This window comes from Amaranthus tricolor, chromosome 4, assembly GCF_026212465.1.
Source record: "Amaranthus tricolor cultivar Red isolate AtriRed21 chromosome 4, ASM2621246v1, whole genome shotgun sequence".
Taxonomy (NCBI): domain Eukaryota; kingdom Viridiplantae; phylum Streptophyta; class Magnoliopsida; order Caryophyllales; family Amaranthaceae; genus Amaranthus; species Amaranthus tricolor.
This window is the reverse complement of record NC_080050.1, coordinates 13,220,355-13,292,443: the sequence shown is the minus strand read 5'-3', so window position 1 is coordinate 13,292,443 and position 72,089 is coordinate 13,220,355. Positions and strand designations below refer to the sequence as shown.

The 72,089-nt window shown below is 33.9% G+C and overlaps 1 protein-coding gene across 1 annotated transcript; it reads left to right on the top strand.

The window, feature by feature from the left end:
• The first annotated feature begins 22,023 nt into the window (after positions 1-22,023).
• LOC130810751 (uncharacterized) lies at positions 22,024-24,071 on the top strand. The gene is made up of 5 exons (XM_057676884.1): positions 22,024-22,752; positions 22,860-23,009; positions 23,117-23,172; positions 23,288-23,343; positions 23,962-24,071. The coding sequence occupies exons 1-5, from the start codon at positions 22,024-22,026 to the stop codon at positions 24,069-24,071; spliced, it is 1,101 nt and encodes a 366-aa protein (XP_057532867.1).
• The last annotated feature ends 48,018 nt before the right edge of the window (positions 24,072-72,089 follow it).

Below are 72,089 nucleotides of genomic sequence, written 5' to 3'. Positions count from 1 at the left end.
ATAAGCATAGGGGTAGGAGTAGGATTAGAAGAAACTACATTCCCTAAGGGTACTTCTACGTATAACTCCAAAGAGGGAATTTTGGTGGACTTTGAATGCTCCCACATAGCATTTATAGCCTCATCATCCTCAACAAGAAAGGCAAGCAATTCTCCACTCGTGTCATATTTAAAACTTATATTTACGGTACTTCTAGTGGGGTCCAATCCAATCTTAGAACATATAAAACGTTTAAACTGGTTCAAATCCATGTTCGAGTTGCGTGCAAACAACCTACGTCTTCCCCCAACATAATGAACTTTGCCACTACTTTCTCGAATATAACCATTCCAAAAACATACTATAGTGACGCGAAATGATGCCATTTTCTACATTAATACAAATAAAATCAACATCATCAACAACTTCATGCCTATACAAGTACATTATAGTCATTTGGTTATAATCTTTTTTGGTCTACAAATTAATAAAGTCTATAATGTAACTAAGTTCATACATATATAATGCACATAAAATCCAAATAATAAATCAATTAATAAATTCATAAATGATATTTCTAATACAAACATCAACATTTCTAATAATATAAAATGTACATCAAATTTAACTAATTCAATATGCTCATCAACAACAATACTAAAAAAACGCATAAAAATTTACCTTTGTGCGATCTAGAGTATCCCAGACTAATTTTGAAGTGCCAAATTGAAAGAGAAACGCAAGAATTGATGGATTCAAGCTAGTCTAATATTAGTTTTAAAAGGAGAGTGTCGAGTAGTATTAAGCTAAGGTTTTGAGAAATGGGAAAACAAAAACGAAAGGAAGCTGCTGCATATTTGTGGAGCTATTTGTTCGCAGTTAGTAACTGCGAACAGACCTAAACCACAGGTTTGAGATTTTCACGCTTAGTTTTGGAAATAAGATGAAAGTTATACTATTTTGTTCCTTTTTTTGATTTTTTGTCTTATTGTTTTCAAATTTTCGTTATTGGATGGAGGATATGTTACGAACTATTTAAGGTGTAAGTTACTTAAGCACTTGGTACCTATCATATTGTTCGGACCCATGGGAAAGTTTTAACCTTCAAGTGGAACACCTATCTTCCTAAAAATCCAAGTCAGCAAACCTCCATATCCAATCACACAACCTTTAGAAATACATTCACTTAAGTGAGAGATCGTTAAAGAGGGAAAATTGATTTCAATATTATTAGCCATGCAGTAAATTAGGGTTGCATCTTGTAGACTTACTTCACTGCGTTTGGAATTTCGCGGCAAAACAAATCTACGAGCAATGTTATACAACAATTTGTGTAGAGGGGACAGTGCATTATGGCTGACCTTCCCTCGTTTTTTAGTGATCCCTAAAAATTTCCAAACATCCTTTTCATCTATTTCAAAGAAAGTTATCTTTGATCCAACATAATAAACATCAAATCCATTTGCGGGCACACCTAGCCATTCTCCCAATTTTAACTTCATCTATTTCTGACTGTTGAACTCTATTTTAACTTCTTTAACAGAACTCGAACAAACACCATGATTAAGCAAAAAATTCGAGACGAACTCACGCATCAGTTTTGGGTATATTGGATTGCAGCAATATTCAGCGATCAAAGATTCCCAAGATTGAGTCTGTAATATAGTGTGTAATTGAGGAAAAAAGGTTGAATCATACCATTTTTTGTCCAATCCAAACCCAAGCATCACTTCTTTTGACACTTCTTCTGCATTTAAGTGAACATCGACTTTTGCCTTCTTTGCTGAAGATGATTTCTTTAAAGTAGACGGTCTTTTTCTCTTGTTCCTTGCTTGCCTTTTAGAGCCACCAGGAATGTCCTGCTGTTCTTTCGAGGATGACTCTTGAGCAGTTAATAAAGGTGTTGGGTGGATAATTCTTAAAGGCTTGGGTTGTTTCATTTTGGGTGTACGGCTCGTGGTTCTCATGTTGATTTGATGAGTTGGTGGAGTGAAATTTTGCAGAAAATGTGAGAAGATGAAGATGATTTTGGGATTCAGAGTTGATTGCGTTTGAGGATGAAGGGTTTAGGGCTTGACGTGTGAGAGTGTATATAATGAATGTGAGGGGACGTGTGTTTAGGTGATTCATGTTCCCCATTTAATTTATGCATGTGGACATCGAGTGTGAAATGGAAACAGACGAATTTAGTGAAGAACTATGATGATTTAACTTCCGTTATTTTATGAAAATAAAATAAAATAAATGAAAATTATATGCTACTACAGTCTGATCAAATTAAACATGCAATCATAAGAGCATTCACAGTATATGCTTTCAAATAGTGCGTACCTGATCCTTTCGATAATCGATTTTTCAATAAAGATTTTGTGGTTGATTGATCTTTTCAATTTTCATTCTGTCTTTAAGGATCACATATGTCACTCACTTCAATGCAGCTTGATCATGCCTAGTTCCAATCTCATTTTCTCATGTTGTTCCCTTGGAAGCTGTAGGAATGCTAATACATGATCGAATGCAACAAGAGGGGGGGGGGGGGGGTGAATTGTTGTGTATTAGGTTTAAGATTTTTGCCTCTAATTTTTGCGGAATTGTATCAAGTAAAGAACAAAACTTAAACTCAAAAACGAAAAGAAAAATAATAAAAGGAGACAAAGATTTTACGTGGAAACCTTCTTGGCCTAATAAGAAGGAAAAACCACGACCCCTCGGGATTTCAAAATTCTCACTATGTTTTAGGCAATCAATTACAATTACATAAAACAAATATGCTTCACTTGAAGCTTCTCTGCTCTAGGCCTATTTCTCTTCTCTTCTTTTCTCCTTCTCTTTCTCTTCTCACGCTTCTTTTGAAGCTTCTCTATTCCCCTAGACTTCCCTTAAGTCTAGTTACAACAAAAACACTCAATTTCCCTTACAAGGCCAATTCTTAAGAAGATTAAAATTAAGTAGTTGCTCAAGAAAAATATAATGAATTAATTGGCAAATACATGAACAAAATATTTTTCTTATTTCGATCTCACCTTAAGGACACTCTTAGATGGATATAGGTTGAGCGTAGCTTCCCTCGTTTATAAAGGGAACAGCCATCAGTGCACTCAACCCACGATTTCCATGTAGTGCACTCACCTCATGACTTCCATTTACTTACTTGCTCCCAAAGAAAATTGGGAAGTTATTGAAAGTAGAGGTGGAAAATGACTGCGGTTCTCTTGTACGGTTAATAGTACATGAGTCACTAGGAAGATCCCAAATTATAGGAGACTTGTTCAAAGTAGAGAATAAATCTCTTGGGTGTCCGAATTTATAGGAGACTAATTCAAAGTGAGGAATAAGTCTTCTCCATATTTTTAGGCGTTAAAAAAAAACTTTTTTCCAATTAATAAATTAATTTAATTAAGCAACTAATTAAACTTTTAACCTTTTACATCAACCAAAATCAGAAAACGTAATTTTCATAACTTCCAGTCAATGTCTTCTTCAGACCTGTATCATGGGGAACAGCGCACTGTCTCCATCTACAACTTTCGTCAGGACTTTAACTCTAGGAACAGTAAACTGACTTCTAAAGCAATTGTCCAACTTCTTGGATATTTGAGACATGTACAACTTCCACGAACCAAGTCATAGGCTTCATCAACGATTAACAAAATCGGATATATACCTACAAAACAATCTCTAAAACATGTTTGTTTATTTAAAAGTGAAGTCATCATCAAAACCTAAGAGGCCAACAAATTCCCCCTTTTTGATGAAGACAAACTTTATAAACAAACTTAAGTAAAATAGAGTAAAGCAAAATTCTTAGAGTATACTCGAGATTAAAGTAACTCCAAATAACTTAGTAAATTAACTCGTTACAATATAATTTACCAAGCACTCATAGTAGAACAATTTACTCCATACAAAAACATAACAAAAATAATTAAACTAACACAAAAATAGTTTAAACTAACACAAATTAACAAATAATATGACAAATTTAGAACAATTAAACAACAATTAAACTTAACAGCACAGATCAACTTAGATAATGATATTTTAAGCCCTTAGCAGATCACAGTATGCAGTAATTTCCATTAAAGAGCAATATAAATCAATCTATCAAAGATATGGAGACTATGTATTCACAACTTCTCTTAAGTTTGTGCATCTCTTCCCCCTTTTGTCATCAATCAAAAAGAATTGGGGGGCATCAAACCTCAGCACAAACCATATAGATTTGTCAGTGATGAAAGCAAGAAACAACAAATGAAAGTAAGTTCCATTAAAAGCAATTCAAATCTGCATAGAGTTAAGCATCACAGACCATGAAAATAAAAGCAAGAAAGGAAAATGTAGTAATTGTTCAACAAACAGATACAATGTTGTACCCCAAGTGGTACAACAACAGAAAGAGAAATTGTTTGATAAGTGTCACATCCAACAAATCATTAAAATTTTGAGGAGAGGGATCAAGGGGCGGTCTCTTCTTCATCAATGTATTCGGTCTGCACTTCAACAGTGTCCAACTTTGCAACAAGACGGTTTTCCATTAGGGTAAGTTGATCAACAATTGAGGCAAGAGAGACGCGAATTTCATCTTGAAAGGCAGTGAATTCAGACTGTAGATCCAGGAGCTTGGAGAGAATGGAATTTGAAGAAGCTGCAGGAACAGAGTCAAAGTTAGTACAACCAATATTAGGTGAAGTGTGTGATTGTGGTGGTGGTGTAAACTGGACAGGTGATTGTGGTGGTGATGGTATTTGATGTTGTGGTGGAGTGGCTGGCTTGGGAGAGGAAGGTTCATTAGGTGTTGGCTCAGGAATGGTGTCAGATGTGGTTTCATCAACCAAAGTAGCCTTGCGTTTCGAGGCCAACCTCCTACTCTTCCTTTGTATTGACTTAGCCTTTTTCCTCATAGCCAACACAATCTCTTCATCACTGGAATCACTGCAGAGATTGTGAGGAACATTATCATCCAAGGCTTCTTTCTGTTCTTCCTTTTCCCCCTTACTTGCAGCTCCGTCCTGTTCCTCTTTTTCAGATGTTTCAATATTTTCAGAGGGAACAGAATCTTGTTCCTTTTCTTTCTTATTCCCCTTGTTCTCCTTTTCCTCTTCAACTTCTTCAGCCCCTTCTTCTTCAGATCCAACTTCTACAACCTCCTCATGCATCAATATCCCCTCATCATTCAATTTTAAATGCAAATTTTGTAAACATTTCGCACCAATTTTCATGTTAGGACCCATTGGGAACTCCAACCCTTCCAATGGGACCTCAAATTTTCTAAAAATTCAGGTTAGCAACCCTCCATAACCAATGAAACTTTTCTTTTCAATGCAGTCTGATAAATGAGAGATCATCAATGAAGGAAAATTTATTTTAATATGTTTTTTCCATGTAGTAAATTAAAGTGGCGTCACGCAAACTCACTTGACTACGTTTTGAGTTTCGTGGTAAAATGAATCTGCGAGCAACATTGTACAACAATTTATGCATAGGAGACAGAACATTGTGACTGATCTTCCCCTTCTTTTGATCAACCCCTAAAAATTTTAGAATTGTTCGTTCATTGATGCCAGAAAATGCAATCTTCGACCCAATATAATATGTATCAAAACCAACATTGGGAACATTAAACCATTCCCCCAACAAAGCACTGTTAAATTCAATTTTAACATTTTTAACAATACTAGAACACATTCCACCATCATTAGAGAAATTTAAAATAAATTCTCTCATTAGGTTTGGAAAAATGGAATTGCAACTGAAAATGGACATCAATGATTCCCATTCTTGATTTTTTAAAATGTCATGCAATTTAGGAAAGTGAGTAGAATCATACCAATACTTATCCAACCCGAACCCTACTGTCATCTCCTTTGAAACTTCTTCGGCACTGTTTGGATCAACATGCTTCGAACGCTTAACTACTCTGGAAAATGAACCACCTTTTGGAAATGGAATCTTTCTTTTGGTACCTGTGGGCTCAGTGGAGTGTTTGGGTGATTCTTGTGTGGTTTCTGTTGGTGTGGGTGGTGCAGCATTCAGTAATGATGGAGGAAGAACTACTCTTAGTGGTTTTGGCTGTTCTGGTGTACGGGATTTGGTAGATTTCTTGTCGGATTTAGAGGATTTTGGGGATTTCATTTTTGAATTTTTGAAGGTGTTGAGAGAAGGGAGAAGGACGGTTTCTTGAGTGAGAGGTTGAGAGAAAGGTTTGGGGGACTGCAGTGTTATGACGTAAAGAGAGGGAGTTTAAATGATTGAAGTGACGGTTTACTCCTTCACGTCCCATCTCTTTATTGCCCTTTGCATTACTTGAGTGAAGAAAAAACCGTTTTCCCTTTTTTTTTTTTTTTGATTATGTTGGCTGTTTTTATAGACATATGAAATAAAAATAATGAAAATAAAATAAGATAGTATTGAGATGAATTGTGATATTGTGAGATTTTATATGAAGAGAATAATGAACAACTGCTTTGGTCTGATCAGATTAACACATGCAAATTAGAAGACATTCATGGTACAAACTTTATTAAGTGTTTACCTGATCCATTCAATAATTGATTTTCAATCAAGATATTGAGGTTGATTCCTGAACTTTTCATTCTCATGATGCTTCAATGGGAAATATATGCAACTAACTTTAGTGGAGCTTGATCATACCAAGTTCCAATCTCATCTTTTCATATTGTTCCCTTGGAAGTGGTTTGGTCAGAATATCTGCAACTTGTTCATTAGTGTTAACATGCTTTACGACAATATTCTTATTTTCAACATTATCTTTAAGAAAATGATGCCTAATGTGGATATGTTTTACTCGTGAATGATGCACTGGATCTTTAGATATACATATGGCACTGGTATTATCACAATAAATAGGAATGCATTCAATTTTAATACCAAAATCTCTTAGTTGCTATTTTATCCAAAGCATTTGGGAACAGCAAGCTGCTGCTGCTACATATTCAGCTTCGGCTGTGGATAATGCAACCGTGTTTTGTTTCTTGGAACTCCATGAAACTAAACATGAACCAAGAAATTGTACCATACCTGACGTGCTTTTTCTATTAACTAGATCACCTGCATAATCTGCATCACTAAAACCTTTTAAATCATAAACATCACTTTTAGGATAAAATAGGGACAAGTCGTCTGTTCCCTTCAAATATCTTAAAATCCGTTTTATTGCTGTGAGATGTGATTCTTTGGGATTGGACTGAAATCTAGCACATAAACCAACACTAAATGAAATATCGGGTCTACTTGCAGTTAGATACGATAAGGAGCCTATCATGCCTCGATACATTGTTTGATCTACGTTAGTTCCTTTTAGGTCTTCATCTAATCTAACATTTGTAGCCATGGGTGTATGGTTGGTTTTAGCGTTTTAAGAAGTTCTTTTATGTATTTTTGTTGATAAATAAAAATACCATTTTCAGTTTGTTTAATTTGCAAACCAAGGAAGAAATTTAATTCTCCCATCATGCTCATTTCAAATTCTATGCCCATAAGGTTGGCAAATTCTTTACATAACAAATCATTGGTCGCACCGAAAATAATATCATCAACATAAATTTGAACAACTAAAATATCATAACCTTTATTCTTAAAGAATAAGGTTTTATCAATTTTTCCTCTTACAAAGTTATTTTGAATCAAAAACTTTGATAGTCTTTCATACCATTGCCAAGGAGCTTGCTTTAAGCCATATAAAGCTTTGTCAAGCTTGTAGACATGATCAAGACAGGAGGTGTTCTCAAAACCAGGGGGTTGTTCAACAAAAACTTCTTCATCAAGAAAACCATTTAAGAAAGCACATTTCACATCCATTTGATATAATTTAAAGTTCATGAATGCAGCAAAAGAAATTAAGATTCTAATAGCCTCTAACCTTGCTACTGGAGCAAAAGTCTCAGTGTAATCAATACCTTCTTATTGATTGTATCCTTTGACCACGAGTCTTGCTTTGTTTCTCACTATTATTCCATGTTCATCTAGCTTATTCCGAAATACCCATTTCAAACCAATTACCTTCTTGTGTTTTGGTTTGGGTTCTAAGTGCCATACTTTATTTCTTTCAAACTCGTTCAATTCATCTTGCATGGCTACGACCCATTCGGAGTCCTTTAAAGCTTCCTCGTGATTTTTAGGTTCAAGTGATGATAGGAACGCAAAGTGTGCACAAAAATTTCTCATTTGGGATCTTGTTTGTGTTCCCTTATTTATATCACTTATAATTGAATCAATAGGATGATAACTTTGATATTTCCAAGGTTTAGGCACAAATTCTCTTATGGGAACAGTTGCATGTTCTTGTTCAGCAACATGATTGTCATTCTGTTCAGCTACTGGTTCATTCTGCTCATCTGTGGGAACAGCTGGATTGAGAACAGTCTGCTGGTCCTCTTGTACTGGTAGTTCCTGAACTTGGTCAGTTTCTTCTGCATCTTCTTGTATTGCATGTTCACTTGCTGTTCCTTGTTCTAACACTTTTATTTCTTCATCATTGTTCTCTAGTTGAGCAAGACCAATTTTAACATTATTGATATCCTGTTCACTTGTTGAAAAGTTAGTTTCATCAAAAATAACATGAACTGATTCTATTACACACATTGTTCTTTTGTTGTAAACTCTGTAAGCTTTACTTTGTGATGAGTAACCAAGAAATACTGCTTCATCACTTCTTTCATCAAATTTGCCTACATTTCGTTTTCCATTTACATGTACAAAACATTTGCATCCAAATATACAAAAGTAGGAAATATTTGGTTTAACACCTTTGAGTAATTCATAGGGTGTTTTTGAAGTGATTGGTCTTATTAATACACGATTAAGAATATAGCATGCAGTATTGACGGCTTCAGCCCAAAAATTTCTAGGTAGACCACTAGCAATCAACATGGTCCTAGCCATTTCTTCTAAGGTCCTATTTTTCCTCTCTACCACTCCATTTTGTTGTGGTGTTCTAGGTGCAGAAAAATTGTGATTTATACCATGTTCATTGCAATAATTCATGAAGTTTGAATTTTCAAATTCTTTCCCATGATCAGACCTTATGTGAACAATTTGATTATTGGTAGATTTTTGTATTTTATTAGCAAAAGAAACAAACTCATCAAAAGCTTCATCTTTGCTTACCAAAAATAAGGTCCAAGTGAATCTACTATAATCATCAACAACAACAAACACATACCTTTTGCCACTACGGCTTTGTGTTCTCATAGGTCCACATAAATCCATATGAATTAATTCTAACGGTCTAGTGGTAGTCACCAAATTCTTTGATTTAAAGGATGACCTCACTTGTTTTCCTTTGGCACAAGGATCACAAATTTCTTCCTTAAGAAATTTTATAGCTGGTAGTCCTCTAACTAGGTCTTTTGATCTTAATGCATTAATCAATGAATAACTAGCATGACCTAGTCGCTTATGCCAAAGTAGTGGGTCTTCTTCTATGACACTTAAACACGTTAGACTGGTTTTGGGAACACTGTCCAGGTCCACTACATAAGTGTTCCCTTTTCTGATTCCCTCAAGCACAGGGTCTCCTGTGTTGTTCCTAGAAATTATGCATCGTTCAGAAGTAAACTTAACAGAGTTACCTTTGTCACAAAATTGAGAAATACTTAGCAAATTGTGTTTTAAATTCTCGACTAAAAATACGTTATCAATGGCATGGGAACTTGACCTTCCAACCTTTCCTTTGGCAATTATCTCACCCTTCATGTTTTCGCCGAAGGTTACTGTTCCCCCATCATAGGCTTCAAGTGAGAGAAATTTAGATTTGTCACCCTTCATATGCTTGGAACACCCACTGTCGAGATACCATGAGTTGTTCCCCCTCACTTGAACCTGCAAAACAACTTAATGGTTAGGTATAGGAACCCATTCATCCTTGGGTTCCTTGTCGACAATACTTGAATCACATTTCTTAATCCATATGCGTTCGACATAATTTTTATTTGCTTTGGTATGCTGTTCCTTCTTTATACATTGATGTTTTAGGTGTCCAATTTTACCACAAAAGGAACAGATTTTACTACTAGGGAGATCAACATAGTCCTTTTTCTTTTTATCATTCTTAACATAGCCTAGACCTTCTTTACTCTTTGTTTTAGCTTCTAGAATCCATTTGGGAATTTCATTGATTTTCCCTTTTTCTCTTGAGTTTATTTTATTTTTCAAATATTCATTTTCTATTTCATAGGATTTTAATTTTGATTTCAACTTTTGAAATTCAGTGCTAACCATGTGAGTAGATATGTTGTTTACATCTTTACTGAATCCTAACAATTTATATTGATTTATTTCAATATTAAGAAAAACAAATTCCTGTTTCAATTTTTCATTTGTCTCTTTCAAAACAATATTCTGATCTAGCAAATTAAAAAATCTGCTTTGTACATCTATTCTAAATAAATTTAGGTAGGACACACGATCCTTGTTTGAGTTGAGGTCTTTCTCGATTTGGAGACACTTGATATTCTGTTTATCTAATTTCTCTTGTGTCTCCAAGAGAAACTTAATTAATTTATTCTTACTGAGTTTAGATGGATGTTTAGGAAGTGAGTTATAAGACATTACCTCTTTTTCTTTGGACTCTTCATCCTTGCTGTGATAAGATGCCATGAGGCATAGGTTTGCTGTTTCTTCTTCCACTGGAGCTTCTGTCTCAGCCTCGCTCTCCGTATCACCCCAAGCTGTAATCATTGCCTTTCTAAAATCAGTTTTGAAGTTTCCCTTCTTATATTGTCTTCCAACTTCTCTTGCTTTTCCCTTGCCCTTCTCATTTTTCTATTGAGGGCAATCCTTGATGAAGTGATCAGTGCTCCCACACTTGTGGCATTCAAAATTTGTCTTCAAGTTAACAGTTCCCTTTTCTTTGTTGTTTCTTTGATTTCCATATCTGCTGTTCCTGAAGAATTTTTTAAATTTTCTTGCCAACATAGCAGTCTCCTCATCATCAGTCTCTGATTCTTCATGATCCTTTGCTGCTAAAGCCAATCCTTTATTTCGGGCACTGTCGGCTGTTCCCAAATGCAATTCATGGGTCATGAGAGAACCAGCCAACTCTTCAAAATTGAACTTGGTGAAATCTTTCGATTCTTGAATGGCTGTGACCTTAGCTCTCCAACGTTCGTCTTGAGGAAGACTCCTAAGTATTTTCCTAACTTGTTCATCAACGGGAATGATCTTACCAAGAGAGACTAATTCATTCGTGATATTTGTGAACCTAGTGAACATCTCTTGAATGTTCTCCCTAGGTTCCATGACGAATCTTTCATATTTGGACATCAGCAGGTCAATCTTGGATCGCTTCACTTCACTAGTACCTTCATGGGTAACTTCTAGCAGGTCCCAAATCTGCTTGGCAGTTTTGCAACCCATAATACGATTGTGCTCATTAGAACCAAGTCCACAGTAAAGTAATTTAATAGCAAGAGCGTTCATCTCCATCTTTTGAAAATCTTCATTCTCGTATTCAGTGATTGGTTTTGGAATAGTTTCGTTGTTGGAGTTTATGGTCGTCACCTCGAAATCTCTAATTTCAATAACTCTCCATACTTGGTAATTTTCGGCCTTTATGAAGATTTCCATTCTATTTTTCCAGTAGGTATAGAATTTCCCATCGAACATGGGTGGCCTTTGCGTGGAGTACCCCTCTTCCATGCGTTCGTTCATCTTCAACATCTTGCCAGGGAACAGGATACTGCTCTAAGGGTTTTCTGATTAAAAGAGGAACAGGGCTCTGATACCAATTGTAGGAATGCTAATAGATGATCGAATGCAACAAAAGGGGGGGGGGGGGGGGGGTGAATTGTTGTGTATTAGGTTTAAGATTTTTGCCTCTAATTTTTGCGGAATTGTATCAAGTAAAGAACAAAACTTAAACTCAAAAACGAAAAGAAAAATAATAAAAGGAGACAAAGATTTTACGTGGAAACCTTCTTGGCCTAATAAGAAGGAAAAACCACGACCCCCCGGGATTTCAAAATTCTCACTATGTTTTAGGCAATTAATTACAATTACATAAAACAAATATGCTTCACTTGAAGCTTCTCTGCTCTAGGCCTATTTCTCTTCTCTTCTTTTCTCCTTCTCTTTCTCTTCTCACACTTCTTTTGAAGCTTATCTATTCCCCTAGACTTCCCTTAAGTCTAGTTACAACAATAACACTCAATTTCCCTTACAAGGCCAATTCTTAAGAAGATGAAAATTAAGTAGTTGCTCAAGAAAAATATAATGAATTAATTGGCAAATACATGAACAAAATATTTTTCTTATTTCGATCTCACCTTAAGGACACTCTTAGATGGATATCGGTTGAGCGTAGCTTCCCTCGTTTATAAAGGGAACAGCCATCAGTGCACTCAACCCACGATTTCCATGTAGTGCACTCACCCCATGACTTCCATTTACTTACTTGCTCCCAAAGAAAATTGGGAAGTTATTGAAAGTAGAGGTGGAAAATGACTGCGGTTCTCTTGTACGGTTAATAGTACATGAGTCACTAGGAAGATCCTAAATTATAGGAGACTTGTTCAAAGTAAAGAATAAATCTCTTGGGTGTCCGAATTTATAGGAGACTAATTCAAAGTGAGGAATAAGTCTTCTCCATATTTTTAGGCGTTAAAAAAAAAATTTTTGCCAATTAATAAATTAATTTAATTAAGCAACTAATTAAACTTTTAACCTTTTACATTAACCAAAAACAGAAAACGTAATTTTCGTAACTTCCAGTCAATGTCTTCTTCAGACCTGTATCGTGGGGAACAGTGCACTGTCTCCATCTACAACTTTCGTCAGGACTTTAACTCTAGGAACAGTAAACTGACTTCTAAAGCAATTGTCCAACTTCTTGGATATTTGAGACATGTACAACTTCCACGAACCAAGTCATAGGCTTCATCAACGATTAACTAAATCGGATATATACCTACAAAACAATCTCTAAAACATGTTTGTTTATTTAAAAGTGAAGTCATCATCAAAACCCAAGAGGCCAACAGAAGCGGTTTAGTCATGATATCTGATACTTGCTCATTGGTGTTTGCATGCTTTAAAATAATATTTTTATTTTCAACATTATCCTTAAGAAAATGATGCCTAATGTGGATGTGTTTTACTCGTGAATGATGCACTGGATCTTTAGATATGCATATGGCACTGGTATTATCACAATAAATAGGGACACATTCAAACTTAATACCAAAATCTCTTAGCTGCTGTTTTATCCAAAGCATTTGGGAACAGCAAGCTGCTGCTGCTACGTATTCAGCTTCGGCAGTAGATAATGCAACAGTGTTTTGTTTCTTGGAACTCCATGAAACTAAACATGAGCTAAGAAATTATACCATACCTGATGTACTTTTTCTATTAACTAGATCACCTGCATAATCTGCATCACTAAAACCTTTCATATCATAGACATCACTTTTAGGGTAAAATAAGGACAACTCATCTGTTCCCTTCAAATATCTTAAAATTCGTTTAACTGCAGTGAGATGTGATTCTTTAGGATTGGATTGAAATCTAGCACATAAACCAACACTAAAAGCAATATCGGGTCTACTAGCAGTTAGATATAATAAAGAGCCCATCATGCCTCTATACATAGTTTGATCAATATTTGTTCCATTTGGGTCTTCATCTAATATAACATTTGTAGCCATAGGTGTATTGTTGGTTTTAGCATTATTTAAGCCATATTTCTTGAGAAGTTCTTTTATATATTTTTTTTGGTGAATAAAGATACCATTAGCTGTTTGTTTAATTTGTAACCCAAGGAAGAAGTTTAATTCTCCCATCATGCTCATTTCAAATTCGGTGCTCAATAGGTTAGCAAATTCTTTACACAACAGTTCATTGGTGGCTCCAAAAATAATATCATCAACATATATTTGAACAACTAAAATATCCGAACCTCTATTCTTAAAGAATAAGGTTTTTTCAATTTTGCCTCTTACAAAGTCATTTTGAATCAAAAACATTGATAGTCTTTCATACCATCGCCTAGGAGCTTGTTTCAAGCCATAAAGAGCTTTATCAAGCTTGTAGACATGATCAAGACACGAGATATTTTCAAAGCCTGGGGGTTGTTCAACAAAAACTTCTTCATCAAGAAAACCATTTAAGAAAGCACATTTCACATCCATTTGATATAATTTAAAGTTCATGAATGCAGCAAAAGAGATTAAGATTCTTATAGCCTCTAACCTCGCTACCGGAGCAAATGTCTCCGTATAATCAATACCTTCTTGTTGATTGTTTCCTTTGACCACGAGCCTTGCTTTGTTTCTTACAATTATTCCATGCTCATCTAGTTTAATCCGAAATACCCATTTCAAACCAATTACCTTTTTGTGTTTTGGTTTGGGTTCCAAGTGCCATACTTTATTTCTTTCAAATTAATTTAATTCGTCTTGCATGGCCATGATCCATTTGGAATCCTTTAGAGCTTCTTCATGATTCTTGGGCTCGAGTGATGATAGGAACACAAAATTTGCACAAAAGTTTCTCATTTGAGATCTACTTTGTGTTCCTTTATTCAAATCACTTATAATCAAATTAAGAGGATGATAACTTTGATATTTCCAAGGTTTGGGCACAAATTCTCTTGTGGGAACAATAGTATGTTCTGGTACATCAGCTTGATCGACATTCTGTTCAGCTACTGGATTAGCTTGCTCTTTTGTGGGAAAAGCTGGATTGGGAACAGTCTGTTGGTTCTGAAGTACTGGCAGTTCCTGATCAAGATCGTTCCTTTCTGCCTCTTCTGGGATCTGCTGTTCACCTGCTGTTCCTTGATCTTTCACTTTCATTTCTTCTTCATCATTCTCTAGATTTGCAAGAACTATCTTAAAATTATTTGTATCCTGTTCACTTGACAAAAAGTTAGTTTCATCGAAAATTATGTTAACGGATTCTTCCACGCTCATTGTTCTTTTGTTATAAACTCTGTAAGCCTTACTGTGTGATGAGTAGCCAAGAAATACTGCTTCATCACTTCTTTCATCAAACTTCCCTATATTTCGTTTTCCATTCACATGAACAAAACATTTGCATCCAAACACACGAATATAGGAAATATTTGGTTTAACACCTTTAGCAATTCATTGGGTGTCTTTGAAGTGATTGGTCTTATTAATACACGATTCAAAATATAACATGCAGTATTAACAGCTTCGACCCAAAAATTTCTAGGTAGACCACTAGCAATTAACATGGTTCTAGCCATTTCCTGTAAAGTCCTATTTTTCCTTTCTACTACACCATTTTGTTGTGGTGTTCATGGTGCCGAAAAATTATGACTTAATCCATGTTCATTGCAATAATTCATGAAACTTGATTTTTGTATTTTGTTAGCGAAAGAAACAAACTCCATTAAAAGCTTCATCTTTACTAACTAAAAATAAAATCCAAGTAAATCTACTGTAATCATCAACAATAACAAACACATATCTTTTGCCACTACGGCTTTGTGTTCTCATAGGTCCACATAGATGCATATGTAATAATTCAAGTGGTTTAGTGGTGGTCACAATATTCTTTGATTTAAAAGATGACCTCACTTGTTTTCCTTTGGTACAAGGATCACAAATTTCATCATTAAGGAATTTTATAGCTGGTAATTCTCTAACTAGGTCTTTTGATCTTAATGTATTAATCAATGTATAACTAGCATGACCTAGACGCTTATGCCAAAGAAGTGGGTCGTCTTCTATAACGCTTAGACACGTTAGACGGGTTTTGGGAACAGTGTTCAGGTTCACTACATAAGTGTTCCCTTTTTTGATTCCCTCAAGAACGATGTCTCCTGTGTCATTCCTAGAAATAATGCACTTTTCAGAAGTAAAGTTCACAGAGTTACCTTTATCGTGAAATTGAGAAATGCTAAGTAAGTTATGTTTCAAATTCTCGACTAAAAACACATTATCGATAGCATAGGAACATGACCTTCCAACTTTTTCTTTGGAGATTATCTCACCCTTCATATTATCACCGAAGGTTACTGTTCCCCCATCATAGGCTTCAAGTGAGAGAAATTTAGATTTGTCACCCGTCATGTGCTTGGAACACCCACTGTCGAGATACCATGAGCTGTTCCCCCTCACTTGGACCTGAAAAAAAAAATTAATGGTTAGTTACAAGAACCCAGACTTTGTTGGGTTCCTTGTCGATTTTGCATGAATCATTTTTCTTAATCTGAATGTTTTCGACATAGTTTCTGTTGGAGACAGTGTACTGTTCCTTTTTGGTGCACTAGTCCTTCAGATGACCAGTTCCTCCACAGAATGAACATAATCTGTCACTGGGAAGATCAACGTAAGCTTTCTTCTTCTTGTTATTCTTAAAGTAATTTAGGCCTTTTGAATTTTTACTTTTGGCATCTTGAATCCATTTGGGAGTAATTTTGATTTTCCCTTTTTCTCTTGAATTTAATTCAAGCTTATCATCATTGTTACAATTGGATTCTAGAGTCAACTTTAAATTTTGAAAATCATTGCACAAATCTTTAGATGCACCATTCAATTCTTTATTCAAGCCTAATAATTTGTATTGCGACAACTCAATATTAAGAATAACATTTTCCTTTTTATTTCTCTCCATATTTTCCTTTAGAATTATGTTTTGATCCAACAAACCGAAAAATCTATTTTGGACATCGTATCTAAAGGTGTTTATATAGAAGACATGGTCTTTGCTTACCTTGAGTTCTTTTTCTAATTGGAGACACTTAACATTGCAATTTTCAAGTTTAGCTTGTGTCTCCTTTAGCAACTCAATTAATTTATTTTTACTTAAATTGGATGGATGTATAGAAAATGGATTAGAGATATGTACCTGCTTCCTTATGGGTTCCTTCTCCTTGCTTTCATGCATAGCCATGAGACATAGGTTTGCTGTCTCTTCTTCTTCGGGAACAACAGTTTCATCATCACTTTCTGTCTCCCCATGCAGCGATCATGGCCTTGCGAAAGTCACTCTTGTTAAAGTTTTCTTTGTTCAACGGTCTTCTTGAATCCCTTGTCTTTCCCTTGCCCTTTTCATTCTTCCACACTGGGCCATCCTTGATGAAGTGTTCGGTACTTCCACATTTGTGGCATTCAAGATTGGTTTTTGTTCTTCTTTCTTTGTTGTTTCTTTGATTTGTATACCTGCTGTTTCTGAAGAACTTCTTGAATTTTCGTACCAGTAAAGCAGCTTCTTCCTCATCGCATTCTGACTCGTCCTGTTCCCCAACTGCCACGGCCAGTCCCTTGTTCCTGGAACTGTCGGCTGTTCCCAAATGTAATTCATGCGTCATTAGGAAACCAGCCAGCTCCTCTAGATTAAACTTTGTAAAATCTTTGGACTCTTGTATAGCAGTAACCTTGGCCCTCCAGCGCTCATCTTGAGGAAGGCTCCTAAGGATCTTCCTTACTTGTTCATCAGTGGGAATTATTCTTCCAAGAGAGACAAGTTCGTTTGCTATGTTGGTGAACCTTGTGAACATCTCTTGGATGCTTTCCCTTGGTTCCATAACAAATCTTTCATATTTAGACATTAACAAATCAATTTTGGAACGTTTGACTTCACTTGTTCCCTTATGGGTAACAGCTAGCAGGTCCCAAATCTGCTTGGCAGATTTGCACCCTATTATACGATTGTGTTCATTTGGTCCAAGACCACAGTGAAGCAATTTTATTGCAAGAGCGTTTAATTCCATTTTTTGAAAATCTTCTTTTTCATATTCGGTTATTGGTTTGGGAACTACTTCATTGTTGGAGTTAGTAATGGTTACCGCAAAATCTCCAATTTCGATGACTCTCCAAACTTGATAATTTTCTGCCTTGATGAAGATTTCCATCCTATTTTTCCAGTATGTATAGAATTTTCCATCGAACATGGGCGGTCTTTAAGTAGAATACCATTCTTCCATTCGCTCGTTCATAATTGATGTTTTCGGGAACACCAGGATTCTGCCCTCAGGGTTTCCTGATCTACTGGGAACAGGGCTCTGATACCAATTGTAGACTCAATTAGGAACGGGAAAAGCAACAAGAGGGGGGAGGGGGTGAATTGTTGTTGTTACTAATTCAAGCGTTCTTGCCCTGTTTTTGCGGAATTGAATTAAGATAAATAAAGCTTGAACTTAGAGAAAAATAATAAAAGAGACAAACGATTTTTACGTGGAAACCTTCTGGGCCTATACAGAAGGAAAAACCACGACCCCTCGGGATTTCTAAATACTCCACTATGTTTAAGGCAATTAGTTACAATTACAATAAACACCTTACTTCACTCGAAGCGAATCAACGAGGCCAACTCTTCTCTCTCAAATTGCTTTACTCAAAGCAACAAATTTAGCTTCACTAAAAGCTAAAATCCTCAATAGCTTCACTCAAAGCTATCTAATTCCCCCTTAGACTCATCCGAGTCTAATTACAAGTTCTCTCAAAAACCCTTACAAAAAGAATAAACTCTTAAAAATAAAATCAATGAGTTGCTCAAGAAAATATTATGAATTAATTGGCAATTTTTAAAACAAAATATTTCTTGTGGATTTCCAAAAATAATCATATGAAAATAACAAAGTTCATGCGTTAGATACTTAGGGATAGCCGAATTCACTAGCTATTTATAAAAAATAAAATCTCTAAGAAAATGGAATAATCCAATCCATTATTCCTTTATCAAAAAGATCATGGGAGTAATGTGGATTAATCACACAGACGGTTATTTCCACAAGACTTGATTAAATTAAGCATCCGGTTAAAACAACAATAACCGCTGTTCCCATTTACTAAAAATAGGTTTTGTTCCCTTTCAGCAGCAGTTTCTTCAACAGCAGTTCCTGTTCCAATAATAACTGCTGGAACTTTTATGCTATTTATAGAAACGGTTATACTTAATAGGAATGGTTACATGCTAACTAATTATAGGTATGATAACCTATTTTCTAAGATGAAGACCGGTTAAACACAGTAATAATAGCAAAGACTTTTTCAACAATAGCTATTCCTATATTTAGCAAATCCAATATTTACTAAATATAGATCATAAAATGAAGGATCTTTATTTAGAAACTCATACGTAAAGTAATTTTTAGAAAACCTTTTGCCAATTAACTATAATAAATAAATGCAACAAATTAATTTCAATACATTAACTAAAAATAATAAAAATCAGAATTTATTAGTTAACGTTGGCTGACTTTAGTTTTAAGAACAGTGCGCTGTCTCCAAAATCCAGTTTTGCTAGAACATCCAACCTAGGAACAGTAGACTTCTTGTCTCTATTTTACATCCCAAGTGATATACTCTTCTTACATCTCTTGAATTCTTTTGACACGTACTTTTCAATAAACTAAGCCATAGGTACTATCAACGATCATTATTACAACCGGATATCGACCTGCACATAATCTCTTAAAAACATATTTGTTTAAATAAAGTCTAGTCATCATCAAAACTCAAGAGGTCCAACAGGTTTGAAATATACTCTCCCTTTGGTCTGATTTTTCCCCTTTTGGTGTAGTATGAAAGTTCCTCCTTATTAGCAAATGGTACATGCCTTCCTCAGGATATAGCTGCTCTATGATTTCCTCTTCTGATTCACTACTCTCAGCATCCCCTAGTTCTGTTCTTTGGAGTGTGCCTAGGCTGGTCAGAACATATGAACCTTCTGGTTCATCAGCAGGTGTAGGGGGTAAAATGACTTTTTCCTCTCCATCCTTGGCCACTAACATAGCCCTAGGTCCTCCCTCCCTATTGTTAATTTCAGTCCTTTCTATGTTGGTGAAAGCTCTTGCATTAGGGCATTCATTCCTATAGTGACCATGGCCATGGCATTTAAAACACACAACATCCTTCATGGGCACATTGGGTTTGTCTTTGGGTTTGCTAGGGGCTGCTGTGCTAGTGTTTTTATTGGTTGTGCTAGTGCCTATGCCTACATTCCCTATATTGTTACTGATTATATTGGTCTTAGAAGGAGCAGGTCTGAGTGGCTGTGCATATGTGCTTCTCTTCTTCGAATATTTTTCATATGTAAGGGCACTGTTACATGCTGTGTCAAAAGTCAGGTGTTGCATAACCTCAAGCTTTTCCCTTAAATCTTATCTCAAGCCTCCTATGAACTTCCCTATCCTCATCTCCTTTGGTTCATTGATGTCACACAGAACAAATAGCCTTTCCCACTCTTGTGTATAGTCTGGTACTGTCCTGCTACCTTGTCTAAGTGTGCTCCACTGCACAAAGAGCTGTTGTCTATAGGATGAGGGAACATATTTCTTCCTAAGGTGTTTCTTCAATTTATCCCAAGTGCTGATTCTTTCTCTGTTTTCCCTCCTCCTCTATTTCTGTACCCCTTGTAGCCAAATGGCTGCCAGCTTGGTTAATTTGATCTTAGCTAGCTAATAACGCTGATCTTCAGGTGTTTCTTTGAACTCAAAATATCTCTCCAGTCCAGCCTCCCAATCTAGGTATTCCTCAGGATTATGGGTTGTTCCCCCAAACTCAGACAAATCTATTCTCAAGGTTGTGTCCTCAGTGTTCCTCTCATGGTTGTCTACAGGTATAACCCTCTCTTTGATGCACATTCATCAATACAATAATCAAATTTCCAAAAATTCTTATACTATGATCAAATTTGTTTAATAATCAAACATATTCTGTAATCCTTAATCATAAATGAATTAATAACAAAGTAGAATTGAAAACGTACCTGTATTGGTGAATTTGAAATAAAAATCGCACTATACCTTTCTCTCTTATCACTCTTTACCAGAATGTGTGAAATGGCCTGTTACCTGGCTTTCTTCATACTCCCTTGTTCTTGTCCCTTCTCAAATCTTAAGCTCTGATACCAAGTTGATGCGAGTATGGGTTGAATGCTCCAAGAACACGATAATTCTCTCCAAGAACCAATGTCAAGACTGATCTTGACACAATGACACAACACACACACTCCTTCTATTTTGAATGAGAACAGAAGGTTGGCCAGAGCAACTCTAAGGAATGGTTCCTATGTCGTGGATAGAGACAAATGATCTTCACTAGATCGATTGGCCTCTTCCTCACACTCAAATTGAAATTCACTCTTCCAATTCTTGTGGAATAAACCCGAAAACTCACTTTGCTTCACTCACAAAGGACCCTCACAGGATAGCAATTGAAACAACAATTACTTGGAGAAATCTGTATTGAATAATCTGAATGTTGTTGATACAAGTGAGGTTAGCCCTTTTTATAGGACTCTAACGACCACATTTGGCGCCTAACAAAGATAACTACCTCCGTGCTTTATTGTTTAAGCGCGTGTAATACATGACAAATCAAAACGGAAAACAAAACATCCTATTTATTCTAAGTATCAGCTGCATCACAAAACTGTCGAGTAGGGGACCTTGCAGCTGAGTTTGTGGATTATGTGAGTATTATCAACATGGTTCTTGGACCCTGACTTCTTTGTCCATGTATAGAGATGCCATCTTCCAAGTTCCCACGTCCATCCATGCAGCAGGTTGCGTTCTCAATGCTGTGCAAGGTAGACTGATAGACGGTTGATCGTTCTGCTTGTTCTGTTGTCTGTTGATCAGAGTGCTTGTTTCTGTTTTGCTCAAATGTTGCTGTGAGGTTCCTCATTGATTCCTCTTGACTTTTCCATGCTTGGACACTCATGCTCAGTCTAGATTGGAGCTGGCCTTCCTTATTTGTCACGTCCAAATCAGTAGGTGCAGTAGGTGTAGCCATCAAGTTAGCAACTATCAAGTCAGTAGGTTCAACCATGTACTCTCCATGGCTTGTCTTGGCTTGTGGGCTGTTCATATTTGGATCAGAAGGCCCCTAGTTTGGATGGGTTTAATAGAAATCTTTATCAGTTCGCTTGGGATATTATGGGATTTGATGTTATACAAGCCATCTCATTTTTTCAATCAAGAATTATCGACCTACATCTTGTTGGCATGTGTTGTATAAATGCATTTCTAAGTTGATCTGTTCTAAACTTAAGCTTGTTTTAGGTGACATTATTGATCATGCCTAAGGCACATTTGTATTGAGTCGGAGTATCATGCACAACATTCTATTATGTCAGGACCTTGTGAAGCATTATACTACGAAGAACTATGCTCCTAACTGCCTTATGAAGATTGATTTGTGCAAAGCTTTTGACTCGTTAAACTGGCAGTTCATTAAGGAAATGTTAATTGTGCTTAATTTTCCCCATAAGTTCATTAAAATTATTATGACTTGTATTACTTCGATAAGCTATGTGCTCTTGATCAATGGTAGTCCTACCCCTGTTTTTAAAGTTCGGAGAGGCATTAGACAAGGGGATCCTTTGTTGTCTCTCCTATTTGTTATTTGTATGGAGTACTTGTCAAGGCTGCTGAAGAGTGTTAAGGGTTTGTATGGTTTACATCCTCGGTGTAAGACCATTAAGTTTTCACACTTATGTTTTGCTGATGACTTGATGGTTTTTTGTAAAGGTGATATGTTGTCTATTCAGGTCTTATGTGAGTGTATTGCAATCTTTACAAGAACGTTTGGGTTACAAGCCAATTCCTCAAAATCAGCTTTGTATACTGCTGGGATGCCTTCGGATGTTCAGAGGACAATGGTTGAAATATCTCACTTTTGCTTGGGAACCCTTCCTTTTACTTACTTGGGAGTGCCTTTATCGTTGAAGCGTCTTAGTGCGGTTGATTGTGAGAAAATTGCAGATAAGACGACCTCTAGAATTCGCACTTGGCAAGGAAAGTATCTATCTTATGCAGCTCGCCTTCAGCTTATCAACTTAGTTTGATGGGTATCTCAACCTATTGGTGTCAAATGTTTATTTTACCACGAAAAGTCATCAATTTAGTCAACTCTATATGTAGATCCTTTTTGTGGTTTGGTGTGCAGGAGACCCAAAAACCAGGTAATGTTAATTGGGCGGAGGTTTGTAGACTTAAGAAACATGGTGGTTTAGGTATTAGGAATCTCCAAATGTGGAATCTTGCTGATGTTGGCAAAATTGCATGGCATCTAGCCAAGTTAAGTGAATCGCTTTGGGTGAGATGGGTTCATGGACTTTATACTAAAGCAGGTCGTTGGGAGATCTTCAATGCGCCTATCACAGCTATTGTCTGCCTCTTGGTATCTGACTTCTTGTGATGCAGCTGGCTGGTAATCTTTGGCTATTGTCTGCTTCTTGCTATTCTCTGGAGTGCTTGCTGTCTGTTGATTTAATTCTTGTGCAGACTATTTTCTTGCTTGTTTTGTGTAGCTATTATGGTTTATTCTGTATAGCTTTGGATATTTGCTGACACTATGTTGTTGAATGGTTTTAGGCCTCGCTTTTCTCGTATGCACATGAAGAGTGGGACGAGGAAACCCTTCATTGAAGGTGGGCCTTGTTTCCACACTAATGGAAATTCAAAATAGTATATTGGTTTTTTCTGGTGAATGAAAATTTATTTTATTTGCCAAAAAAAAAAAAAATAACAATAACGGAAATTCGACGTAGTAGCATTGAACTTTCATGAAATGCCAATGGTAGCACTTTTGTAAGTTTTTCCCACATGGTAGCATCCAGTTTATGCCTTATCTAACTATCTACCATTTTCCGTAAAATTCTTGTCAATTTTCGTTTAATTCACTATTTTAACGTTTCTAGCCTTATTAAGTGTAAGTTCTAGTCTTTATAATTTGCCTTAAACATTTTAGAGCGTTAATAAATTAAATGGTTTATTATACGTCAAAATGGTGAATTAAAGATTTGAGAGTATAAAAATGGTTAGAGCAAATTATAAAGACAACAACCAACACTTAATAAAGGTAGGAATGTCAAAATAGTGAATTGAAATGAAATTGACAAGAATTTAACAGAAAATGATTCGACAGTTAGATAAGGCATAAACTGGATGCTACCATATGGAAAAATCTTACAAAAGTGCTATCACTGGCGTTGCATGAAAGTTCGATATTAAGATGATGATAATAATAATAATAATAATAACAACAGACCATATCAGATCAGACAAGAACAGACTAGATCAGATCAGATCAGAAAGATTCAGATCATATAAGACTGAATCAGACCAGATCAGATTAGATCAGATCAGACCTTCGTAAATTCAGATCAGATTCAATTAGATCATACGAAGAAAACAAGCCATAAAAATGTCCAACAATCCTCCTCCATTAAAAGTATATCAAGACCTCTTTATCTTTCACAAAACAAAATTTATAATTCTATTTCCTGGATCAACGCTAATATCCCTATGTATTGAATTAACGTCTAGTACAACATACTTCACGAGTGATCGAGCCAGAATTGATATCCTTACGAATTTAAATCAAATGACCCATACAATTACTCAAAGATAAAGTACACACAAAATCAATAACACGAAGTCATTAACCTAAGACATTATAAGGCCGTGTTCGTATATTATCATAAGTTTATCATAGTCGATATGCCAATCTTGACTACGTGAAGCGGCCACACTTCAAACTTATATAGGTAGATTCTCATCACATATAAAATATATCCCGGTGACGTGTATACAACACCAAGAGCTCTTTAACTCTTGACCTTGAGAACTTTCAATGGATGACTACCTCGTTCATTACGGTCCAAAGCAACAGTTGGTCATTAAAACTTCTTGCTTACGAAAATTGAAAGGAATTTTACCAAATTGAATTCAAGACACGATGTTAATTGCGTGTCAATTAGGCTTTTCCAATTGACTTTCATTGACATAATGTAATTTCAATTTACGCTTGTTAAATGGAATCCCTACTCATGGCTTTAGTGAATGAATTATCCACATTGAACTTAGTATTCATATAGTCAAAAGTTATGACCCCATTAGTGATAAGTCCTTGCAATAGGCTATGCCTCAGAGCAATATGACGAGACTTACTATCATACACTTAACTATAAGCCGTACCCAAATTCGTCATGTAATCCGCCTGAATCGCCAATGGTAAAATTGGCTTAGGTAACAAAGGTATCTCAAACATGAGATTCTTCAACCACTCCGCTTCATTTGGTGCCGAGGCAAGGGCTATGATTTCTGCGGACATAGTGGAATCAGTTATACATGTGTTTTTTCTTTAAGGACCATGAAATGACACCTCTCCTAAAAATAAACCCCCAACCGCTAGTTGAAGAGTTATCCTCTTCATTAGTGATCTAATTAGCATTGGAATAACCTTCCAAAATAGGAGGTTCACCACTATAAGTAATACCATCATCCATGGTGCGCAACAACTATCTTAATACTCTTCTTATCGCCATCCAATGATGGGGACCCGGGTTGCTTGTAAATCTATTTAGTTTACCAACCGAAAATGCTATGTCTGGCCTTGTATAGGTCATGACATGCATCAAGATCCAATGACCTTTGAATACTCCAATTTTGAAATTGGTTGTCCAGTATGTTTGGAAAATTTCATACCTGGTTCCATGGGATTAGAGGCTGGTGCCTTATCCAGCATGCTAAATCGCTTAAGTATTTTCTCAACATAGTGAGATTGACTTAACTTGATTCGGTTACCTTGTCTTATGATCTTAATACCTAAGATCACATTGGCATCCCCCACATCCTTCATTTGAAAGGATCTAGAGAAAAAGTCTTTTGTCTCTTGAACTTGTACTAAACTAGTACCGAACACAAGCATATCATCAACATAAAGACAAATGGTAAACCCATTACCATGGCTATCAAATTTTCTATACATGCACTTATCGGCTTGATTCAAGTTGAATCCAAAGAAAAAAATTGTTTCATCAAATTCTTGATGCCATTGCTATGGTGCTTGTTTGAGCCCATATAGGGATTTAACATGTTTCCAGACCTTATGCTCTTGTCCTTTCGAAACAAACACTTCGGATTGTTTCAGGTAAATTTCCTCATCTAGCTCCCCATATAAAAATGTGGTATTAACATCCATTTGATGGATATCTGGATTATAAATTGTAGCTAACCCACAACCGAAGTGGTTATTCTTGCAACTCGTGCATATGTATCGAAATGATCAATACCAAGCTTTTGTCTAAAGCCTTGTGCCACTAAACGGGCTTTAAAACTTATCAATAGTACCATCAATCTTTATTTTCTTTTGAAAAATTCATTTGCAACCAATTAGTTTACAAGTAGGAGGAAGATCCACCAACACCCAAGTGTTATTTCCTTTGATGAATCGTATCTCATCATCGATAGCCTTTTTCAGAAAAACATTACCATGTGATGCAATAGCTTCTCCGTAAGTCAATGGGTCACCTTCCACATTTAATAAATATGGAACACTAGAAGAAATTTCGTTTCTAGTACCTTCAGCTAAATATACACTGAAACTTGGTCCAAAGCTTTTAGCTTTCAGTTGTCTTTACTTCGTTTAGGAATAGAATCAACATCTTGTTGTTCATCTAAGTGTCATTATCATCGACATCTGGAGTTGAACCTTGTTGATTATCATCAAGATCCTCATTGGTACTTAGTTATGAAAATCTATTTTCATCAAAATTGCATCTCTTGACTCCATAATCAAATGAATCGATGTGTACTCGTTTTGTTCTATTACATAGAACCTATAAGTTTTGCTATGAATAGCATAACCGATAAAAATGCATTTTATGCCTCGTTCACCAAGTTCTTTCTTTTGTTACTAGGCAATCTTACAATGGCCCTACAACCCCAAACTTTAAGATAGCTTAAGTTTGGTTTTCTTTTTTTACCAAAGTTCATAAGTAGTCTCCTTATTTGTTCTCGTAGGAAACTGGTTAAGATTGTGACAAACCGTCAACATTGCTTCACCCTAAAATCCTTCACTCAAGCTTGAGTAGGATAACATTGAATTTACCATCTCTTGTAGAGTACGATTTTTCCTCTCTGTCGCACCATTTGATTGTGGTGTGTATCCGACGGTTGTTTCATGTATAACATTGAACTAAAATAAGTTGGATCATAATATTCACCTCCTTTATAGGTTTTTAACCTTTTAAGTTAACTACCAAATTGTATTTCTACTTTATTTTTTGTAAATCTTAAAAAATTAAGAGCTTTATCATTTGTATGTAAAAGGTATACATAACAAAATTTGGAAAAATCATCAATAAAAGTAATGACATCTTTTTTATTTCTCAATGATGGTGTACTATGAAAGTCACAAAGATCACTATGCATCAAGTCCAAAATTTTAGATTTACGTTCAACGTTCATTGCATCAAGTCACTATGCAACCATGTTGATAGTACTAACATTTGGATTTTCATCCCTTTGATTTTCTTAAATCTTTATGCTACACTCAACAACAATATGTTGTCCAAGATAGGAGGGTGTAATCTCCTCTCTTTTATGCTTAAGAGCATGTCTAGCATCCCTCCAACAAGGAGGCAAGTTCTCTATAATGCTTGAAACAATAAAAACATCATCCATTTAATTTCATGAATTTTCATATTAGCATGCATTCTTTGTAGTTCATGAAATTGGTTAATTACGAGGCGATTATCAACCATCTTATAAGAATTAAAGTTACTTACAAGGAATTTCTTGGAGCCAGCATCCTCCGCCATGTATTTATTCTCCAAGCTTTGCCACAAATCCTTAACAGATGATGTGCTCGTTTTTAGAGCACATTTACCTCCTCATTGTAGTGTCGAGTCTCACGTTTTAGAATGCTTGTTACATACTTTACGCATGGTTTTACCTTGTTCTTGTCTCCATGGTGTTTTGAGGTAGTTTAAGGTATTTTCGGAGATTTAAAGATATTTTACGTTGCGTACGAGACTTTGATGCTTCGATTGAGGATTAGGGACACATATGGAACCTTCTCCAAGCATCCTAAGTCACCCGCGAGAGCCTCGCAAGGCTCAAAGACCTTTCGGCATTTCAAAGATACATTCAGAGACGGAAATTAAAGCATTCAACCACCCATTCGGTCGAATGGGCGCTGCTTGGGCGAATGAATGCCCCATTCGGGCGAATGGAGGCTTACTCGGGCGAATAAAGACCTTAACTCTTCTCTGAAGCTTCAGATACACGCTGGATATGGCGAATCACACTCCATTCGACCGAATGGAGGGCTATTCGGGCGAATAGGCTTAGTATTCGGGCGAATGGGACTTGGAAGGCTACATATTGTGCACAAAGTTGCTGGAAATATCGAATGGTGCCCATTCGGTCGAACCTACCTTTCCTTCGGGCGAACGACATGTAAAATCTACGCGATTTCTTTTCTTTGTAAACCGAACTCCGAGGGATTTTAGGGCATTTTACCCCTTTTGTTCCTTAGCTTATGAATACCCCTCATTTCTGTAAAACTTCGGGGGATGCCTAGTATGGGTGCCTTTGTGCCTCATTCTAGAACATCACTCTTTCATTGCTTTTCTTTACTTTTTCCATAGTGTAGATTGATTGTTCTTCATTTATGCTTTCATCTACTTTCATGTCACTTCATTTACGTAAGTTTATTTCTCTAATGCTTTGATGTCTTTATTGCTTCCCTTTATTGCTTTCCTTTAATGCTTTCATTTAATGCTTTCTTAGTTTAAATTTAATGCTTTCATGTTCTTCAATTGCTTTAATGCTTTCCATGTATATTGCTTTTAGTTTCAATATGCTAGAGTAGTTTCTTTAGGGGTTTTAAGTTAAAGAAACCCTAGGTTTGGTCTTGTCTTCAATTTTTAGGATTAGGGTTGAGGTTGATGATGGTTGTTGATAGATGTTCAATTTGAATCTTGTCCTGCCACTCTTAGAGAGACATAGGGCGATTATAGGTCGTTCGTGTTCCTCTTAATATGTAGAGTGTCTTGATTGATTATCGCTCGAACTCGCTTTACCTAGCTTATCTTTATTTCCAATAGACCATCCTAAGGTGGACGTAGTCTTATCCCCGCTTGTCTTTCAATGTTGAGTTTCCCTTTTTATTCTTGTTATTAGTTATGTTCATCCACCAACCAACCTTCCATATAACCTTCCCACACCAAGTCTTTAGTCTAGCATCCCTTGTCCTTGTGGTTCGACCCCCGACTTACCGCTACACTCGTTATAGTAGTATTAAGGTGATTATAAATATTGTTTGTATAACTAGACTTTTAGTATTAACGACGTGCTAGGAGCCGGTTATCAAAATGGCGCCGTTCTCGGGGACAAGGCGTTTTGTTTAGATTTTAGTTTTGGTATGGTTTGTGAATAGCTCTTAGTTTTTGTAATTTTTTTTATTTATGGTTTGCTATCCCTTACATCAATACGAGTATGAATCTTTTTAGAGATTCTTTGTTAGACATGGGGATTCTCTCCCTCATGAGCATAATGTTGAACAATGGCAAATTTGCCTTGACCTTTATGAGGGTTTGAATAGTGTGACTAGGGAATTAGTGGCTGATGTTTACTCAAGTGCACTCCTTGACCAACCCCCGATTCTATGTCTAAACTTCTTCAGATGGTTGGCCAAGGAAAACTTTAAGAAAGAATATCTTGGTCTCCCTCCCCTTGAGGTTCCACTAGCCTACCCCTTTATCGATTACAAATATGGTGATACACCAATGGGAGATGAGTTGGAGAGAACGTGGAGTGTTAACCAATTGAAAGGGCTATTGAGGAGAGCCTAGGTACCCATGACCACCTTGTGCCTTGGCGCTAGACCATGACCTAGAATCCCCTTGCCTTGTTGCTTACTCCCCTCCATCTATTGATGATCAACTTATGGATGAGTTTTATGATGATATGTACAATTGGGAGGAGTTTACATTCCCCACACCCTTGCATCATGACTCACCCGTTCCTTGTGCTAATGCACCACCTACCGGCGAGGTTCTTGTTGATGTGCCTTGTGCACTTCACCATGATGAACCCCTCACATATGTGCATGATCATCTAGCTAGTGAACCCAGTGACTTAGAGGTAGATATGCCCTCGATTGAGGAGTCTCAAGTACATACCCTTAGTGTGCCTTCTATTGAGTCTCACCCTACACCTCTTAGTCATTGTGAGATGCTTTCCATCGCCCTCTATCATGCTCAACTTGATGCTTGTGATGCCTTGTCGCTTGTTTCCCTCCCCCTCCCTTTGTTCGCTCTTCCTTCGGCTTTTCATCTCATTATGAAAAGTCGATCTTTGTTCTGTTTCTTCTTTTCTTCTTTCTTCTCTCCCTCTTCTACTCCCCAACTTCTGCTGTTGTGGGGAGTGAGTTTGACAAATTCCTCCGGAGTTTGACTAACTATATAGTGAGTCAAGCCTAGCTAAAGACCTTAAAGAAGCGCTTGTTGGGAGGCAACCCAACTGTAAATATTATTTTTTTTTCATTTTTGTTCTCTTTCATTGCATAGCATTTTTGCTAGTCAGTGCTCACGTTTGGTTTGTAGTGTTGTTTGTTAGAACTTGCAGATCCAAACGACCATTAGCATTGACCCTCGAAAAGGTTTGTTTGCGATTGATTTGATGATGTTGAGAGGGTCAATGCTCACATTCCCGAGAGGGTGAGAAAGAGGAGAAAGGAGGCTCAAAAGCGCAATACATCAAAAATGAAGAATATAGCTTCACCCTAGCTTAGGGGTGGCAATCACTCTAGCCTCGCGCTTCTTGCCTCCACTTCTTCCAAGAAGTCGAGAGTTCTTAGACCACTTTAATGGTGGTGATGGTAATACTAGGAGTGAAAGCCCTCCTAGCCTAGGTATAACCTTTTTTCCTCTTTATTATTGACTAGTTTTTGTTTGTGTTGGGTATTGTGACAATCTTGTTGACCTCTATTTTAAACGTTTCATCTTTTCCTTCTCTCTCCTTCTTTGCTAGAGACTAGCAAAGGTTTGGCTTGGGGGAGAGTTAGTCAACACTATTGTCACTATTACTCATTTGTTTGTGCAGTTAGTATTATGCAGTTCTAGGTTAGTGCATTAATTTCTAGTATGAGAATGACCTTAGTTATACATAATATAAATATATTCTAAACTTAATTTCTTCTCTCTTTTCTTTTCTTTTAATTGGATTATAATACCTAAACCCTTATTTTGCAAAATAAAAAACCATTGTTTAAGACCCGAACAACAACCGCATTTGCTTTCTTCCTGAAATTGAATTTGTTCAAGAAAATACTTCCTTCTTCCCATGCCTTCGATCGAATGCGGCCATGGCAACAAGTCTTTGAACCCTTCGTATCCAATAATCCAAAACACAACAGTATTAATGGTTGCCTCTTCAATGTTCACCTTCTTCCTCTGATTTCTTCTTCTTCGAATTCTTTTTTTTTTCTCTGATTCTTTCTCTGATTTCTTTCTTTGATTCCTTCCTCTGATTCTTTCGCATTCTCCCTCTGAATCCTTGATTCTGATTTTCGCAAGAACGAACAGCCTATTCCTCATTGTTGGTCTTAAGTTTCGATCCTTTCTTGAGTATTCGAAGGAACAAACAAACATGGCTCTTCTTTAGTATGTCTGATTTCTTGAACAAACAAACCCTCATCGTTCCCTTGAACCCACCGAGGAAGGGGCAGCAGCCACAACCTTTGATTCCTTGTCCTTTTCCGGGAACAAACACATCACAGCCACCTTGTTATCTTCTCCTCTGGGTTTTGGTTCTACAGCCCTCACTCTCCTCTTCAAATTTTGTTGCTCGTGACCCAAATTATTCCGAGTTAAGGTGAAGCAGCAAGGCTCATGGTTTCCTATTCATTTCATTGCTTTGGCCGCCGGTTCTTTTAGGTTGTTTGAGGTACAATCCTTAACACAAAATCTTTCTTTTATGATATTCTTAATCTTTTGTTTGATCTATATCTCCCTTATTCCATGATTTGTTATTTCAATTAAAAATCTCACCACCTTTGAACATTGTTGGCCTCTTAGGTTTTGATGATGACTTCACTTTTAAATAAACAAACATGTTTTAGAGATTGTTTTGTAGGTGAATATCCGATTGTGTTAATCGTTGATGAAGCCTATGACTTGGTTCGTTGAAGTTGTACATGTCTCAAATATCCAAGAAGTTGGACAATTGCTTTGGAAGTCAGTTTACTGTTCCGAGAGTTAAAGTCCTGACGAAAGTTGTAGATGGAGACAGTGCGCTGTTCCCCACGATACAGGTCTGGAGAAGACATTGACTGGAAGTTACGAAAATTACGTTTTCTGTTTTTTAGTTAATGTAAAAGGTTAAAAGTTTAATTAGTTGCTTAATTAATTTAATTTATTAATTGGCAAAAAGTTTTTTTAAAACACCTAAAAATATGGAGAAGACTTATTTCTCACTTTGAATAAGTCTCCTATAAAATCGGACACCCAAGAGATTTATTCTCTATTTTGAACGAGTCTCCTATTATTTAGGATCTTCTTAGTGACTCATGTTCTGTTAACTGTACAAAAGAACCGCAGTCATTTTCCACCTCTACCTTCAATAACTTCCCAACTTTCTTTGGGAGCAAGTAAGTAAATGGAAGTCATGGGGTGAGTGCACTACATGGTAATCGTGGGTTGAGTGCACTGATGGCTGTTCCCTTTATAAACGAGGGATGCTACGTTAAACCGATATCCATCTAAGAGTGTCCTTAAGGTGAGATCAAAATAAGAAAAATATTTTGTTCATGAATTTGCCAATTAATTCATTATATTTTTCTTGAGAAACTACTTAATTTTAATCTTCTTAAGAATTGGCCTTGTAAGGGTAATTGAGTATTTTGTTGTAATTAGACTTACGAAAAAGTCTAAGGGAATTGAAAAGAGAATCGTGAGAATAGAGAAAGAGAAAGGGAGAATAGAGAAAGAGAATTAGGCCTAGAGTAGAGAAGCTTCAAGTGAAGCATATTTGTTTTATGTAATTGTAATTAATTGCCTAAAACATAGTGAGAATTTTGAAATCCCGGGGGGTCGTGGTTTTCCTTCTTATTAGGCCAAGAAGGTTTCCACGTAAAATCTTTGTCTCCTTTTTATCTTTTGCTTTTTACGTTTAAGCTTTATTTTGATTGTTAAAATTCCGCAAATTAGAAGAAAAACGAAGTAAAGTTAGATACACAACAATTCACCCCCCCCTCTTGTTGCATTCGACCATCTTCGTGTATTTCAACAAACATCATTTTCATAGCTATCAATTGTCATTACCTGGATCGTTGGTCATTCATCACCATATTTTAATCATCTCTGTCATCATCGATTATCACTAACATTTGAATTCATCATCGCCATCAAAAATCTGATTCTTGAGTAAATTGATGCATCTGCTAAGTGCTATATAGTCAAAACCTATATTATCCACATTCCGAATTCAAAACAAAATGGTAATTTGAATGTTGTTGAGCCCTTCGTTGCATCATCATCTTTGAAACTTTTATCCATCATCATCCTCGACTTTCACTTGAATAATTATATTTGAATAATTATATATGGGGTTAGTTTAGATTAGAGGTTGGACTTTGGTGGGAAGATGCCATTGGGTTTCATCTTAGTTTGTTAATTTGTAATTCATTTTATGAAATCAGGAAGCATCATCTATTGATGGCAAACTTTATCAACCTAGTGACGTTTACGATTGGTAATCGAGTACGTATGTCGAGGTGAGTAGTAGCAGTCCCTTAAAGGGTCTGATCAGACTACATTCTTGAAATAAACTTTTTACTAAAGCTTTTGAATTGGAAATTGTTGAGACAAATGTTGTTGTGAATGTTTATGCTGATATTATGATATGGTCAATGGATCGGGCTTGCGAGCTGGTCATTGACGGAGTTGAGGAACATTGTTCCTTACTCCCAGTTTTGAAGCGAATTGTCATTGAGATATTGACTAGCTTCACCCGAGAGCGACATAGCCTTAAAGCTATGGGGCACCTCTCAAACTAGACTCCCTGTGCGCACATAGATCTAGGGAACTAATGTTGTTTTTAAACCATTGTTTAGAATTGGTGTGTTATATTGTTTTGGACTGTTACTTCTCATTCAGTTTAATCTGACCCCATGTGTTTCCATCTTTTAGTTTGATTACAGATCAGAACCAGTTGGGAACGATGGGTTAGCGGTGATTGAATAGCGTTCCAAGGATGTATATTGAGCTGAACCCGTAGGAATTTGTTGATTTGTATTAGGATTTTGGATAAATGTAAATTTGTTTTGGCTGTGCTGGTTATATCGGACTTGTAGAGAATTATGTGATTATCTTGTGTATTAGTTAGATGTTGGTTTTGGGATTTAGCTGAGTTAGTCATGTTGAAGAGCTTGTGACCCTTTTGCTTGAGTTTCGGAAGTGTGATTTCAGTTTCTTGGGAAACGAACCCAGTGATGACCCTGTTTACCCAGTCAACGGTAAGTCGAGTTGTTACATGATATGGCGAATCACACTCCATTCGGCTAAATGGAGGGCTATTCGGGCGAATAGGCTTAGTATTCGGGCGAATGGGACTTGGAAGGCTACATATTGTGCTCAAAGTTGCTGGAAATACCAAATGGTGCCCCATTCGGTCGAATCTACCTTTCCTTCGGGTGAATGGCATGTAAAATCTACACGATTTCGTTTCTTTGCAAACCAAACTCCGAGGGCTGTAGGGCATTTTACCCCTTTTGTTCCTTAGCTTATAAATACCCCTTATTTTTGTAAAACTACGGGGAATGCCTTGTATGGGTGCCTTTGTGCCTCACTCTAGAACATCACTCTTTCATTGCTTTTCTTTACTTTTGCCCTAGTGTAGATTGATTGTTCTTCATTTATGCTTTCATCTACTTTCATGTCACTTCATTTATTTAAGTTTATTTCTTTAATGTTTTGATGTCTTTATTGCTTCCCTCTATTGCTTTCCTTTAATGCTTTCATTTAATGCTTTCTTAGTTTAGATTTAATGGTTTCATGTTCTTCAATTCCTTTAATGCTTTCCGTGTATATTGCTTTTTGTTTCATTATGCTAGAGTAGTTTCTTTAGGGGTTTTAGGTTAGTGAAACCCTAGGTTTGGTCTTGTCTTCAATGTTTAGGATTAGGGTTGAGGTTGATGATGGTTGTTGATAGATGTTTGATTCGAATCTTGTCCTGCTACACCTAGAGAGACATAAGGCGATTATAGGTCGTTCGTGTGGCTTATAGAGTCACCAACTTCCTCTCGATATCTTGAGTATCTTGATTGATTATCGCTCGAACTCCCTTGACCTAGCTTATCTTTATTTCCAATAGACCATCCTAGGGTGGACGTAGTCTTGTCCTCGCCTGTCTTTCATTGTTGAGTTTCCCTTTTTATTCTAGTTATTAGTTAAGTTCACCCACCAACCAACATTCCATATAACCTTCCCACACAAAGTCTTTTGTCAAGCATCCCTTGTCCTTGTGGTTTGACCCCCGACTTACCACTACACTCGTTATAGTAGTATTAGGGTGATTATAAATATTCTTTGTATAATTAGGCTTTTAGTATTAACGATGTGCTAGAAGCCGGTTATTAACAGACTCATGGTATTGGTAGATGTCAAAGAGCGAGTCATGCATCCCAATGAGAATGTGTCTCCGACTAATGAAGTCATCATTTTTCCATTTGTTCCTCTTCCTTGTTTGTTCTAAGGTTTCATTTTCCACCTACTCCGTTTGGGGGTGCTTATAACGTACGCCACGTTCAAAGGTAGTGAGAAGGATCATCATCTTCTTTTGCTTACGGTGAAAATCAACACCAACAAACTTCTCTAACTTAGAGAAATTGGAAGTTAATTCTTAGATACTTATCACCCCAAAGAAAAGTATCACAAAAGTATATTACAAATAATAAATGCGAAATGCAAATTACAATTAAGAGGAATTTGTATTCCCCTTTGCTGATGGCTAAAACAATAAACTTACAAAATTACACTAAAACTTGAAGACCGTTACCTAGAAACTAGATACAAGTTGTAGGCTTATGATCACTTTCTTTTTATGATATTTTCCCCACAAAGGTACTTGGGTTTTGAACTTGAAAATTCACAAAGAGATACAAAGAACTCAATATACTCTTAGTACTTAGGATATATAAATTAGCAACAATGTATGTGAATGAATTATAAACTTGAAAGATTAACAAAAAGTTTGGAACTCTTTTTGAAAGATACAAGCAAGAGAGAAAGAAAATAAGGATATGAAAGAATTCAAAAAAGGTGTGTGTTACGTCTTTCCCCAAGACCCCTATTGTGGTATTCATGAGCACTATTCCAACGTATTAACACATTTATAACTTCAGAATCAAAGTTGAACAAGAACAGAATCTTATTCTCATGGATCAATCAAGACAAAAAGGCAAAACGATCCTAGTAGAACCAAAAGTCGAGTCAGATGTGGTTCCACCATCAGGAAAGCTGAGTCGGCTTTTCCTGGTGACTCAGTTTTCCTATTTTGCCTTTGTCCTTCCCTTTGACCCCTTTGGACTTTTGTATTTTTCATACACATTGTCCCACTACTACCTGTAGCTCTTGGCATATTTCTTAGGGATTAATATACATTAAATGTCCAATAGCGACACGAAAACGTACGATTGAGGCTAGTTTCAGTTTTTTTTATAGTTAAAAAGATTCGATTTGAATTTACCTCAAACTGTCGTTTGCACGAAGAATTCCTTGTTTCTATGTTTGAAAGTAAGTTAAAGTGAGTTTTAGAGAGAATATATTATTGTAGAGTGGTATAGGGGTGTTTATAAGGATAATGAATTCAAAGACATTTTCGTAATTTTATTAAAAAGCTTGCACGCCATTGAAGGTTGCAAAAGCAAGCCATTGAAGGTTGCAAAAGCAAAGACAATGCATGAAAATGATTAAAGATTACTAAAACAAGCTATAGTCTTTTCTTTTGTAACCTTCAATGACTTGTTTTTTTGCAATGAGGATGTATTTGCTTTTCGTTAATTTCATGCATTATACGTCTAGTTTGATAATTTTACCTCTTTGTGCTTGATCTTCAATAGACTCGACATCTTATTTCAGTCGTAGTTTGACAATTTTGCCTTTTATGCATGATCTCAAGGTTGAACATATGGCTGCTTTATGTTGAAATGAAGAGGGATGAAAGATAAAAATTTACAACATTCCAAACTAGTACACACTCTTTAAACATATTGAAACAAGTAACTGACTCACAAAGTGTCCCATAGACATAGGACATGACACTAACGAACTTAGAGAACATGACCTACTAAGATAACCACTGCCTCAGATAACTAATTGATCTTGAAACATAACTAATTGATTTGAATCATTCAAGAATTTACATTGCACTCTTCGGTAGATTCAAGGTACTATTAATTATGGTATACATTTGTATGAATCTTCCCTTACTTCTTTACGTCTTATACTAATGTAGATTAGGGAGGAAAACGACATTCTACCTACGAATATTGTGTCTTTCTTGGTGATAATATTATACCCTGATATTCTAAAACACAAATCATTTTAAATAAATCTAGTGTAGAGGCTGAATATAGAGGTGTCGCCAAAGTTGTTTCTAAATCATCTTAGATTCATTATTTATTGCTTGAATTACATTGTCCCATCACTAAAGCAACATCAGTCTACATTGTGATAATGTTAGACCAATATATCTATCTGGTTATCTTGTTCATCACCAGCTCACAAAACACATAGAGCTCGATATTCACTTACTTTGTGAGAGTTAAACGTGGTGAAGTTCGTATCATTCATGTTTCATCATGATACCAAATTGCTAATAGCTTCACTAAACGACTTCCCCACATTCTTTTTGATGACTTTCGAGATAATCTCCCATTCTTTACCATTATTATGAATAAAACATTTGCAACCAAATGGTCTAAGGTATGCTATATTTGGTTTTCTACCTTTGAATAACTCATAGGGAGTTTTCTTAAGTATGGGTCTTATAAGGCATCTATTTAAAACATAATTAGCTGTGTTAACAGCCTCGGCCCAATAGTGTTTAGCTAATCCATTTTCAATAAGCATTGTCCTAGCCATTTCTTCTAAGGTTCGATTTTTCCTTTCAACCACACCGTTTTGTTGGGGTGTCCTAGGAGCTGAAAAGTTATGGGATATTCCATATTTTACACAAAATGAGTCAAAGCCTAGTTGATCAAACTCTCTCCAATGGTCACTTCTAATCGAGACTATTGGAAGGTTTAGTTGAGTCTGCGTCTCTTTACAACGTCTTGAGAACGGTTTCAAGGTTTCACTTATATCCTTCAAAAAATCAACCCATGTAAATCTAGAAAAATATTACTTCATCAAATATTACTTCATTACCTTTATCACATAGTTGAGACACACTTAGCAAATTAAATTTTAGACCTTTAACTAAATAAACATTGTCAATAGTTTTAGATGGATTCTTACCAACTTTACCAACACCTAAAATTTTGCATTTACCTTTATCTCCTAGGGTGATTGAGCCATTGCATCTTTCCTTAATTTCAGAAAATAAAGAGATTTTACCACTCATATGCCTCGAGAATCCACTATCTAGAATCCACTTTTGTTTATCCTGTAAAACAAAAAAAATAACCTTTCTCAGCCTTACTTGGCTATCCATGTGACAAAAATTGGAACCATATTCGGGATAGACCATGTTGGGTGGTCTTGTCCCTTTAGGAACCCATATTTGCTTTATCTGTCCACACAATTCAAGAGGAAGGAATTCTTGATAATATAATTTTCCTTACGTTTGTATGGACATGCAAGTCTAATATGTCCTTCTTTGCAACAAAAGGTGCAAGTAGGTGTACGTTTATATTTATATGCACTTTTCACAAATGTGGTTTTACTCTAATAGTTATGTGTAACATTATTATAACCAATACCACATTTATCACTAGATGGTTTTTGACATGTAAGCATTTTAGTGAATTTATTTTCGGATTCATTTTGTTTGGTTAATGCTTGTAGATTTTTCTCAGACTCATGTTTCAAGGTTTTGAGCCTGGCTTCAAGGTCATTGTGCTCATTCTTAAGGTCAATAAGCTTTTTAGTCTGGCTGAGACTCTGTTGTTTCAAGATCTTAACAGTCTTTTCAAGTTTAATTGTTTCAGCCTTTAGCAATTCATTTTTGTTTAAGATTTCTTCACAACCTTCAGCATAATGACGTATTCTATCCTCTAAGGTATCTTTCTCATCTTTTAAAATCTTTTCAATTTGAAACATATTAAGGAGAGTTGTAACTAATTCATCTTTTGAGCAGGTGTTAAGAAAGTCACGTACCTCTTTATGGTTTTGATCTATGTCATCATTGTTATCATTATTAGCTATAAGACATACATGAGCTTGTCCATCTTCACTTTCAGATTTGGATGATCCTTCGGAATCACTCCAAGTTGCAACCATCGCTTGTTTCTTCTTGTTCTTTTTGTAGGATTCCCTTTTCTTCTTAGGGCAGTCCTTTACAATATGTTCTGTAGATCCACACTCAAAACAAGCAAGTTTGTTAGTCTTAAAGTTTGAATTAGAGTTAGAAGACTTACCTTTATTTCTTAATTTAAATTTATTAAATCTTTTTCGCATCTTCATAATTCCTTCAAGACCTTTTGTGATCAATGCAAATGGATCTTCTTCATCATCGCTTTCTTCATCATCACTTGAAGGTTCATGACGTTTCTTAGCTTTGAAAGCAAGATTTTTCATGAAAGGTACTACATCATTTTCTCCATCTTCATGTAGGGCAAGTTCATGAGTTGTGAGTTTTCCAAGGAGATTGTCAAGTGATAGAACTCTCAAGTCTTGAGCTTCCTCAATGGCGGTGACTTTTGGACCTCATTTGGATCTTGGAAGACACCTCAAGACCTTCTGGACTTTTTCTGAATTAGTAAAAGTTTTGCCAAAAGAATTCAAACTGTTAGTAATTAAAGTAAAACAAGTAAACATTTCATTTATATTCTCATCCTTTTTCATCTTAAACATTTCGTATTGATGCATAAGGATGTTGATCTTTGTTTCCTTCACTTGACTTGTTCCTTCGTATGTCACAACCAGCTTGTCCCATATTTCTTTAGCACTTGTACATGAAGAAACTCGATTAAACTCAGTACCATTTAAAGCACAACATAATTGATTCATTGCCCTATAGTTTTTGGAAACCCATTCTAAATCAGTTTGTGAATATTCGGACTCAGACTTTAGTACATCATTTCCTTGAGCGTCCTTTTTCATGGGTATCTTAGGTCCTTTAGTAATGATCTCCCAAAGTTCCATATCTTGATCAATCACGAACATTTTCATCAAAGTTTTCCAATGTGAGAAATTTATACCGCAAAACAAAGGTGGTCTTGAGCACGAACGTCCTTGAGCAAACAATCCTTCTCATAGAGGTTGTGAAACTCAGCTCTTTTTATGTGAAACTCAGCTCTGATACCAATTGAAAGTTAATAGGAGGTTGAATACTCTTTAGAGGGGGGGTGAATAGAGAGTTTGGGCTATTTAAAATTTTGTCTGGAAACTTGTCTCAAGAGTTTGAGGAATCTGTCAAAAATGTTTTCTGGAATAGTTTTGAGTCAATTCGTAAAACAATAACGTATGTCCGAAAAATAACTTTAAAGCATAACACACGATATGTTAACGAGGTTCAGTTCTAACCAACCTACTCCCCGCCTATGGGTTCTCTTTCAACCCGTAGGATTTCAACGCCTTTTATTAATCCGACTTTAATACAAACAAGAAGATCTCACTATCTCCTCACACCACGTTCTTCCCCTTGAAGAACCGTATTACAAGTCCCTTAATTAAAAGCAAATCCCAAATCTCACAATAGAGATTCACAAGTTGAACACTTTGAAAAGTATTCTTGGTTAGGCGTATTAAACTTAATCTAACTCTTTTTAAAACTCTTAAGCCTATTACAAATGTAAGAGTTAATTGAACTAAGAATTACAACTCTTTAAACACTTAGAGAATTTCTAAATTTTAAATCAAAAGAGAAAGTTGTAAGAATAGGTGCATAGAGATGTATTCTTAATTCTGAAATGAAGCCTCATATATATAGTTTTACGCCTCAACACATTTTGAAAAACAAGAAGGCTCCTTTCCGTTATTTTCTGTTGACCTGGTCATTCTGCGCTTGTCCTCAAGATTTTGAGCTTAACTTCAAACTGACGTATACTGACACCTAAAATAATTTCGTCATTGTACTTGTAGTTTGTCTTTAATATCCAATGCTATGCTACCACGTTAGTACTCATACAAGATATTGAAAACTAAACACAAACCAGATTTATCAACGTTTAAATTAATTATTCAAATTAATTTCTATTATTAGTATTAATTTAAATAGTCATTTTCTATTTTTAGTGTTAATTCAAATGTCATCTTATTAATAGAAAACTCTATAATTTGCATATAAACTAATTTAACATCAAATATAGCCGTGTATTATAATTAACAAAACATGTGTACCTAGTACTATATTCAATCATCAAATTAATTTAAGCACATATTTAAATTCAAGTTCAAATATAAAATATTTAAACATTTAAGATAAAACGTTGTAATAAAATATTCAAACTTAATTTCAAATATAATTACGAAATTAACCTGATTACAAACGTAATTATCTTCAAGACTTTGAAACGTATTTCAAGACTTAGAAAATCAACTTTAAGATAAACTTAAGTTCTTTAAGCATATTCCAACATCTTCGAACTTTAATATATATATCACTTATCAAATGTATATCAAATATGATTTTAGACTTACTTAAACAACTAAATGTAATTACTTAATTTATTTGTTTAATCAATATGTGTTTTGAATTACCATCATTTAAGAAAATAGAGTCTTCAAATTCCCCTTATCATTATTTATGAGAGTTGAGTCTTCATTTTCTGTTCTAGCAACTTCAACACAATAATATATACCAAATACTGTTGTATGCCAAGTTCCGTGCAAAACAAACCAAGTTTGAGCTACTTTATGCGCAAAAGTACCAAAAACGATTAGAAACCTTTAAAATCGCAACTTAACACGTAATTTCTAGCATATCAATATGATTTTTAATTCTAACCCAGTTCAACACAATAATATATACCAAATAGTGTAGTGAGCCAAATTTCGTTCAATACAAACCAAGTTTGAGCTACCTAATGCACGAAAGTGCAAAAAACGCATAAAACCCATAAAATCGCAACTTAACGCGTAAATTGTAGCATATGAATATGATTTTCAATTCTAACCACTTCAACAAATTAAAGAATACCAAATAGTGTTGTGTGGCAAGTTTCGTGCAAAACAAACCAAGTTTGAGCTACTTTATGCGCAAAAGTGCCGAAAACGCTTAAAAACCCAAAAAATCAAAACTTAACACGTAATTTCGAGCATATGAATATGATTTTCTGCTCTAGCAACTTCAAGAAAATAATATATACCAAATAGTATTGTGTGCCAAGTTTCGTGCAAAACAAACCAAGTTTGAGCTACTATATGCACAAAAGTACCAAAAACGATTAAAATCCCTTAAAATCGCAACTTAACACGTAATTTCTAGCATATCAATATGATTTTTAATTCTAACCCACTTCAACACAATAATATATACCAAATAGTGTTGTGAGCCAAATTTCGTTCAAAACAAACCAAGTATGAGCTACCTAATGCACGAAAGTGTAAAAAACGCATAAAAACCCATAAAATCGTAACTTAAAATGTAATTTCTAGAATATGAATATAATTTTCAATTCTAACCACTTAAACACAATAATATATACCAAATAGTGTTGTGTGCCAAGTTTCGTGCAAAACAAACAAGGTTTGAGTTAATTTAAGCGCAAAAGTGCCAAAAACGCTTAAAAACCCTTAAAATCGCAACTTAACACGTAACTTCTAGTATATGACTATGATTTACAATTCTAACCACTTCAACATAATAATATATACAAAATAGTGTTGTATACCAAATTTCGTGGAAAACAATCCATGTTTGAGCTACTTTATGCGCACTATTGCCAAAAACACTAACCACCCATAAAATCGCAACTTAACACGTAATTTCTAGCATATGACTATGATTTTAAATTCTAACCACTTCAACACAATAATCTATACCAAATAGTGTTGTGAGCCAAGTTTCGTGCAAAACAAACCAAGCTTGAGAAACTTTATGCGCAAAAGTGCTAAAAAAGCTTAAAAACCTTTAAAATCGCAACTTAACACGTAATTTGTAGCATATGGCCATCATTTTCAATTCTAACCACTTGAACACAATAATATATACCAAATAGTGTTGTATGCCAAGTTTCGTGCAAAACAAACCAAGTTAGAGCTACCTTATGCGCAAAGGTGCAAAAACCATTAAAAACCTTTAAAATTGCAACATAACGCGTAATTTCTAGTATATGACTATGATTTACAAGTCTAACCACTTCAACACAATAAAATATACCAAATAGTTTTGTGTGCCATGTTTCATGCAAAACAATCCAAGTTTGAGCTACTTTATGCGCAAAAGTGCCAAAAACGCTTAAAAACCTATAAAATCGCAACTTAACACGTAATTTCTTGCATATGAATATGATTTTATATTCTAACCACTTCAACACAATAATATATACCAAATAGCGTTGTGTGCCAAGTTTCGTGCAAAACAAACCAAGTTTTAGCTACTTTATGCGCAAAAATGCCAAAAACGCTTAAAAACCTATAAAATCGCAACTTAACACGTAATTTCTAGCATATGAATATGATTTTATATTCTAACCTCTTCAAAATAATAATATATACCAAATAGCGTAGTGTACCAAGTTTCGTGCAAAACAAACCAAGTTTGAGCTATTTTATGCGCAAAAGTACCAAAAACGCTTAAAAACCTTTAAAATTGCAACTTAACACGTAATTTCAAGCATATGAATATGGTTTTCTATTCTAGCAACTTCAACACAATAATATATACCGAATAGTGTTGTGTGCCAAGTTTCATGCAAAACAAACCAAGTTTGAGTTAATTTAAGCGCAAAAGTTCCAAAAACGCTTTAAAACCCTTAAAATCGCAACTTCACATGTAATTTCTATCATATGACTATGATTTAAAATTCTAACCACTTGAAAACAATAATATATACCAAATAGTATTGTGTGCCAAGATTCATGCAAAACCAACCAAGTTTTAGCTATTTTGTGCGAAAAAATGCCAAAAACGCTAAAAAAACCCATAAAATCGCAACTTAACACGCAATTTCTAGCATATGAATATGATCTTCAAATCTAACCACTTCAGCACAATAATATATACCAAATAGTGTTGTGTGGCAAGTTTCGTGCAAAACAAAACAAGTTTGAGCTACTTTATGCGCAAAAGTGCAAAAACCCTTAAAAACCCTTAAAAACCCTTAAAATTGCAACTTAACGCGTAATTTCTAGTATATGACTATGATTTACAATTCTAACCACTTCAAAGCAATAATATATACCAAATAGTGTTGTGTGCCAAGTTTCATGCAAAACAAACCAATTTTAAGCTACTTTATGCGCAAAAGTGTCAAAAACGCTTAAAAACAGTAATAAATATGATTTTTTGTTCTAGCGACTTCAACTCAATAATATATACCAAATGGTGTTGTGAGCCAAATTTCTTGCAAAACAAACCAAGTTTGAGCTACCTAATGCACGAAAGTGCAAAAAACGCATGAAAACCCATAATATCGCAACTAAACATGTAATTTCTAGCATATGAATATAATTTTAAATTCTAACCACTTAAACACAATAATATATACCAAATAGTGTTGTGTGCCAAGTTTCGTGCAAAACAAACCATCTTTTGAGCTACTTTATGCGCAAAAGTGCAAAAAAAACGCTTAAAAACCCTTAAAATTGCAACTTCACATGTAATTTCTACCATATGACTATGATTTATAATTCTAACCACTTGAACACAATAGTGTATATAAAATAGTGTTGTGTGCAACATTTTGTGCAAAAGAACCAAGTTTGAGTTAATTTAAGCGCAAAAGTGCCAAAAACGCTTAAAAACCCTTAAAATCGCAACGTAACACGTAATTTCTAGCATATGACTATGATTTACAATTCTAACCACTTCCACATAATAATATCTACCAAATAGTGTTGTGTGCCAAGTTTCGTGGAAAACAATCCATGTTTGAGCTACTTTATGCGCAATATTGCCAAAAACGCTTAAAAAACCCTTAAAATCGCAACTTAACACGTAATTTCTACCTTATGGATACGATTTTCAATTCTAACCACTTCAACACAATAATATATACCAAATAGTATTGTATGCCAAGTTTCGTGCAAAAAAAACAAAGTTAGAGCTACTTTATGCGCAAAAGTGCAAAAACCCATAAAATCGCAACTTAACGCGTAATTTCTGGCATATTACTATGATTTACAATTCTATCCACTTCAACACAATAATATATACCAAATAGTGTTTTGTGCCAAGTTTCGTGCCAAACAAACCAAGTTTGAGCTACTTTATGCGCAAAAGTACCAAAAACTATTAAAAACCTTTAAAATTGCAACTTAACACGTAATTTCTAGCTTATCAATATGATTTTTAATTGTAACCCACTTCAACACAATAATATATACCATATAGTGTTGTGAGCCAAATTTCGTGCAAAACAAACCAAGTTTGAGCTACCTAATGCACGAAACTGCAAAAAACGCTTAAAAACCCATAAAATCGCAACTTAACATGTAATTTCTAGCATATGAATATAATTTTCAATTCTAACCACTTAAACAAATTAATATATAGCAAATAGTGTTGTGTGCGAAGTTTCGTGCAAAACAAACCATCTTTGGAGCTACGTTATGCGCAAAATTTCCAAAAACGCTAAAAAACCCTTAAAATCGCAACTTCACATGTAATTTTTACCATATGACTATGATTTATAATTCTAACCGCTTCGACACAATAATATATACCAAATAGTGTTGTGTGCCAAGTTTCGTACAAAACAAACCAAGTTTGAGTTAATTTAAGCGCAAAAGTGCCAAAACGCTTTAAAATCCTTAAAATCGCAACTTAACTCGTAATTTCTAGCATATGACTGTGATTTAAAATTCTAACCACTTCAACACAATAATATACACCGAATAGTGTTGTGTGCCAAGTTTCATGCAAAACAAACCAAGTTTGAGCTATTTTATGCGCAAAAGTGCCAAAAACGCTAAAAAAACCCATTAAATCGCAACTTAACACGAAGTTTCTAGCATATGAATAAGATTTTCAAATCTAACCACTTCAGCACAATAATATTTACCAAATAATGTTGTGTGCCAAGTTTCGTGCAAAACAAAAAAAGTTTGAGCTACTTTATGCGCAAAAGTGTCAAAAACGCTTAAAAAACCCTTAAAATCGCAACTTCACACGTAATTTCTAGCTTATGACTATGATTTACAATTCTAACCACTTGAACACAATAATATATACCAAATAGTTTTGTGACCATGTTTCGTGCAAAACCAACCAAGTTTGAGGTACTTTATGCGCAAAAGTATCAAAAATGCTTAAAAACCCTTAAAATCGCAACTTAACACGTAATTTCTAGCATATCATTATGATTTTTATTTGTAACCCACTTCAAGACAATAATATATACCAAATAGTGTTGTGCGCCATGTTTCGTGCTTAACAAACCAAGTTTGAGCTACTTTATGCGCAATAGTGCCAAAAACGCTTAAAAACACATAAATCGCAACGTAACACGTAACTTCAAGCATATGAATATGATTTTCCATTTCTACCACTTCAACAAATTAAAGAATACCAAATTGTGTTGTGTGTCGAATTTCGTGAAAAACAAACAATGTTTGAGCTATTTTATTGCCAAAACTCACAAAAACGCTTAAAAACCCATAAAATCGCAACTTAACAAGTAATTTGTAGCATATGAATATGATTTTCAATTCTAACCACTTCAACAAATTAATGAATACAAAATAGTGTTGTGTGCGAAGTTTCGTGAAAAAAAAACAAGTTTGAGCTACTTTATGCGCAAAAGTGTCAAAAACGCTTAAAAACCCATAAAATCGCAACTTAACAAGTAATTTGTAGCATATGAATATGATTTTCTGTTCTAGCAACTTCAACACAATACTATATACCAAATAGTGTTGTGTGCCAACTTTCGTGCAAAACAAACCAAGTTTGAGCTAAATTATGCGCAAAAGTACCAAAAATGATTAAAAATCCTTAAAATCGCAACTTAACATGTAATTTCTAGCATATCAATATGATTTTTAATTCTAACCCACTTCAACACAATAATATATACCAAATAGTGTTGTGAGCAAAATTTCGTGCAAAACAAACCAAGTTTGAGCTACCTAATGCACGAATGTGTAAAAAATGCATAAAAACCCATAAAATCGCAATTTAACATGTAATTTCTGGCATATGAATATAATTTTCAAATCTAACCACTTAAACACAATAATATATACCAAATAGTGTTGTGTGCCAAGTTTCGTGCAAAACAAACCATCTTTTCAGCTACTTTATGCGCAAAAGTGATAAAAACGTTTAAAAACCATTAAAATCGCAACTTCACATGTAATTTCTACCATATGACTATCATTTATTATACTAACCACTTGAACACAATAATATATACCAAATAGTGTTGTATGCCAAGTTTCGTGCAAAACAAACCAAGTTAGAGCTACCTTATGCGCAAAGGTGCAAAAACCCTTAAAAACCCTTAAAATTGCAACTTAACGCGTAATTTCTAGTATATAACTATGATTTACAAGTCTAACCACTTCAACACAATAAAATATACCAAATAGGGTTGTGTGCCATGTTTCATGCAAAACAATCCAAGTTTGAACTACTTTATGCGCAAAAGTGCCAAAAACGCTTAAAAACCTAAAAAATCGCAACTTAACAAGTAATTTCTAGCATATGAATATGATTTTCTGTTCTAGCAACTTCAACACAATAGTATATACCAAATAGTGTTGTGTGCCAACTTTCGTGCAAAACAAGCCAAGTTTGAGCTAATTTATGCGCAAAAGTACCGAAAATGATTAAAAACCCTTAAAATCGCAACTTAACATGTAATTTCTAGCATATCAATATGATTTTTAATTCTAACCCACTTCAACACAATAATATATACCAAATAGTGTTGTGAGCAAAATTTCGTGCAAAACAAACCAAGTTTGAGCTAGCACGAATGTGCAAAAAATGCATAAAAACCCATAAAATCGTATTTTAACAAGTAATTTGTAGCATATGAATATAATTTTCAAATCTAACCACTTAAACACAATAATATATACCAAATAGTGTTGTGTGCCAAGTTTCGTGCAAAACAAACCATCTTTTCAGCTACTTTATGTGCAAAAGTGACAAAAACGCTTAAAAACCATTAAAATCGCAACTTCACATGTAATTTCTACCATATGACTATCATTTATTATACTAACCACTTCAACACAATAATATATACCAAATAGTGTTGTATGCCAAGTTTCGTGCAAAACAAACCAAGTTAGAGCTACCTTATTCGCAAAGGTGCAAAAACCCTTAAAAACCCTTAAAATTGACTATGATTTATAAGTCTAACCACTTCAACACAATAAATTATACCAAATAGTGTTGTGTGCCATGTGTCATGCAAAACAATCCAAGTTTGAGCTACTTTATGCGCAAAAGTGCCAAAAACGCTTAAAAAACCCAAAAAATCGCAACATAACAAGTAATTTCTAGCATATGAATATGATTTTCTGTTCTAGCATCTTCAACACAATACTATATACCAAATAGTGTTGTGTGCCAACTTTCGTGCAAAACAAACCAAGTTTGAGCTAATTTATGCGCAAAAGTACCAAAAATGATAAAAAAAACCCTTAAAATCGCAACTTAACACGTAATTTCTAGCATATCAATATGATTTTTAATTTTAACCCACTTAAACACAATAATATATACCAAATAGTGTTGTGCGCAAAATTTCGTGCAAAACAAACCAAGTTTGAGCTACCTAATGCACGAATGTGCAAAAAATGCATAAAAACCCATAAAATCGCAATTTAACATGTAATTTCTAGCATATGAATATAATTTTCAAATCTAACCACTTAAACACAATAATATATACCAAATAGTGTTGTGTGCCAAGTTTCGTGCAAAACAAACCATCTTTTCAGCTACGTTATCCGCAAAAGTGACAAAAACGCTTAAAAACCATTAAAATCGCAACTTCACATGTAATTTCTACCATATGACTATCATTTATCATACTAACCACTTCAACACAATAACATATACCAAATAGCGTTTTGAGCAAACTTACGTGCAAAACAAACCTAGTTTTAGTTAATTTAAGCGCAAAAGTGCCAAAAACGCTTAAAAACCATTAAAATCGCAACTTAACACGGAATTTTTAGCATATGACTATGATTTAAAATTCTAACTACTTCAACATAATAATATATACCAAATAGTGTTATGCGCCAAGTTTCGTGCAAAACAAACCAAGTTTGAGCTACTTTATGCGCAAAAGTGCCAAAAACGCTTAAAAACCCATAAAATCGCAACTTAACACGTACTTTTTAGCATATGAATATGATTTAAATTCTGACCACTTCAAAAAATTACAGAATACCAAATAGTGTTATGTGCCGAATTTCGTGCAAAACAAACCAAGTTGGAGCTACTTTATGCACAAAACTACAAAAAACGATTACAAACCCTTAAATCGCAACTTAACACGCAATTTCTAGCATATCAATATGATTTTTAATTCTAACACAATTCAACAAAATAATATATACCAAATAGTGTTGTGTGCCAAGTTTCGTGCAAAACAAACCATCTTTTCAGCTACGTTATCCGCAAAAGTGACAAAAACGCTTAAAAACCATTAAAATCTCAACTTCACATGTAATTTCTACCATATGACTATCATTTATCATACTAACCACTTCAACACAATAACATATACCAAATAGCGTTTTGAGCAAACTTACGTGCAAAACAAACCTAGTTTTAGTTAATTTAAGCGCAAAAGTGCCAAAAACGCTTAAAAACCATTAAAATCGCAACTTAACACGGAATTTTTAGCATATGACTATGATTTAAAATTCTAACTACTTCAACATAATAATATATACCAAATAGTGTTGTGCGCCAAGTTTCGTGCAAAACAAACCAAGTTTGAGCTACTTTATGCGCAAAAGTGCCAAAAACGCTTAAAAACCCATAAAATCGCAACTTAACACGTACTTTTTAGCATATGAATATGATTTAAATTCTGACCACTTCAAAAAATTACAGAATACCAAATAGTGTTATGTGCCGAATTTCGTGCAAAACAAACCAAGTTTGAGCTACTTTATGCACAAAACTACAAAAAACGATTAAAAACCCTTAAATCGCAACTTAACACGCAATTTCTAGCATATCAATATGATTTTTAATTCTAACACAATTCAACAAAATAATATATACCAAATAGTGTTGTGAGCCAAATTTCGTACAAAACAAACCAAGTTTGTGCTACCTAATGCACGAAAGTGCAATAAACGCTTAAAAACCCATAAAATCGTAACTTAACATGTAATTTCTAGCATATGAATATAATTTTCAATTCTAACCACTTAAACACAATAATCTATACCAAATAGAGTTGTCTGCAAGGTTTCGTGCAAAAGAAACTATCTTTTCAGCTACGTTATGCGCAAAAGTGCCAAAAACGCTTAAAAACCCCTTCAAATCGCAACTTCTCATGTAATTTCTACTATATGACGATGATTTATAATTCTATCAACTTCGACACAAAAATATATACCAAATAGTGTTGTGTGCCAAGTTTCGTGCAAAACAATCCAAGTTTGAGTTAATTTAAGCGCAAAAGTGCCAAAAACGTTTAAAAACCCTTAAAATCGCAACTTAACACGTAATTTCTAGCATATGACTATGATTTACAATTCTAACCACTTCAGCACAATAATATGTACCAAATAGTGTTGTGTCCGAAGTTTCGTGCAAAAAAAACCAAGTTTGAGCTATTTTATGCGCAAAAGTGCCAAAAACGCTTAAAAACCCTTAAAATGGCTACTTCACACGTAATTTCAAGCATATGACTATGATTTACAATTCTAACCACTTTAACACAATAACATATACCAAATAGTGTTGTGTGCCAAGTTTCGTGCAAAACAAACCACGAGTTTCGTGCAAAAGAAACCACGAGTTTCGAGCAAAACAAACCAAGTTTGAGTTACTTTATGCGCAAAAGTACCAAAAACGTTTAAAAACCTTTAAAATTGCAACTTAACACGTAATTTCTAGCTTATCAATTTGATTTTTAATTCTAACCCACTTTAACACAATTATATATACCACATAGTGTTGTGTGCCAAGTTTTGTGCGAAATAAACGAATTTGAGCTACTTTTTTTTCGCAAAAGTGCCAAAACGTTTGAAAACCCATAAAATCGCAACATAACACGTAATTTCTAGCATATGAATATGATTTTCAATTCTAAACACTTCAAAAAAATATAAAATACCAAATTGTGTTGTGTGCCGAATTTTGTGCAAAACAAACCAAGTTTTAGCTACTTTATTGCCAAAACTCAATAAAACGCTAAAAAACCCATAAAATCGAAACTTAACACGTAAAATGTAGCTTATATGTATATGATTTTCAATTCTAACCACTTCAACAAATTAAAGAATACCAAATAGTGTTGTGTGCCAAGTTTCGTGCAAAACAAACCAAGTTTTAGCTACTTTATGCGCAAAAGTGCCAAAAACGCTTAAAAACCCATAAAATCGCAACTTAGCACGTAATTTCTAGCATATGAATATGATTTTCTGTTCTAACAACTTCAACACAATAATATATACCAAATAGTGTTGCGTGCCAAATTTCGTGCAAAACAAACAAAGTTTGAGCTAATTTATGCGCAAAAGTACCAAAAATGATAAAAAACCCTTAAAATCGCAACTTAACACGTAATTTCTAGCATATCAATATGATTTTTAATTTTAACCCACTTCAACACAATAATATATACCAAATAGTGTTGTGCGCAAAATTTCGTGCAAAACAAACCAAGTTTGAGCTACCTAATGCACGAATGTGCAAAAAATGCATAAAAACCCATAAAATCGCAATTTAACATGTAATTTCTAGCATATGAATATAATTTTCAAATCTAACCACTTAAACACAATAATATATACCAAATAGTGTTGTGTGCCAAGTTTCGTGCAAAACAAACCATCTTTTCAGCTACGTTATGCGCAAAAGTGACAAAAACGCTTAAAAACCATTAAAATCGCAACTTCACATGTAATTTCTACCATATGACTATCATTTATCATACTAACCACTTCAACACAATAACATATACCAAATAGTGTTTTGAGCAAACTTACGTGCAAAACAAACCTAGTTTTAGTTAATTTAAGCGCAAAAGTGCCAAAAACGCTTAAAAACCATTAAAATCGCAACTTAACACGGAATTTTTAGCATATGACTATGATTTAAAATTCTAACTACTTCAACATAATAATATATACCAAATAGTGTTGTGCGCCAAGTTTCGTGCAAAACAAACCAAGTTTTAGCTACTTTATGCGCAAAAGTGCCAAAAACGCTTAAAAACCCATAAAATCGCAACTTAGCACGTAATTTCTAGCATATGAATATGATTTTCTGTTCTAACAACTTCAACACAATAATATATACCAAATAGTGTTGTGTGCCAAATTTCGTGCAAAACAAACCAAGTTTGAGCTACTTTATGCGCAAAAGTACAAAAAACGATGAAAAACCTTAAATCGCAACTTAACACGTAATTTCTAGCATATCAATATGATTTTTATTCTAACCCACTTCAACACAATAATATATACCAAATAGTGTTATGAGCCAAATTTCGTGCAAAACAAACCAAGTTTGATCTACTTAATTCACGAAAGTTCAAAAAACGCTTAAAAACCCAAAAAAGCGCAACTTAGAATGTAATTTCTAGCATATGAATATAATTTTCAATTCTAACCACTTAAACACAATAATATATACCAAATAGTGTTGTGTGCTAAGATTCGTGCAAAACAAACCAAGTTTGAGTTACTTTATGCAGAAAAGTGCCAAAAACGCTTAAAAACTCACAAAATTGCAACTTAACACGTAATTTGTAGCATATGAATATGATTTTCAATTCTAACCACTTCAACAAATTAAAGAATATCAAATAGTGTTGTTTGCCAAGTTTCGTACAAAACAAACCAAGTTTGAGTAACTTTATGCGCAAAAGTGCCAGAAACGCTTAAAAACCCATAAAATCGCAACTTAACATGTAATTTCAAGCATATGAATATGATTTTCTGTTCTAGCAACTTCAACACAATAATATATACCAAATAGTGTTGTGTGCCAAGTTTCGTGTAAAACAAACCAAGTTTGAGCTACTTTATGCGCAAAAGTACAAAAATCGATTAAAAACCCTTAAATCGCAACTTAACACGTAATTTCTAGCATATCAATATGATTTTTAATTCTAACCCAGTTCAACACAATAATATATACCAAATAGTGTCGTGAGCAAAATTTCGTGCAAAACAAACCAAGTTTGAGGTACCTAATGCACGAAAGTGCAAAAAACGCTTAAAAACCTATAAAATCGCAACTTAACATGTAATTTCTAGCATATGAATATAATTTTCAATTCTAACCACTTAAACACAATAATATATACTAAATAGTGTTGTCTGCTATGTTTCGTGCAAAACAAACTATCTTTTCAGCTACGTTATGCGCAAAAGTGCAAAAAACGCTTAAAAACCCTTAAAATCGCAACTTAACACGTAATTTCTAGCATATGACTATGATTTACCATTCTAGCTACTTCGACACAATAGTATATACCAAATAGTGTTGTGTGCCAAGTTTCATGCAAAACAAACCAAGTTCGAGCTATTTTATGCGCAAAAGTGCCAAAAACGCTTTAAAAACCAAAGAAATCGCAACTTAACACGTAATTTCTTCCATATGAATATGATTTTAAAATCTAACCACTTCAGCACAATAATATATACCAAATAATGTTGTTTGTTATGTTCCGTGCAAAACAAAACAAGTTTGAGCTAGTTTATGCGCAAAAGTGCCAAAAACGCTCAAAATCTTAAAATCGCAACTTAACATGTAATTTCTAGCATACGACGATGATATACATTTCTAACCACTTAACACATAATTTCTTGCATATGAATATGATTTTCAAATCTAACCACTTCAGCACAATAATATATACCAAATAGTGTTGTGTGCTAAGATTCGTGCAAAACAAACCAAGTTTGATTTACTTTATGCAGAAAAGTGCCAAAAACGCTAAAAAACTTCTTAAAATCACAACTTAACACGTAATTTGTAGCATATGAATATGATTTTCAATTCTAACCAGTTCATCAAATTAAAGAATACCAAATAGTGTTGTTTGCCAAGTTCGTAAAAAACAAACCTAGTATGAGCTACTTTATGCGCAAAAGTGCCAAAAAAGCGCCTAAAAACCCATAAACTCGCAACTTAATACGTAATTTCTAGCATATGAATATGATTTTAAGTTCTAGCAACTTTAACACAATAATTTATACCAAATAGTGTTGTGTGCCAAGTTTCGTGCAAAACAAGCCAAGTTTAAGCTACTTTATGCGCAAAAGTGCCAAAAACACTTAAAAACCCTTAAAATTGCAACTTAACACGTAATTTCTAGCATATTCATATGATTTTTAATTCAAACCAATTTCAAAACAATGATATATAGCAAATAGTGTTCTGTGCCAATTTTCGTGAAAAACAAAACTAGTTTAAGCTACTTTATGCGCAAAAGTGCCATAAACGCTTAAAAACCCTTAAAATCGCAACATAACAAGTAATTTCTAACATATGAATTTGATTTTCAATTCTAACCACTTCAAAAAATTAAAACACAACAAATAGTGTTGTGTGCCGAATTTCGTGCAAAATAAACCAAGTTCAGGTACTTTATTCCCAAAACTCACAAAAACGCTTAAAAACCCATAAAATCACAACTTAACACATAATTTCTAGCATATGAATATGATTTTCAAATCTAACCACTTCAGCACAATAATATATACAATATAGTGTTGTGTGCCAAGTTTCGTGTAAAACAAAACAAGTTTGAGCTACTTGATGCGCAAATGTGCAAAAAACACTTAAAAACCGTTAAAATCGCAACTTAACACGTAATTTTTAGCATATGACTAAGATTTACAATTCTAACCACTTAACCACAATAATATGTACCAAATAGTGTTTTTTGCCAAGTTTCGTGGAAAAAAAAACCAAGTTACTTTATGCGCAGAAGTGCCAAAAAACGCTTAAAAACCCATAAAAACGCTTAAAAACCCATAAAAACGCTTAAAAACGCAGTAATTTCTAGTATATGAATATGATTTTCTGTTCTAGCAACTTCAACACATTAATATATATCAAATAGTGTTGTGTGCCAAGTTTCGTGCAAAACAAACCAAGCTCGAGCGATTTTATTCGCAAAAGTGCCAAAACGCTTTAAAAACCCAAGAAATCGCAACCTAACACGTAATTTCTTGCATATGAATAAGATTTTCAAATCTAACCACTTCAGCATAATAATATATACCAAATAGTGTTGTGTGCTAAAATTCGTGCAAAACAATCCAAGTTTGAGTTACTTTAAGCAGAAAAGTGCAAAAACGCTTAAAAACTCATAAAATCGCAACTTAACACGTAATTTGTAGCATATGAATATGATTTTCAATTCTAACCACTTCAACAAATTAAAGAATACCAAATAGTGTTGTTTGCCAAGTTTCATACAAAACAAACCTAGTTTGAGCTACTTTTATGCGCAAAAGTGCCGAAAAAAAGAATAAAAACACATAAAATCGCAACTTAACACGTAATTTCTAGCATATGAATATGATTTTAAGTTCTAGCAACTTCAACACAACAATATATACCAAATAGTGTTGTGTGCCAAGTTTCGTGCAAAACAAACCAAGTTTGAGCTACTTTTTGCGCGAAAGTGCCAAAAACACTTAAAAACCCTTAAAATCGCAACTTAGCACGTAATTTCTAACATATAAATATGATTTTTAATTCAAACCCACTTAGACACAATAATATATACCAAATAGTGTTGTGTGCCAATTTTAGTGCAAAACAAAACTAATTTGAGCTACTTTATGCGCAAAAGTGCCAATAAACGCTAAAAAACCCTTAAAATCGACACTTAACACGTAATTTCTAACATATGAATATGATTTTCAATTTTAACCACTTCAACAAATTAAAGAATAACAAATAGTGTTGTGTGCCGCATTTCGTGCAAAACAAACCAAGTATGAGCTACTTAATTCCCAAAACTCACAAAAACGCTTAAAAACCCATTAAATCGAAATTTAACATGTAATTTGTAGAATATGAATATGATTTTCAAATCTAACCACTTCAGCACAATAATATATACCATACAGTGTTGTGTGCCAAGTTTCGTGTAAAACAAAACAAGTTTGAGCTACTTTATGCACAAATTTGCAAAAAACACTTAAAAACCCTTAAAATCGCAACTTAACAAGTAATTTATAGCATATGACTATGATTTACAATTCTAACCACTTCAACACAATAATAGTACCAAATAGTGTTGTTCGCCAAGTTTCGTGCAAAAAAAACCAAGTTTGAGCTACTTTATGCGCAAAAGTGCCAAAAACGCTTAAAAACCCTTAAAATCACAACTTCACATGTAATTTCTAGCATATGACTATGATTTACAATTCTAACCACTTCAACACAATAATATATACCAAATAGTGTTGTGTGCCAAGTTTCGTGCAAAACAAACCAAGTTTGATGTACTTTACGTGCAAAAGTACCAAAAACGCTTAATAACCCTTAAAATCGCAACTTAAAACTTAATTTCTAGCGTATCAAAATGATGTTTAGTTCTACCTTACTTCAACACAATAATACATACCAAATAGTGTTGTGTGCCATGTTTCGTGCTAAACAAACAAAGTTTGAGCTACTTATGCGCAAAAGTACACAAAACGCTTAAAAACCCTTAAAATCGCAACTTAAAACGTTATTTCTAGCATATCAATAAGACATTTAGTTCTAACCCACTTCAACACAATAATATATACTAAATAGTGTTATGAGCCAAATTTCGTGCAAAAAAACCAAGTTTGAGCTACCTAATGCACGAAAGTGCAAAAAACGCTTAAAAACCCATAAAATCGCAACTTAACATGTAATTTCTAGCATATATACCAAATAGTGTTGTGTGCGATGTTTCGTGCAAAAGAAACCATCTTTTGAAATACTTTATGCGCAAAAGTGCCAAAAACGCTTAAAAATCATTAAAATTGCAACTTAACATGTAATTTCTAGCATATGACTGTGATTTACAATTCTAACCACTTCAACACAATAATATATACCAAATAGTGTTGTGTGCCAAGTTTCATGTAAAACAAACCGAGTTTGACCTATTTTTTGCGCAAAAGTGCCAAGAACGCTTAAAACCCTTTGAATCGCAACTTAACACGTAATTTCTAGCATATGACTATGATTTAAAATTCTAACCACTTCAACACAATAATATATACCAAATAGTGTTGTGTGCCAACTTTCGTGCAAAACAACCCAACTTTGAGCTACTTTATGCGCAAAAGTGCCAGAAAAGCTTAAAAACCCTTAAAATCCCAAATTAACACGTAATTTCTAGCATATGGCTATGATTTTCAATATTAACCACTTCAACACAATAATATATACCAAATAGTGTTGTATGGCATGTTTCGTGCAAAACAAACCAAGTTTGAGCTACTTTATGCGCAAAAGTGCCAAAAACGCTTAACAACCCTTAAAATCGCAACTTAACACGTAATTTCTAGCATATGAATATGATTTTCTATTATAATCACTTCAACACAATAATATATACCAAATAGTGTTGTATGCCAAGTTTCATCCAAAAAAAAACAAGCTTGAGCTACTTTATCCGCAAAATTTTCAAAAACGCTTAACAACCCATAAAATCGCAACTTAACACGTAATTTCTAGCATATGAATATGATTTTCTATTATAACCACTTCAACACAATAATATATACCAACTAGTGTTGTGTGCCAAGTTTCGTGCAAAACAAATCAAGCTTGAGCTACTTTATCCGCAAAATTGCCAAAAACGCCTAAAAACCCTTAAATTCGCAACTTAACACGTAATTTCTAGCGTATGACTATGATTTACAATTCTAACCACTTAAACATAATAATACATACCAAATAGTGTTGTGTGCCAAGTTTCGTGCAAAACAAACAAAGTTTGAGCTACTTTATGCGCAAAAGTACCCAAAACGCTTAAAAACCCTTAAAATTGCAACTTAAAACATAATTTTTAGCATATCAATATGATTTTTAATTCTGACCCACTTCAACACAATAATATATACCAAATATTTTTGTGAGCCTAATTTCATGCAAAACAGACGAAGTTTGGGCTACCTAATGCATGAAAGTGCGAAAAACGCTTTAAAACCCATAAAATCGCAACTTAACATGTAATTTCTAGCATATGAATATAATTTTCAAGTCTAACCTCTTAAACACAAAAATATATACCAAATAGTGTTGTGTGCCATGTTTCGTGCAAAACAAACCATCTTTTGAGCTACTTTATACGCAAAAGTGCCAAAAACGCTTAAAAACCCTTAAAATCGCAATTTCACATGTAATTTCTACCATTTGACTATGATTTGTAATTCTAACCACTTCAACACAATAATATATACCAAATAGTGTTGTGTGCCAAGCTTCGTGCAAAACAAACCAAGTTTGAGTTAATTTAAGCGCAAAAGTGCCAAAAAGGCTTAAAAATCCTTAAAATCGCAACTAAACACGTAAATTCTAGCATATGACTGTGATTTACAATTCTAACCACTTCAACACAATAATATATACCAAATAGTGTTGTGTGTCACGTTTCGTGCAAAACAAACCAAGTTTGAGCTACTTTATGCGCAAAAGTGCCAAAGACGCTTAAAAACCCTTAAAATAGCATCTTCACACTTAATTTCTTGCATATGACTATGATTTACAATTTTAACAAGTTCAACACAATAATATATACCAAATAATGTTGTGTGCCAAGTTTCGTGAAAACAAACCATGTTTGAGCTACTTTATGCGCAAAAGTGCAAGAAAGGCTTAAAAACCCATAAAATCGCAACTTAACACGCAACTTCTAGCAGATGAAAATGATTTTCTGTTCTAGCAACTTCAACACATTAATATATACCAAATAGTGTTGTATGTGAAGTTTCGTGCAAAACAAACCAAGTTTGAGCTACCTAATGCACGAAAGTGCAAAAAACGCTTTAAAACCCATAAAATCGCAACTTAACATGTAATTTCTAGCATATGAATATAATTTTCAATTCTAACCACCTAAAAACAAAAATATATACCAAATAGTGTTGTGTGCCATGTTTCGTGCAAAACAAACCATCTTTTGAGCTACTGTATGCGCAAAAGTGCCAAAAACACTTAAAAACCCTTAAAATCGCAATTTCACATGTAATTTCGACCATATGACTATGATTTATAATTATAACCACTTCAACACAATAATATATACCAAATGGTGTCGTGTGCCCAATTTCGTGCAAAACAAACCAAGTTTGAGTTAATTTAAGCGCAAAAGTTCCAAAAACTTTTAAAAATCCTTAATATCGGAACTTAACACGTAATTTCTAGCATATGACTGTGATTTAGAATTCTAACCACTTCAACACAATAATATATACCAAATAGTGTTATGTTCCAAGTTTCATGCAAAACAAAACAAGTTTGAGCTACTTTATGTGCAAAAGTGCCAAAAACGCTTAAAACCCTTAAAATCGCAACTTAACACGTAATTTCTAGCATATGGTTATGCTTTACAATTCTAACCACTTCAACACAATAATATATACCAAATAGTGTTGTGTACCAAGTTTCTTGCAAAACAAACCAAGTTTGAGCTACTTTATGCGCAAAAGTGCCAAAAACGCTTAAAAACCTTTAAAATCGCAACTTAACACGTAATTTGTAGTATAAGAATATGATTTTCAATTCTAACAACTTCAACAAATTAAAGAATACCAAATTGTGAGGTTTGCCAAGTTTCGTACAAGACAAACCAAGTTTGAGCTACTTTATGCGTAACAGTACCAAAAACGTTTAAAAACACTTAAAATTGCAACTTAACACGTAATTTCTAACATATGAATATGATTTTCAATTCTAACCATTTCAACAGAATAATATATACCAAATAGTGTTGTGTGAAATGTTTCGTGCAAAACAAAACAAGTTTGAGCTAATTTATGCGCAAAAGTGCCAAAAACGCCTAAAAACCCTTAAATTTGCAACTTAACATGCAATTTCTAGCATATGACTATGATTTACAATTCTAACCAATTCAGCACAATAATATATACCAAATAGTGTTGTGTGCCATTTTTCGTGCAAAACAAAAAAAGGTTGAGCTACTTTATGCGCAAAAGTGCCAAAAAACGCTTAAAAGCTTTAAAATCGCAACTTAACACGTAATTTCTAGCATATGACTATGATTTAAAATTCTAACCACTTCAACAGAATAATATATACCAAATAGTGTTGTGTGCCAAGTTTCGTGCAAAACAAACCAAGTTTGAGCTACTTTATGCGCAAAAGTGCCAAAAACGCTTAAAAAACCTTAAAATCGCAACTTCACACGTAATTTCTAGCATATGACTATGATTTACAATTTTAACAACTTCAACACAATAATATATACCAAATAGTGTTGTGTGCCAAGTTTCGTGCAAAACAAACCAATTTTGAGCTACTTTATGCGCAAAAGTACCAAAAACGCTTAAAAACCCATAAAATCGCAACTTAACACGTAATTTGTAGCATATGAATATGATTTTAAATTCTAACCACTTCAACAAATTAAATAATACAAAATAGTGTTGTTTGCCAAGTTTCGTACAAAACAAACCAAGTTTGAGCTTCTTTATGCGCAAAAGTGCGAAAAACGCTTAAAAACCCATAAAATCGCAACTTAACACGTAATTTCTAGCATATGAATATGATATTCTGTTCTAGCAACTTCAACAAAATAATATATACCAAATAGGTGTTGTGTGCCAAGTTTCGTGTAAAACGAACCAAGTTTGAGTTAACTTAAACGCAAAAGTTCCAAAAACGATTAAAAATCCTTAAAACCGCAACTTAACTTGCAATTTCTAGCATATGACTGTGATTTACAATTCTAACCACTTCAACACAATATTATATACCAAATAGTGTTATGTGCCAAGTTTCATGCAAAACAAACCAAGTTTGAGCTATTTTATGCGCAAAAATGCCAATAACGCTTAAAAAAACCCATAAAAATCGCAACACGTAACTTGTAGCATAAGAATATGATTTTCAATTCTAACCACTTCAACAAATTAGAGAATACCAAAGAATGCTGTTTTGCCAAGTTTTCGTACAAAACAAACATAGTTTGAGCTATTTTATGCGTTAAAAGTACCAAAAACGCTTTAAAAACACTTACAATTGCAACTTAACACGTAATTTCTAGCATATGAATATGATTTTAAATTCTAACCATTTCAACACAATAATATATACCAAATAGTGTTGTGTGCCAAGTTTCGTGCAAAACAAAACAAGTTTGAGCTAATTTATGCGCAAAAGTGCCAAAAACGCCTCAAAACCCTTAAATTCGCAACTTAACACGTAATTTCTAGCATATGTCTATGATTTACAATTCTAACCACTTAAACATAATAATATATACCCAATAGCGTTGTGTGCCAAGTTTCGTGCAAGATTTACAATTCTAACCACTTAAACATAATAATATATACCCAATAGCGTTGTGTGCCAAGTTTCGTGCAAAACAAACCATGTTTGATTTACCTTATGTGCAAAAGTGCCAAAAACGCTTAAAAACCCGTAAAATCGCAACTTAACACGTAATTTGTAGCATATGAATATGATTTTCTGTTCTAGCAACTTCAACACAATAATATATACCAAATAGTGTTGTTTGCCAAGTACCGTAAAAAATAAACCAAGTTGGAGCTACTTTTTGCGCAAAAAATGCCAATAACGCTTAAAAACCCTTAAAATTACAACTTCACACGTAATTTCTAACCACTTGAACACAATAATATATACCAAATAATTTTGTGTGCTAAGTTTCGGGCAAAACAAACAAAGTTTGAGCTACTTTATGCGCAAAAGTGTCAAAAAAGCTTAAAAACCCTTAAAATCGCAACATAACACGTAATTTATAGCATATGAATATGATTTTCAATTCTAGCCACTTCAACACAATAATATATACCAAATAGTGTTGTGTGCCAAGTTTCGTGCAAAACAAACCACGTTTGAGCTACTTTATGCGCAAAAGTGCCAAAAACTCTTAAAAACCTTTAAAATCGCAACATAATAGGTAATTTCTAGCATATGACTATGATTTAATATTCTAACCACTTCAACACAATAATATATGCCAAATAGTGTTGTGTGCCAGGTTTCGTGCAAAACAAACAAAGTTTGAGCTACTTTATGCGCAAAAGTGCCAAAAATGCTTAGAAACCCATAAAATCGCAACTTAACACGTAATTTCTAGCATATGAATATAATTTTAAATTTTAACCACTTCAACACAATAATATATACCAAATAGTGTTGTGTGCCAAGTTTCGTGCAAAATAAACCAAGTTTGAGCTACTTTATGCGCAAAAGTGCCAATAACGCTTAAAAACCCTTAAAATTACAACTTCACACGTAATTTCTAGCATATGACTATGATTTACAATTCTAACCACTTGAACACATTAATATATACCAAATAATTTTGTGTGCCAAGTTTCGTGCAAAACTAACCAAGTTTGAGCTACTTTATGCGCAAAAGTACCAAAAACGCTTAAAAACCCTTAAAATCGCAACTTAACACGTAATTTCTAACATATCAATATGATTTTTAATTTTAACCCACTTCATCACAATAATATATACCAAATAGTGTTGTGCGCCAAGTTTCGTGCAAAACAAACGAAGTTAGAGCTACTTTATGCGCAAAAGTGTCAAAAACGCTTAAAAACACATAAAATCGCAACTTAACACGTAATTTCTAGCATATGAATATGATTTTCAATTCTAACCACTTCAACACAATAATATACATAGCAAATACTGTTGTGTGCCAAGTTTCGTGCAAAATAAACCAAGTTACTTTATGCGCAAAATTGCCAAAAACGCTTAAAAACCAATAAAAGCGCAACTTAACATGTAATTTATAGCATATGAATATGATTTTCAATTCTAGCCACTGCAACACAATAATATATACCAAATAGTGTTGTGTGCCAAGTTTCGTGCAAAACAAACCAAGTTTGAGCTACTTTATTCGCAAAAGTACCAAAAACGATTAAAAACTCTTAAAATCGCAACTTAACATGTAATTTCTAGCATATCAATATGGTTTTTAATTCTAACCCACTTAAACTCAATAATATATACCAAATAGTGTTGTCAGCCAAATTTCGTGCTAAACAAACCAAGTTTGAGCTACCTAATCAACGAAAGTGCAAAAAACGCTTAAAAACCCACAAAATTGCAACTTAACATGTAGTTTCTAGCATATGAATATAATTTTCAATTCTAACCAGTTAAATACAATAATATATATCAAATAGTGTTGTGTGCCATGTTTAGTGCAAAACAAACCAAGTTTGAGCTACTTTATGCGCAAAAGTACCGAAAACGATTAGAAACCCTTAAAATCGCAACTTAACACGTAATTTCTAGAATATAAATATGATTTTTAATTCTAACCCACTTCAACACAATAATATGTACCAAATAGTGTTGTGAGCAAAATTTCGTGCAAAACAAACCAAGTTTGAACTACCTAATGCACGAAAGTGCAAAAATCGCATAAAAACCCATAAAATCACAACTTAACATGTAATTTCTATCATATGAATATGATTTTAAATTCTAACCACTTCAACACAATAATATATACCAAATACCATTGTGTGCCAAGTTTCGTGCAAAACATACCAAGTTTACTTTAAGCGCTAAATTGGCAAAAACGCTTAAACACCAATAAAATCGCAACTTATCACGTAATTTATAGCATATGATTATAATTTTCAATTCTATCCACTTCAACACAATAATATATACCAAATAGTATTGTGTGCCAAGTTTCGTGCAAAACAAACCACGTTTGAGCTACTTTATGCGCAAAAGTGCAAAAAACACTTAAAAACCCTTAAAATCGCAACTTAACACGTAATTTCTAGCATATCTATATGATTTTTAATTTTAACCCACTTCATCAAAATAATATATCCCAAATAGTGTTGTGCGCCAAGTTTCGTGCAAAACAAACGAAGCTTGAGCTAATTTATGCGTAAAAGTGTCAAAAACGCTTAAAAACATATAAAATCGCAACTTAACACGTAATTTCTAGCATATGAATATGATTTTCAATTCTAACCACTTCAACACAATAATATACATAGCAAATACTGTTGTGTGCCAAGTTTCGTGCAAAATAAACCAAGTTACTTTATGCGCAAAATTGCCAAAAATGCTTAAAAACCAATAAAAGCGCAACTTAACACGTAATTTATAGCATAAGAATATGATTTTCAATTCTAGCCACTTCAACACAATAATATATACCAAATAGTGTTGTGTGCCAAGTTTCGTGCAAAATAAACCAAGTTACTTTATGCGCAAAATTGCCAAAAACGCTTAAAAACCAATAAAAGCGCAACTTAACACGTAATTTATAGCATATGAATATGATTTTCAATTCTAGCCACTTCAACACAATAATATATACCAAATAATGTTGTGTGCCAAGTTTCGTGCAAAACAAACCAAGTTTGAGCTATTTTATTCGCAAAAGTACCAAAAACGATTAAAAACTCTTAAAATCGCAACTTAACACGTAATTTCTAGCATATCAATATGGTTTTTAATTCTAACCCACTTAAACTCAATAATATATACCAAATAGTGTTGACAGCCAAATTTCGTGCTAAACAAACAAAGTTTGAGCTACCTAATCAACGAAAGTGCAAAAAACGCTTAAAAACCCACAAAATTGCAACTTAACATGTAGTTTCTAGCATATGAATATAATTTTCAATTCTAACCAGTTAAATACAATAATATATACCAAATAGTGTTGTGTTCCAAGTTTCGTGCAAAATAAACCAAGTTTAAGCTACTTTATGCGCAAAAGTGCTAATAACGCTTAAAAACCCTTAAAATTGCAACTTCACACGTAATTTCATGCATATGACTATGATTTACAATTCTAAACACTTGAACACATTAATATATACCAAATAATTTTGTGTCCCAAGTTTCGTGCAAAACAAACTAAGTTTGATCAAATTTTTGCGCAAAAGTACCAAAAACGCTTTAAAACCTTTAAAATCGCAACTTGACACGTAATTTCTAGCATATCAATATGATTTTTAATTCTAACCCACTTCAACACAATAATATATACCAAATAGTGTTGTGTGCCAAGTTTCGTGCAAAACAAACGAAGTTAGAGCTACTTTATGCGCAAAAGTGTCAAAAACGCTTAAAAACACATAAAATCGCAACTTAACACGTAATTTCTAGCATATGAATATGATTTTCAATTCTAACCACTTCAACACAATAATATATATAGCAAATACTGTTGTGTGCCAAGTTTCGTGCAAAATAAACCAAGTTACTTTATGCGCAAAATTGCCAAAAACGCTTAAAAACCAATAAAAGCGCAACTTAACACGTAATTTATAGCATATGAATATGATTTTCAATTCTAGCCACTTCAACACAATAATATATACCAAATAGTGTTGTGTGCCAAGTTTCGTGCAAAACAAACCAAGTTTGAGCTACTTTATTCGCAAAAGTACCAAAAACGATTAAAAACTCTTAAAATCGCAACTTAACATGTAATTTCTAGCATATCAATATGGTTTTTAATTCTAACCCACTTAAACTCAATAATATATACCAAATAGTGTTGTCAGCCAAATTTCGTGCTAAACAAACCAAGTTTGAGCTACCTAATCAACGAAAGTGCAAAAAACGCTTAAAAACCCACAAAATTGCAACTTAACATGTAGTTTCTAGCATATGAATATAATTTTCAATTCTAACCAGTTAAATACAATAATATATATCAAATAGTGTTGTGTGCCATGTTTAGTGCAAAACAAACCAAGTTTGAGCTACTTTATGCGCAAAAGTACCGAAAACGATTAGAAACCCTTAAAATCGCAACTTAACACGTAATTTCTAGAATATAAATATGATTTTTAATTCTAACCCACTTCAACACAATAATATGTACCAAATAGTGTTGTGAGCCAAATTTCGTGCAAAACAAACCAAGTTTGAACTACCTAATGCACGAAAGTGCAAAAATCGCATAAAAACCCATAAAATCACAACTTAACATGTAATTTCCATCATATGAATATGATTTTAAATTATAACCACTTCAACACAATAATATATACCAAATACCATTGTGTGCCAAGTTTCGTGCAAAACATACCAAGTTTACTTTAAGCGCTAAATTGGCAAAAACGCTTAAACACCAATAAAATCGCAACTTATCACGTAATTTATAGCATATGATTATAATTTTCAATTCTATCCAATTCAACACAATAATATATACCAAATAGTATTGTGTGCCAAGTTTCGTGCAAAACAAACCACGTTTGAGCTACTTTATGCGCAAAAGTGCAAAAAACACTTAAAAACCCATAAAATCGCAACTTAACACGTAATTTCTCGCATATCTATATGATTTTTAATTTTAACCCACTTCACCAAAATAATATATCCCAAATAGTGTTGTGCGCCAAGTTTCGTGCAAAACAAACGAAGTTTGAGCTACTTTATGCGTAAAAGTGTGAAAAACGCTTAAAAACATATAAAATCGCAACTTAACACGTAATTTCTAGCATATGAATATGATTTTCAATTCTAACCACTTCAACACAATAATATACATAGCAAATACTGTTGTGTGCCAAGTTTCGTGCAAAATAAACCAAGTTACTTTATGCGTAAAATTGCCAAAAACGCTTAAAAACCAATAAAAGCGCAACTTAACACGTAATTTATAGCATATGAATATGATTTTCAATTCTAGCCAATTTAACACAATAATATATACCAAATAGTGTTGTGTGCCAAGTTTCGTGCAAAACAAACCAAGTTTGAGCTACTTTATTCGCAAAAGTACCAAAAACGATTAAAAACCCTTAAAATCGCAACTTAACACGTAATTTCTACCATATCAATATGGTTTTTAATTCTAACCCACTTAAACTCAATAATATATACCAAATAGTGTTGTCAGCCAAATTTCGTGCAAAAGAAACCAAGTTTGAGCTACCTAATCAACGAAAGTGCAAAAAGCGCTTAAAAACCCACAAAATTGCAACTTAACATGTAGTTTCTAGCATATGAATATAATTTTCAATTCTAACCAGTTAAATACAATAATATATATCAAATTGTGTTGTGTGCCATGTTTAGTGCAAAACAAACCAAGTTTGAGCTACTTTATGCGGAAAAGTACCAAAAACGAATAGAAACCCTTAAAATCGCAACTTAACACGTAATTTGTAGAATATAAATATGATTTTTAATTCTAACCCACTTCAACACAATAATATGTACCAAATAGTGTTGTGAGCCAAATTTCGTGCAAAACAAACCAAGTTTGAACTACCTAATGCACGAAAGTGCAAAAATCGCATAAAAACCCATAAAATCACAACTTAACACGTAATTTCCATCATATGAATATGATTTTAAATTCTAACCACTTCAACACAATAATATATACCAAATACCGTTGTGTGCCAAGTTTCGTGCAAAACATACCAAGTTTACTTTATGCGCTAAATTGGCAAAAACGCTTAAAAACCAATAAAATCGCAACTTATCACGTAATTTATAGCATATGATTATAATTTTCAATTCTAGCCACTTCAACAAAATAATATATACCCTAAAAAACACTTAAAAACCCTAAAATCGCAACTTAACACGTAATTTCTAGCATATCAATTAGATTTTTAATTTTAACCCACTTCATCACAATAATATATACCAAATAGTGTTGTGCGCCAAGTTTCGTGCAAAACAAACGAAGTTAGAGCTACTTTATGCGCAAAAGTGTCAAAAACGCTTAAAAACACATAAAATCGCAACTTAACACGTAATTTCTAGCATATGAATATGATTTTCAATTCTAACCACTTCAACACAATAATATACATAGCAAATACTGTTGTGTGCCAAGTTTCGTGCAAAATAAACCAAGTTACTTTATGCGCAAAATTGCCAAAAACGCTTAAAAACCAATAAAAGCGCAACTTAACACGTAATTTATAGCATATGAATATGATTTTCAATTATAGCAAAACAAACCAAGTTTGAGCTACTTTATGCGCAAAAGTACCAAAAACTCTTTAAAACCCTTAAAAACGAAACTTAACACGTAATTTCTAGCATATCAATATGATTTTTAATTCTAACCCACTTCATCAGAATAATATATACCAAATAGTGTTGTGTGCCAAGTTTCGTGCTAAACAAACGAAGTTTGAGCTAATTTATGTGCAAAAGTGTCAAAAATGCTTAAAAACCCAAAAAATCGCAACTTAACACATAATTTCTAGCATATGAATATGATTTTCAATTCTAACCACTTCAACACAATAATATACATAGCAAATACTGTTGTGTGCCAAGTTTCGTGCAAAATAAACCAAGTTACTTGATGCGCAAAAGTGCCAAAAACGCTTAAAAACACATAAAAGCGCAACTTAACACGTAATTTATAGCATATGAATATGATTATCGATTCTAGCCACTTCAACACAATAATATATACCAAATAGTGTTGTGTGCCAAATTTTGTGTAAAATATACCAAGTTTCAGCTACTTTATTCGCAAAAGTACCAAAAACGATTAAAAACCCTTAAAATCGCAACTTAACACGTAATTTCTAGCATATCATTATGATTTTTAATTCTAAAGCACTTAAACTTAATAATATATACCAAATAGTGTTGTCACCCAAATTTCGTGCAAAACAAACCAAGTTTGAGCTACCTAATGCACGAAAGTGCAAAAAACGCTTAAAAACCCTCAAAATCGCAACTTAACATGTAATTTCTAGCATATGAATATAATTTTCTATTCTAACCAGTTAAATACAATAATATATACCAAATAGTGTTGTGTGCCATGTTTCGTGCAAAACAAACCAAGTTTGAGCTACTTTATGCGTATAAATACCAAAAACGATTAAAAACCCTTAAAATCGTAACTTAACACGTAATTTCTAGCATATAAATATGATTTTTAATTCTAACCCAATTTAACACAATAATATATACCAAATAGTGTTATGAGCCAAATTTCGTGCAAAACAAACCAAGTTTGAACTACCTAAATCACGAAAGTGCAAAAATCGCATAAAAACCCATAAAATCGCAACTTAACACGTAATTTCTATCATATGAATATATGATTTTAAATTCTAACCACTTCAACACAATAATATATACCAAATACCGTTGTGTGCTAAGTTTCGTGCAAAACATACCAAGTTTACTTTATGCGCTAAATTGGCGAAAACGCTTAAAAACCCCTAAAATCGCAACTTAACACGTAATTTATAGCATATGAATATGAGTTTCAATTCTAGCCACTTCAACATAATAATATATAACAAATAGTGTTGTGTGCCATGTTTCGTGCTAAACAAACCACGTTTGAGCTACTTTATGCGCAAAAGTGCCAAAAACACTTAAAAACCCTTAAAATCGCAACTTAATAGGTAATTTCTAGCATATGACTATGATTTACAATTCTAACCACTTCAACACAATAATATATACCAAATTGTGTTGTGTGCCAGGTTTCTTGCAAAACAAACCAAGTTTGAGCTACTTTATGCGCAAAAGTGCCAAAAATGCTTAAAAACCCATAAAATCGCAACTTAACACGTAATTTGTAGCATATGAATGTAATTTTAAATTCAAACCACTTCAACACAATAATATATACCAAATAGTGTTGTGTTCCAAGTTTCGTGCAAAATAAACCAAGTTTAAGCTACTTTATGCGCAAAAGTGCTAATAACGCTTAAAAACCCTTAAAATTGCAACTTCACACGTAATTTCAAGCATATGACTATGATTTACAATTCTAAACACTTGAACACATTAATATATACCAAATAATTTTGTGTGCCAAGTTTCGTGCAAAACAAACTAAGTTTGAGCAAATTTATGCGCAAAAGTACCAAAAACGCTTTAAAACCTTTATAATCGCAACTTAACACGTAATTTCTAGCATATCAATATGATTTTTAATTCTAACCCACTTCAACACAATAATATATACCAAATAGTGTTGTGTGCCAAGTTTCGTGCAAAACAAACCACGTTTGAGCTACTTTATGCGCAAAAGTGCAAAAAACACTTAAAAACCCTTAAAATCTCAACTTAACACGTAATTTCTAGCATATCAATATGATTTTTAATTTTAACCCACTTCATCACAATTATATATACCAAATAGTGTTGTGCGCCAAGTTTCGTGCAAAACAAACGAAGTTTGAGCTACTTTATGCGCAAAAGTGTCAAAAACGCTTAAAAACACATAAAATCGCAACTTAACACGTAATTTCTAGCATATGAATATGATTTTCAATTCTAACCACTTCAGCACAATAATATACATAGCAAATACTGTTGTGTGCCTTGTTTCGTGCAAAATAAACCAAATTACTTTATGCGCAAAATTGCCAAAAACGCTTAAAAACCAATAAAAGCGTAACTTAACACGTAATTTATAGCATATGAATATGATTTTCAATTCTAGCCACTTCAACACAATAATATATACCAACTAGTGTTGTGTGCCAAGTTTCGTGCAAAACAAACCAAGTTTGAGCTACTTTATTCGCAAAAGTACCAAAAACGATTAAAAACCCTTAAAATCGCAACTTAACACGTAATTTCTAGCATATCAATATGGTTTTTAATTCTAACCCACTTAAACTCAATAATATATACCAAATAGTGTTGTCAGCCAAATTTCGTGCAAAACAAACCAAGTTTGAGCTACCTAATCAACGAAAGTGCAAAAAACGCTTAAAAACCCACAAAATTGCAACTTAACATGTAGTTTCTAGCATATGAATATAATTTTCAATTCTAACCAGTTAAATACAATAATATATATCAAATAGTGTTGTGTGCCACGTTTAGTGCAAAACAAACCAAGTTTGAGCTACTTTATGCGCAAAAGTACCAAAAACGATTAGAAACCCTTAAAATCGCAACTTAACACGTAATTTCTAGAATATAAATATGATTTTTAATTCTAACCCATTTCAACACAATAATATGTACCAAATAGTGTTGTGAGCCAAATTTCGTGCAAAACAAACCAAGTTTGAACTACCTAATGCACGAAAGTGCAAAAATCGCATAAAAACCCATAAAATCACAACTTAACACGTAATTTCCATCATATGAATATGATTTTAAATTCTAACCACTTCAACACAATAATATATACCAAATACCGTTGTGTGCCAAGTTTCGTGCAAAACATACCAAGTTTACTTTATGCACTTAATTGGCAAAAACGCTTAAAAACCAATAAAATCGCAACTTATCACGTAATTTATAGCATATGATTATAATTTTCAATTCTAGCCACTTCAACACAATAATATATACCAAATAGTGTTGTGTGCCAAGTTTCGTGCAAAACAAACCACGTTTGAGCTACCTAATGCACGAAAGTGCAAAAAACGCTTAAAAACCCACAAAATCGCAACTTAACACGTAATTTCTAGCATATCAATTAGATTTTTAATTTTAACCCACTTCATCACAATAATATATACCAAATAGTGTTGTGCGCCAAGTTTCGTGCAAAATAAACCAAGTTTGAGCTACTTTATGCGCAAAGTGCCAATAACGCTTAAAAACCCTTAAAATTGCAACTTCACACGTAATTTCTAGCATATGACTATGATTTACAATTCTAACCACTTGAACACATTAATATATACCAAATAATTTTGTGTGCCAAGTTTCC

Bases quoted from the DNA above. Each gene is read 5' to 3' on its own strand.
- LOC130810751 (XM_057676884.1), top strand. From the start codon at position 22,024: ATGCACAACATTCTATTATGTCAGGACCTTGTGAAGCATTATACTACG. The intron at 22,753-22,859 runs GTTTGATGGGTA...TTTGGTGTGCAG, and splicing joins GCCTTCAGCTTATCAACTTA to GAGACCCAAAAACCAGGTAA. The intron at 23,344-23,961 runs GTGGGCCTTGTT...TAATAACAACAG, and splicing joins GAGGAAACCCTTCATTGAAG to ACCATATCAGATCAGACAAG.